Source organism: Furipterus horrens, unplaced genomic scaffold (genome assembly GCF_987537825.1).
Source record: "Furipterus horrens unplaced genomic scaffold, mFurHor1.1.pri manual_scaffold_16, whole genome shotgun sequence".
NCBI lineage: Eukaryota > Metazoa > Chordata > Mammalia > Chiroptera > Furipteridae > Furipterus > Furipterus horrens.
In genome coordinates this window covers 1834470-1905383 of record NW_028327186.1, presented here as the reverse complement: position 1 = coordinate 1905383, position 70914 = coordinate 1834470, and the positions used below count along the sequence as shown (strand labels likewise).

Below are 70914 nucleotides of genomic sequence, written 5' to 3'. Positions count from 1 at the left end.
ATAGAGGTTTAGTGAAGGCCTGTGCTTGATCCACTCACGTCATGACGAGACAGTGAAGGACATGCTGGCCTTGCAGGCTGAGTAAACACAACTTTGCGTAAAGGCATCTGCCAGAGCAAGAGGTGCACGCGGGCACCAGGCGTGTGTGAATTTTCTCAGTGACACCGCCCGGGTGCAGCAGCACCATCACAGTCACTTGTATGTAAATTGTGCAATAATTCAGGGCAATTTTCTACCTTTTTCTTCCTCCTCCCTGCCCCCCAGGCCAAAGAAAGAGTAGAATAAAGACATGGGCATCAGCTCCCCTGCACCTTTCAGAGCCTGGATGCTCCACAAGCCTCTGCATCCACCCAGGTGTGCAGTGGGGCTTCTGGTCCCCTGGTGTCCCACGGGTGGGCAGGTCCCGTGGCGTCTGCCAGACTTTCCCACCACAGCCGCGCTCGGTCCTCAGGGACCCGTGTGGGGTCTCCCAGCTGCGGTGTCTGTTTCAGTCGTGCGTCTAGAGCTTGGGGACCAGGACAGGAGGCTTCCACACGGACCTGAGCTAAAACTCTAAACTCCATTGGTCACACAGCCCTCAAAGTCCCTCTCTGGATGTTGTCACAGTGACATTTTGGGTCTCACAGAGACAGTGTCAGTTCAGGGAAAGTGTTCTGTCTTTTCAGAGTTAGCTGGTTACTCTCTTTTGGCCAGTGCTCAGTTACCCTGGTAGAAGGCTATCAGTCTGTTGGGGAAACTTTTGAAGTAAGATCATTGGTATAAAATTCAAGTAATATGTAGTGGTTCTTCAAGTGGACCTGGGTCTGCCCTTCATTCAAGAACATCTGGGAGTGCAGTGTGGCTGAGTCAATAGTTTTAAGATGCAATTACTCCTTTGTTCATTTTATCTAGAGCATTTCTGCGTATCCAGATCAAGTAAGAATGTAGGGGGCTGCTGTCCTCCCTTCCAGGAGCCCCATGACTGATTAGCCAGCGCTGAGGACCAGGACCAGTCAGACCTGTGTGACTTGCTGTCTCTTAGACAAACCAGATTTACCACGACTTTCGGGAGTGAGCAAGGACCCGAGGCCCCTGCCACTCTGGGATCCATCACATTTAGATTTTGGCTTTGAGCGGTGAGAGACCCACTGTATGCTTGGGCCTTCAGGTAAAAGGACTCACGGAGCTCCTCACGCTCTGGCTCTGCACATTGTCCCCTGTTTAATGTCTGATTTCACAAAGTACTGGTGAGGGCATTGCCAGCCGCACATGCCCAGCTGTGCAGGAGCACCTCAGTGACAAATCCGCGCCACGTCCCAGTCAGTCTCCCTGCACCTTTGAATGTCTTCACTGAATAAACCAAGGGAGAACGGGAAATTCCACGTCACACTCATCTTTCTATTCGTGTTTCAGCCGCTGACCTGAGCAAATTGTTAGAGCCCTTTCAAATGACCCAAGTGGCAGATAGAAATGCAGAATCATGACATGTGCATCCAAACCCATCAAGTCTTTCTGACCCAAACAAACGTAGCTTCCTTCTTTCTCCACCCCCCTCCATTAAGCATTCCCACACATATTTTATTTATATTTTTCTGTTTGTATACTGAGAAAGTCAAAAAGTTCTTTGGAAGAGGAGCACGCTTGCTCAGTGGTTACTGCGTGTCCCCGCCTTTAGGGTCCTGCGGGGACTTCATCTCGTCAAGGTGGTAACTGGCTCAGGGAAGGCCATTATCATTCTGACCCTTGTGTGGTTTTTTCGCGCATTTCCTGGTCCATGACGAACCTGAATTATCCTCATTTTCTCCAATATTTAGTTACAAGTCTCCAAACGAACCCTTTTACTTTTCTCTCTTCTGAGTTGGAACCACTGAGAACTAAATTTACTGTTATGAAGTGCAGTAAACTGAATCGGGACACTTTGAGGGACCCTTCAAGGAGATCAGCTCCTGTGATTACAGATCCCAGGCCCCGGGCGGCTGCAGGGTGGGTCTGGGAGGAATTTAGGAGCATCCCTGCCCTGCCCTCCGCTACCCTGGGAACGGCGCTCCAGTCCAGAGGTCAGATCCTCATGCGGTTCTCCCGCCACCATCCATGAAGCATTTCCCCGGCATTTACAGTCTCTGTGACTGTCCTACCTCCGAATCAGAAATGACTTTACAGCTGTGAATCTTTGTATTTTTTATTTTCATAGAGAGGCTTCCTCGTTCAGTGTCTGATGGCTCCACCATGGAGCACACTCTCCACGGCCAAGTTCAGCAGATGCTTCCACAGGTCCTTAGTGAAGCAAAGGACACTCAACAAAATGGTTTCGTGCTGCTCAGATGAGGGAGCAATGTCCTCACTTTTCCCATTTGTTGTGTTTCTTCTTTTTATTGAAAGATTGGGGTGGCGCTGGGTAAGAAAATGATGCAGGTTTCAGGTGCGCAGTTCCACGTCAGATCCCCGTACGCCGTACTGTGTGTTCCCCGCCCAGGCCTGTCCCCTCATCACCCTCTGTCCCCCCACAGCCTCCTCCGTCGGCCCCAGCTCCGCCCCGGCAGTCGGCCCACAGCTGCCTGTGCCCGTGAGGTGTTGTCTCTCCTTGTTGTTCACCTGCTCCGTCCTCCCCTGTCTGACCTTTGTGAGCAAGAGGAGGACTCGTTAGTTCCTTCTTAAGTTTTTTATTTATGGGATAACATAGGTTAATATCATTATATTAATCTCAGATATATAATTACATAACGTACGACACCTACATACTCTATTGTGTGCTCACCTCTCAGTCTGTTCTTCCGTCAGTGTGTGTTTCTCCTTTACCCTCCTCATCCGTCTCCCTTCCCTTCCTCTCTGGTAACCACCATTCCATCGTGTGTGCCTACGAGTGTCTTTTTCATTGTTTGTTTGCTTGTTTTACTGCTGGTGGCTTTGGGTTCTGTATCGCACATCTGAGGGAGAAGACAGACTCTGTCCCCTCTCCCCTTAGTAACTGAAACCTTCCCCTCCGCGGCCACACGGTTCTAGCAGCACGTGAGACACAAGTATCTTCAGGGTTTACTTCCCATTTGGGACACCTGTCCACCCACGTCTTCCCCAGATTTCATTGTCATGTTTCCTTCAGGTCCCTGCTTATTAATACAAACTGAGGCTCAGAGTTCATGAATCAGCATGTAATTGCATATCCGATCATTTATGTTATTAGCTAAGTGAGTGATGAGGGGAACTGCTCGAAATTATGTCCCTTAAGAGGGTTTCCCTGAACCACTGTCCTTCACGGATGTCCACAGACAGTCAGTCCTGCTGCAGCTGTCTGGTTCCTGCGGTTCCCTCCATATCAGGTGAAACCACCTAGAACCAGGCCATGAATTCTGTCCTCTGTCCACAGGCCACAGGGAGCTCCCAGGGGTACAGGCTGCGGCAGGCACACATTGTACAGCACTGGGTTCCAAAGGCACTTGGGCCACTAGTCATGTAACGTCCTTTCCTTCAGGGTCTGCCCAGGTTCAGTCCTGTAAGGACCACTTTAAATGGAAGCTGTGGCCTCCCTGTGTGTGGCCTCTATGACTCCGTGGGTGATGTCACACCTGGGTCACAAAGGACAACTCAGGCTGCCTGGTAACCTGTGCCCAGGGTTCAGCATTTCTTCTTTGAAACCAAGGAAAGCCTGTGGGGCCGACCACAGTGCACTTGAGGGGCAATGACAATACTTTCTCCTATATTTTCACTCTTTTTAGCGGGGCCTGCTTTCGGCTACAGCGGGGATGGAGCCCACCTGTGATGCCCAGATGGACCTCAGCCAGAGACCGGGTGCCCTGCCACTGAGCAGGTCCCTTGTGGCCAGGATCTTACGGAGACAGGTCCCTGCTGATACAGATTCTCTCCCAGGTCTCCACAGCCCAGTGAACCGTGAGGAACAGTTGTGCTAAGGTCTGGATGCAATCTCTGCTGTTTCTCCATGACTCATAGGGTAAGGATCAGAGAAGGAAAACTCTGACTCCAAAAAACCTCCGCTGCCTTGCGGCATACCTCTTATGGGGAAAGGCTAAGGGAATAAACCCCGACAGAAAATCCGGAGCCGGAGTCCCTAAGGCGGTTTGACGATGTAGTCAACACCGGCAACTCCTGCGGCGCACCTGAACCCAAGCTGTATCGACTCCGTCTTTCCCTTGGACCCTTCAGCTGCGAAGAGAGGGGGGGTCTGCTGCATGGGCAACAGCAGACCCTCTATATCACCCTGCCCAGGCTCTGTAGCTTCAGCTCCACTGGAGAGGACACTCCAGCGTCATCGCAAGATGTCGATTCAACACGGGAGGAGACAGATGTCGTGTCACTCCCGAGTCGGACTGCACAGCCATTCTCGGTGGTGCAGATAGACACTTAAGAAGCTACACCATCGTCTCTCGAGACGGACGGCTGCCGACGACGACGACATAGGGTAAGGACGTCTTGGAGGCCTTTCAGCCCTGGGGTCCGTCCTCCACATGGTCTCTCGTCATGACACAAGTGACAGAGGGTGGGGGCTCTTAGATCCTTGTTTTCTGGCTGGAGGGGATTATGGAGGTTTAGTGAAGGCCTGTGCTTGATCTACTCACGTCATGACGAGACAGTGAAGGACATGCTGGCCTTGCAGGCTGAGTAAAGACAACTTTGAGTAAAGGCATCGGCCAGAGCAGGAGGTGCAGGTGGCTTTCATACCCCACATCTGAGGGAGAAGACAGACTCTGTCCTCTCTCACTTGGTAATTGAAATGTTCCACTCCATGGCCACATCTTTCTAGCAGCACGTGAGACACAAGTATCTTCAGGGCTTTACTGCCCATTTGGGACACCTGTCCACCCATGTCTTCCCTGGATTTCATAGACAACCTGCTCAAATCATGTTTCCTGCAGGTCCCTGCCCGTTGATGTAAACTGTTGCTCAGAGACACGATCAGCATATCATTGCCCATCTGGTCATTTAGCATCCAAGGTAAGTGAATGTTGGGGAAACTTCCCAAAATTATGTCCCTTAGGAGGGATTCCCTGAACCACTGCCCTTCACGGATATACACAGATGGTCAGTCCTGCTGCAGCTGTCTGGTTCCTGCGGTTTCCTCCATATCAGGCAAAAGCACCTAGAACCAGGCCACGTTTATCTGTCCTCTGTCCACAGGCCACAGGGAGCTCCCGTGGGTACAGGCTGTGGCAGACACACATTGTACAGCACTGGGTTCCAAGGCATTTGGTCCAGTTATATAACTTCTTTTTCTTTCAGGGTCTGCCCAGGTTCAGTCCTGTATGGACCACTTTAAATGGATGGTGTGACCTCTCTGTGTGTGGCCTCTATGACTCAGCAGGTGACCTCACACCCGGGTCGTAAATTACAGCTCAGGTTGCATGGTAACCTGGTGGCCTGTGCTTCAGAATTACTTCTTCAAAACCAAGGTAAGCCTTTGGAGAAAATCACAATCCATTTTGAATGATAATGGTAGCCCACTCTCTAGAATATTTGTTGATCCAAGCTAAGACTGCTTTCAGCTTCAGAGAGGATGGAACCTACTTGTGATGCCCAGATGGACCTCAGCCAGACACTGGGGGCCCTGCCTCCACACAGGTCCCTAGTGGTCAGGACCCTGTGGAGAATAGACCCCCTCCTGATACAGATACTTGCACAAGCTTTCACAGCTAAGTAAACCGTGAGTATCAGATTCATCAGCATCTGGGTCCAATCTCAGCTAAATCTCTGTGACTCAGACAGTAAGGATATCCTGGAGGGTCTCCAGCCCTGTGGTCCATTCTCCACCTGCTCTCTCTTCATGACACAAGTGATGGAGGATGGGGGCTCCTAGATCCTTGTTTTCTGGGAGGAAATGAGTTTGGAGGTTGAGTAAAGGCTGCTGGCTGCTTCTCCTACATTGATGCATTTCAGGAACAAATGAGGTGTGCCATATTGACTCAGAATATAAGGCCATGCATTTTTACTGGAAAGGACAGCAGTTATCTGTGTGTGAGGGCAAGACCTTGGCTAAAAATCCTGAGCACCTACCCTGGGATTCATCTCCCAAGGCCCCAAACAGAATCTCTATCCGCCAGTGAAACGTGTAGGACCCTCCGGATGGTGGGAGCATAAGGCCCAGGTCACAGAGCAGCATGTGCCTCAGGCTGCAGCTGTCACAGAGCCCGCTGACTGTCTGGGCCCGTCTCAGACGGAGCAGCTTCTCAGGCCACTGCACACGTGGGCTGGAGTCACTGGTGCCACCGAGGGATCTGCTGCCTCCACACGCGGGGGCCCACTGGGTGCTGTGCCTCTTCCCCTTGTTCTGTAGGAGCGCAGCTTCCACAGATTTTATTTACCTGCAGTGGTCAGCAGATGATCTGACATGCAGAGTCTATCAGTGAGTCTGAAGCAGGACGATCCCCGCTCACTAGGTGCAGGCAGCGTGACATCACCCTTGTAACAGGGCAGCAGGAGGGATGTGCTGTGGATGGAAAAGGCAGCCACGTCCTCTGAAGACAGATGGAGACATGGGGCTGCGGAGGGGACATGCCCCTTGAGGTAGTAAAGTGAGTGATATGCTGGCCTTACAGGTAGGAACAGCTCTGACTGACCGTGGGCCACACTGAAGGGAAAGGCACCTGTCAGGTCAGGGGATGCGCAGGGCACTGGGGAAGGTGAGTTAGCTCAGCCTACGAAACTGCAGCAGCTGGCGTGACCCCAGGGGGTGACCTTTGCGGTGACCCAGTCACTGTCTAGCTTCATATTTACTTATTTATTTATTTATTTAATCACAGGTCAAATAAATTGTAGAATAAAGACGTGGGAATCAGCTCCCCTGCACCTTTCAGATCCTGGATGCTCCACAACCTCTGCATCCACCCAGGTGTGCAGTGGGGCTTCTGGTCCCCTGGTGTCCCAGGGGTGGGCAGTGCCCGTGGCGTCTGTCAGACTTTCTCACCGCAGCCGCGCTGGGTCCTCAGGGACCCGTGTGGGGTCTCCCAGCTGCAGCGTCTGTTACAGTCGTGCGTCTAGAACTCGGGGATGCCCACAGACGGGGCTGGGACATCAGGACCCAGTTTTTCAGGGACCTGAGCTAAAACTTCGTTGGTCACCTGACTCTCAAACATCCCTAGTGTAATGCAGGGTCACAGTGGCATTTTGGTGTCTGAAACCAATTTATCTTCAGAACCAATGTCCTGTAGTTTTTAAATGATCTGTTTCTATGCTTTCTCCCAGATATCAGTTGCCCTGGTCAAACTAGTTGGTGTCTTGGAGAAAGGCATTAAGGAAGGGTGACAGTATGAATGTTTTGTTCTCTGTTGGGGTCTTTCCTAGAGGATCCAGTCTTTCCTTCATGAAAAAATCTGGGTGTATAACTGGCTTATGTCACAGAATTTGTTAACCATCTGACTGAGTGTCTTTGTGATCCCAGCTACACCACGGTTCCCATCACCTGGGACATTCCTGCTTGTACAGGTCACGTAAGAATGCACTGAGCTTGCTGTCTTCACTCTGGGAGCACCGTGAGTCATTAGCCCACATGTGGGTCCCTGCAGGTCAGACTCAGGAGAGGCGGCTTTGATGTGCTGACTTTCATCGTGATCAGACCAGCGTGAGTTCAGTGGCAGGACAAGGCCCTAGTCCCTGCCACCCCAGGATCCAGTTTCTCCCGTGACATTTAGATTTTATTATTGAGAAGTTTCTGTTCCTTGTGTCAGGTCTGGCCTTCAGAGAAGAGTGAACGTGGAGTTTTCAAATATTTTATGTTTCCCATTTTAAATATGTCTCAGTGTCCTGGGGAAAGGTTTCCCAACTAGACCCTCCCAAAGTGGGAAACAGGACTTAAATGACAAATGCACGTTACCATCCTAGGTACCTAATCTTTTAAGTTCCTACCTCTACACGGAAGAAACAGTAGATTTTCTGTGTCACAGACTCTGGCCATCACTGAATGCATTTTTGAAACAACCATCCTATTAAACTTTCAGAGGCTTCTCTGTGGACCCAAGCTGCAGGGAGAGATGCAGAGTCTCTGCCTGCTGGGGCCAAGGTAATAAATCTCATTTAAACCGATTCTTTTTTCTTTAACATTCTTGTCTACAATTAATTAATAGCAGACATATTGCAGATTTTTCTATTGTCAAAACTTAAGTATTTCTTCCAGTGCAGCTCCTTCCTCATGGTCACGCCGTGTCCCTCACCTTTCGGGCCCTGCAGGGACCTGAGTCTGGTCTGGGTGGCAACAGCCTCAGTAGAGGTCACTGCCATTCCTACCCTTGTGTGTCTCCTGTGGCACATTTATCCATTCTGTGACCAATCATGAATCATTCTCGTTTTCTCCAGGATCGATTTCTACTCTACAATTAGCCTTCCCAAGTTTTCTCACATCCGGCTTGGGTCCACTGAGAACTAACACGACTCTTTCCTGAAGCCCTTCAGGCTGAGCCTAGTCTTGGACGTAATCAAGGAGACCGTCCGCAGCGACTGCAGGGAGCGCACCCCCGTGGGCGGCCGTGGGCCACCAGCAGGGTCCCAGCGCGTCTGTGCCGGCACCACAGACGCTGACGCTGAGACCAGGACGCCCACGGGCGGCACCGCGGCCTCGCTCCTGCCTCTGCCGCTGCGCCCGGTGCTGAGACGGTGTCGTGACGGGCTGGGCTCTGGACGCAGAACTCGGTTTTTAACTTATTGTTTGGTTTTCTTTTATTCTCAGAGACACCGTTCCTCGTGCATGTCTGACGGCTGAGAGCACACAGCACAGCTTCTACCACCGAGTCTCACCCGGTGCTCCACCTGATCCTTCGTGCACATGGGGTAAGTCAATGAAAATATGGTTCTATTACTCAAAAAGGGAATGTCTCTTTTATTGAACAGGAGTAGGGCTGAGAAAGGTTCTCCTCTAAATTCTTTTGTTATTAAATTTTTTGTTATTAAATAACGTTGTATCAATTTCCCTTGTACCGCTATACGAGTGTAACACAGCACAGTGTCCTCCATTCTGTGCTCCCTGCCCCAAACGCAGTCTCCTTCCTTCATCCTCGATCTGTCCCTGTTTCCTCTTCATGCTCCCCCCATGCTCCTTCCCACTGGTCACCACCATTCTGTTGTCTCTATGCAGATGATTTAAATTTTTTTTTTTTACTTGCGTCATTAGTTTTATATCCCACAGATGAGAGAACCTACAGACTGTGCCATCTTATCCTTTTGGTGGATAAAATCCTCTGCTTTGAGGCCAAACTGTGATGAGCATCACATGAGACACAAATATATTTGTATATTTTGCCCAGTGACTGAGAATAGTCCTCAGACTCTTTCCAAATGTCCCTGTGAAGAATTTTCCAATTATGTGTCTTCATGTGCCTGACTGGTGATGCATAATATTGACCAGAGCCACCAATCAGCATGTATTTGTGCATCTGGTCATTTGTCCTTCAAATAAACTGAATGATGAAGTGAGCTGCCCCCAATCTGTCCCTGGTGATGGTCTCCCTCACCCCGTGTCCTGCAGAATGTCCACAGCTGGCCTGTCGCGCTGCAGCTTCCCATGCCTGGCTGTTGGTTGATGTCAGGCTAGGTGACCTGTGAGCCAGGCCCCGGCCACCCTTCCGCTGCCCACAGGGCACAGGGAGCTCCCATGAGTCCCTGGGTCTCAGCTGAGAGAGGGACCCTCTGTAGAGCAGGAGGGACCGAGGGCCGTTGGGCCGCTGTTTATATAACAGACCTGTGCCTCCAGGGTCTGCCTAGTCCAGTCCTGAATGTACCACCTTCATGTGATGATGTGTCTTCTCTGTGTGACTCCGTCGGTGACCTCACACCCAGGTCATAATGCACAGCTCAGGTTGCCCAAAGCAGCTAGGAGAGAGACACAACAGCATTTTCTTGCAGAATGTTGTCCCAATGTCCCCTGTCTGTGGGAATTGTCCAGTTGGACTGCGGGGGCAATGTCGTGACTTGTGTGGGTTTGCAACATGAGCCCCTGAGGAAACAGGACACAAGAAACATTTCTAAATTAAAATGTAAGTCTTCGTATGTAGAGGTGTGCTTATCTTTTTTTAATTCAGTTTTTTTGTGGTGACATTTGTCAGTAAGATTGTCTAGCTCTCAGCCCTGTCTGGTTGGAGCATCATCCTGTAACCCGAAAGGTTGTGGGTTTGATTTCCGGTCTGGGCACATGCATGGGTTCGGTCCCCATTTGGGGCACATTTGAGAGGCAACCACAGTAGACTGCCATCCTGAGTCCCCCGCCTGGGGTCCCTTTCGCAGCAAGTCCCACTGGTGCAGCCCATGGGTACCCTTCTGCCGCCCAGTTCCACTGCCACACACCCTCCCGCAAGGTGGAGGTGCTGCGCACCCCTAGTCAACACCCACTGAGACTCGGCTTCATTCAAGTTCTTGTGTCACATGCACCCGCCACGGCACCCATGCCGACAAAGGAGTAATCCTGGGTGTGGGTCCCAGACACGATCTCGCAGAGAGGGGACCGTGTGGTGGTTCTGGTCATTGTTCCGTGCTTGAGCACAGCCCTGGGCTCCTTGCCACTGTGAAGTGGGACACCAGCCACCTGTGATATGCAGTGCTATCCAAATTAAATGACCACGCCCTGGCTGGGCAGCTCTTTTGTTTGGAGTGTCATCCCAATACACTGATACATTCCCCTGTCAGGGCACATACAGCCAATCAGCCAATGCACGAATAAGTGAAACAATAAATCAACCTCTCTCTCTCTCTCTCTCTCTCTCTCTCTCTCTCTCTCTCTCTCTCTCTCTCTCTTTCTCTCTCTCTCTCTCTCCCTCCCTCCCATTCCTCCCCTTCTTCTTTCCCTAAAATTAATAAAACTAATTAATTTTAAAAACAATGTATAATTAAGTGGAACAACAAATCTATTTTCCCTCCTTTCCTGTCTCTCTTTAAAAATCAATTAAAAATTAAATAACCACCCAGTACTGATTGTGATAAGAGTGCCAAGGGAAGCATGTGCCTTAAGTGACAAGCTTAAGTTTATTTTTTTTATTATTTTAGAGAGAGAGAAAGGGAGAGAAAGAGAGAGAGAAAGAGAGAGAGAAACATCTATCTGTTGCCCCACTAATCTATGCATTCATTGGCTGACTCTTATGTGTGCCGTGACCAGGGATCGAACCTGCAACCTTGGCATATCAGGACAGCGGTCTAACCAGCTGAGTAACCCAGCCAGGGCCAAGCTTAGGCTTCTTAATTCTCAGATGAAGCCATGGTCTGAAAACCTGAGATTGCCCATGGCAGCTGTAAAAGAAGCTCTTATTCTTGCCGCTGCAGGGTTAGTATTACTGAATATCAAACACAACATTTAACGGCACAGTTTCACTACATGTTTCAGGTGAATGTTAATAAAGAATGAGATCTTGGAAGCTGGAATAGGGGTCTGTTTGCACTGCGTTGAAACTGACCCTCTGGAAACAAAAAGTCATGCTGAGCCTCTTACCTGCAGAAGAAGCAGTGTCTGTTGCTTGCAGGTAGCCTTCTTCTGCTTGATGACTTTGTGATAACGTCACTGGGTTAGATGCCATTATGGGGGATGCCCATTCTCTTCCAGTCCCATCACTTATCCTTCTTTTTTGTTGCTAGACCCATAATCAGTGTCAAATATCAGCATGATCTCAAGGGATGAGTACACACCCTGACCCAGGAGGAAATCATTATATGCCAAGAGGATTGCAGTATATTGAGTATATTGGCAGATTCCTAGGAATGTGTTTGGAAGTGGAGTCTAAGGCTTCTCTAACAAGGAAAACAAAATATGACACCCGCTTGGGTCAAACTTGTGGTATCAGTGCAAGTACCAGGGATTCAAGATGTATTGTGTTTTCTTGTGTAGTTGGCGACGGCTAGGACAGTTTGTTCGTATGAGCCCTTAACTGCCAAAGAAGCGGTGTATGATTTACCATAAAGTTCAGTAGGGCCCCAACCGGTGTGGCTCAGTGGGTCAGGCGTCATTCCACAAAAGTTCACTGGTTCGATTCCCGGTCAAGGCACGTGCTTGGGTTGTGGGTTCAGTCCCTGATGTGAGAGGTAACCTATCTGTGTTTCTCTCTCACGCTGATGTTTCACTCCCTTTCTTTCCCCTTCCCTTCCGCTCTCTCTAAAAATAAATAAATATTTTTGGGGAAAAAAAGGCCAGTAGGGATATAGCAGGAATAAGAGCGTTTGGCGCACCAGGGTTTTTGGTGGTAGCTAATTGATCAGAGCACCCCTAGAGCTAACTGGGTGGGGAGTCTACGGGACTGTTGTTTGACCTTCAGAAGAGGAAAATCAGACACTGCATCTGACTCTCAGCTATAGCTTCGAGAGTGGCATTAAGTACAACATGCGCAGGATAGTTCTTTACAGTGTACGAGTTGAAACGAAAAGGCAGACCATTGCCTTGTTTGACCTCAGGTGGGAATGCTCTCAAAGGGCGACTCAAATTTTCACCACTTTTTGCTTGTCTGAACATGACCGCAAAAATGCTAGAACTGCCCTGGCTGGTGTGGCTCAGTGGATTGAACTCCGGCCAGTCAGGGCACGTGCCTGGGCTGAGGGCTGGGTCCCTGGTTGAGGGCCCACAAGAGACAACCACACAGTGATGTTTCTCTCCCTCTCTTTCTCCCTCCCTTCCCCTCTCTTTAAAAGTAAATAAATAAATTCTTTTTAAAAAGTGCTAGAACTATTGATTTGGGGGTTACAAAAAAAATTTTAGTGAGTAGGTAGATTTGAAAATACTGACTCCACAAGTAATTAGGATCAACTGTATCTTATTTTTATTATTGACACTATTACAGATGTCTCCATTTACCTCCTCTTTGCTCACCTCCTCCCACTCTCGTGCCCCACTTACCTCTGGCTATCCCCACACTGTTGTCTGTGTCTGTGGGTCATGCATAAATGTTCTTTGGCAGATCCTTCACCTTCTTTCATCCTGCCCCCCGCCCCCTCCCCTCTGACAGCTGTAAGTCTGCCCCATGTGTCTGTGCCTCTGGTTCTCTTTTGTTCATCAGTATTAATTACATTTACACAATGGAATACTACACAGCCATAAAAACGACGGGACTCTTACTCCTTGCAACAGCACGGATGGACCTGGAGATTATTATGCTAAGTGAAATAAGCCAATCAGAGAAAGACAGACGCCACATGATCTCCCTCATATGAGGGTCAACTGTACCTTAAAAGCACACGAGATGTGAACATCAGCTTCTGAAGATAATGAACAAGTTAATTTTCAGAAGGTGAGCAAAGGTTTCAAGAGCACAGCACTCAGGAAGGAAAGGACGTGCAAACAGAGGAAAACGGGCACATGTGAGAGAGGGCAAGGAGGGGCGGCACTTGGATGAGCCTTGGAGGGGCATGAAGGGCCGCTCCTGGAGCCGACGGTGAGCATGTGGTGCAGGAGACAGGAAACTGGGGAAGCCACATTCCCGCTGCCTGTCGCCCCCAGACCCAATGAGGCTCGAGAGAGGGATTGAGTCTTCCTAGGCGCTTTATTCAGATGGCCGGCAATCTGAAGAGACAGTGGGTTATGTACCCAAAAGGCCATTTTACCTTTCCTTCCAAGCCCGTCTTTATGAGGAGGAAAGAACGGAGGTAAGGGACTTGGAATTCAGGAAAAAGGTTAATCAGATAAAAGCTGCAGTCCAGCAAACGTGCCGAGCATTCCTTCATCCCCTGGTGATTACTACTGGGGGGCGGGGGGCGGGCTGTCTCTCCGTGGGACACAACCACTCCGATACCATCTTGATGGCTTGCAGGCCCCTCCAGAGCTCAAAGGTCAAATTGTTGGCGGTCTTGTGGAGTCTGGGTGGGCCCGTACCTTCAGTTCCTGAGGCAATAGCTTTTTACATGCATTAACTAGTAGGTTTAACAGTTGCTTAAAACTAAAACTTCCCAACTCTTGAGTTCCCCCCATCAATGAAACCAAAACAGGAAGGAAGGACTGATGTTATTTCACCACTGTTAACGTAAGAAACATCCAAACCTGGAGAGAATTTTTATGAATTAATTTGAGCCAAACTGATGACCATTGCCGTGAGGCAAAATCTCAACGGATTGAGAAAAGGCTCCAGAGAATGGCAGTTTTGTGCCTTATTTTACACATCAGAGTCAAAGGAGAGGCAGAAAGGGTTACGTGAACTCCACTGGTGAGAGCTTAGGGAGATGGGAGAAAGCAAAGCGGGGAAATATCAGGGACCGGATCAAAAGGATAATGGATAGCCACATCTTTTACATGGGTGGGCACAGGACAGTTAACAGTTAACATTTCCAGCACATGGAGATGGAATGCGGGGCACAAGATTACAATGGGGGGCTCTGTGGTCTGTGCTCTGGTGGGAGATTGTGCCTGAGGGGTCTGGGGAAAAGGAAATTACCCTGACATTCCAAAGGCATGTCATCATAGATGCAAAAATGTGCATTGTGTCCCTTGGGAAGGGGGATCCAGATGGGAGAAAGGGACCTTCTATAGAAAGCTTGGTTGCCTGCGCGCTCACACACGAAACAAACAACCACATACCAAAAGATTGTGCAAAGCCACACAATCTTTTACAATAAAGCTCTGGGGCCCTGCCCTGAGCGTGGGGATGCTTTCCTCGAAAAGGGATAAGAGTTGTTGTTCTGTGGTTGACATCAATGAACTGGGAATTCAGATAAGTGAACAGGCAGTTAAACGTGGATCAGTGACAGGGTTCAGAACACTACATGGTGCCTTGGGATATGGAGTATTTAAGCAGAAGGAATTTGATCAAAGGAAGGTTCTGGAAGGCCTCTCTAGCCTTCTTCCCTGAAGTAGGTGGTAAGAGGAAAGAGGCCTCCCATATTAGTGGAAAACAAATTAATCTCCATGCCTTTCTCTTGTTAATCTTTTCTCATATAGCCCCAGCTGAGAGCCTAGATATCTAGAAAGGAAACTATCTTCTTCCCTACAGTATAAATGCTATGATTTGGGCTGTACACCGTACTGGAGGATTTCAGAGAACATATGGGCATGTAGTCTACATTTAAGTGGTCAGAGAAGGCTCCCCGGAGGAGGCAAGTTATGACTAGAAACAGAAAGGGTAAATAGTAGAAACTCAAGAAAAATAGAACAGGAAAGACAAAAACAGGGTTTCTATTCCAGGTAAGGAACAGAGTATGAACAGATGAGAATATATTTGAGGCACCATAGGTAGAGAATATAGATGTCTGACATTTTCCTAACGTAAAGCCCTTGGTTTTTGAGACTCCGTATAGGGTTTGGTAGAGGGAAAAAAAATTACTAAAGGCCAAGGGAGAGGCCCCAAATAGTTGTGGTTTCTGGTTTGCACCATTCTCTCCGTGCATGTAGACTTTCCTGTGCAGGATACCGAATCCATCCATGAATATTCCATGCACGAGTGACTTTCAGGCCTTCATCAATCACCTCAGGAATGGAAACTTCACTTGGTTTATAGGACTGCAGCACCATCTGGCATCCAGAAATCGAGAGGCCCAAGTCAGCCTCATTACAAAGTTCCCAGCGTGTTGTCTTCAGTATCTGCTGGGGACCCTGCTGAGTTGTGATGGGAGGGATCAGTTCTCACAAGGCTGAAAGGACAGTCAAAACAGACAAAATGTTGTTTTGCTTCCAGGGGGGCGAAAACACACAACTCAGAATTATTCACAATAAAAATGCAGGAAGCCTGGGTCCACATCCACTGTTTACCCCACTGTTGTTAAGGTTGCTTTGAAGCCTGACTGATCTCGTTTACGGCATAAACCTACAGAGGTGCATTTATGGACTCACACACCGTCCATATTTTATTATAAAACATGCTCAGTTGTGTGTGTCCTATGTCAAGTTCATCCCTCCATAATTGTGCATGTGTTTCTGCGTGTGTTATTTTTCCTCCTCCACTGCCAGATTGTCCGTAAGATTCATGGGATTCCGTGGCCCATTTCCATGAGAGATTGTTCTTTAAACGTTTTCTGATCTGATTGAGAAAAAAATACAATCACTCTATTTTCACCTTGTTGTAGTTTCTCTAGTGGATTATAATCTCATCTTTGTTTTCTTTTCTTAATGTTGCATTTTGAACGGATCTAGTTACAAATTTTGAGTTACTCCCTTCTTCCAACAGCTGAAGTTTTGTTAACATTTTTGCCAGTTACATGATCACTTTTAACTCTTCTATAGCTCTTTGAAATCTGAGTCGAAATGATCAGATTTCCTATAATTCTTGAAAACGAACCCTTAGGTTTGAAAATAAGACATTTTCTTTGTATTGAAAACACATTTCACTCCTTTATTCTCTCTGAAATAAGGTTTGTCCCTTTCCCACCCAACGACAAGCCTACTATGCCCAGAGTAGTTGAGGTTTTAATTAAAATCTGTTGATTTTAAGTCAATTTACAAAGCATTTGGATATTTAGAAAGGGAAAAACCCGTCTGGAAATCTGTGATTTCCTTTCAACATGTTGGTACATAGTGAGATTTAATTGATCATGCTGCTGAGGAATTTAAATCTTATGTCGATTTTGAATTTTCTGTTAATTTAAAAATTCTTTGTTTCTGGACCGTCTGCAGGCCACCGGACAGCGGGAGACCGGAGTCCCCCCGGATCCTCCAGACGGCGGGAGGCAGGAGCCAGAGCCCCGGGTCCCCCGTGCGCCTCTGCCCGGCGCCTGCAGCCGCTGTCCCGCCGGCCGGGGAGCCCACGGGGACGGCGCGGGCCCGCAAGGAACCATCTTGTGAGTGTGCGCGCAGGGCGTGCGGGGCAGAGCCGGGGGCGACGTCCTTCTACCTCCGGGGCGCCAACGCCGTGGGTCCCGCAGGGTCGTCCCCTCTGGGGACTCGGCCCACGGTCGTCTGCGCGCGGCTAGGAGGCCGCCAGCGGGGGGGGGTCCCCTCCGCGGAGGGGGTGGGGTGGGGTGGTGGAGAGGGGGCGAGTGGGGGAGGGGAGGGTGCCTGCGTTCTGATTCTAGAATTGCAGAATATTGAAATTAGCCTTTACTCAGAGACACAGCGTCTTTTCTTTGCTTCCACAGGCTTTTTGTTTAGTGCGTAGAGTATGTAAAATGCCACATCAACAAACATTTACAACATTGTGTTTACTTCTCGTCCAGTCTCACGGAACTGAATTGCCCAGTACTGTAGAAACCACGCGGGAGCGATGGCGCTGCGTCCCAGCGGGAATGCACTTCTCAGACAGTTAACTCTTAGGTTTTTGGGTTCTTTGATATTTTTCTTAAAAAAAAAATTCTATCACACAATCCCAAGAACATTTGCTTAAGTGGGACATTTCACTCGAGTTTCAAGCGTCACGTTAAAAATAACTGTGAGTTTTGACTTTTAAAAATGTTCTTTGACGGCCTCGTCCCGCGGCCCTCACGGCCCGGCGCCGGGACCCCGCTGCGCCCCGAGGGCTTCGGCCGTCGGCAGCGCTCCCCGTGCGCGGGGCTCGGTGTGACGCGGTTTCAGGCCCCGCGGGGGCCTTCTGGGCTTTTTTTGTTTTAACGGGTAGACTTAGAAGAGCTTGCGAGGTTGGAGGGTTTATCTTGGGGACGCGAGGACGCCGCTTCCCTTGTCAGGTGTAACGATGCAAAGCTAGGAATGCAGGAGTCAATCACCAGAGAAGGGATTAAAAATAAGATTTATATGATTCTGACGCAGCCACAGCGGCAATCGCGCGGAGCCCCCGGCGGAGCCCCGAATGCTCACCGCAGGCCGCGGGGGCGAAGCCGGGCCGCCGCCTAGCGCAGCGCGGGTACCACGGGCAGGCCTTCCATCGGGTAAATAACGTGTAAGTGGTTTAAAAAGTTCTGACTTTTTTTTTTTTGCACTTTTGAAATAAATGTCTCAGCATTTTACTTTCGCCCCCGCCCCCTCCCCAGCGGGCGGTGGGATAACGTCGGCCGCATCGATGCCGCGGGGGGCCCGGCCCCGGGGCTGCTCTCCCTCGTCCCGCCTCCTGGGCTTTGACGGCCGCGGCAGAAACGCTTCCTCTGTTGGCGCCGCCGTGCAAGCAGCCGGTGCCCCAACGACTCCCAAAACTCATCCCTCCTCTCCCTGCTCGTTATTGGGAAGTTGACTGCAAAAGGGTTTGTTTCATGCAGTGACACCAAGGATGAGGACTCCAGGAGGTGAGGGGGAGCAGTTCCAACGGGAACCCCCCAGTCAGGCTGAGGGATGACCTTCAGTGGTTTCCACTTTTTAAACAGTCAGAGGTACGTGCTCGCGCACGTTGTACATCTGGCCACGTTAGATTTGTTTCTAAACGAGGGGTGTGCGCTGTCACAAACGGAAAACAAGAACCAACTCAAAAATTAGGAAATAAAAGCCCGCCTTGGCTTTCTGAGGTGCGCAGCGACACATGGCGACATCAGGGATTTTAGTTTTCTCCTATTAAAAGCTACATTTAATACCTTCATCGTGTATCTGTATTACAGTATATAGATCACATGATGGTAATTGTACTAAATTTATCCGGTGGCAGCATTTATTCAGAAGGAAGTATGTGCCAGGCTTGAAAGTTTAAATAAGGACCCATTTTTTAAAGGCGAGGTACTTTGAAAAAAAAAAAAAAGTATAACTAAAATAAGGAAAATTTCCTTTGAAGTCAGGTTTTTCCCCAAAATGATTCAAGAATCATGGTTTTTACAGGGACATGTTGCTCTTTAAAATACGTGTTTGGGGACTAATCTGTGGGAATGAGTTTAAGTAACTAGGAATGGCCTGTTTTCTCCGACCAATGCAGCCATTTTTGAAAGCTAAACTTCTTGTAGAGAGTTTCAGTCTGGTTTCCGCCTTTGTGGGTATCAGCGCGCTCGGAACAGCGGCCGGGCGGAAGTGCGTCATCACCCGGCGTCGCCGGCTCGCTCGCGGGAGACGCTGGGGGTGACGCAACTGGGGTCGACGGCGGCCCGCGGCGGCCAATCCCGCCCGCGCCTGCGTCTACAAAGGATCCTGGTTGGGCTGGCGCGCCTCTCTGCCACGTGTTTCAGTTTCTGTGGCCCCGGGAAACCAATACGTTTCCTGTTTGGGATTTTTGTGTGTGTGTACTTAAATTATTGTTAGGATTTTACATCTTTAAGATGACAATTTGCATCTGCTCTTAGAACCTCCTGTGTAATAACAGACTTTAAATGTCCCAGTTTCCCCCATTTATCTGTTACTTTCTTCCTTTTGTTCTGGCCTTACAAACGCGGCCTGAAGAGAGCTTTGATGTTACACCGAGCAACATGAAAACATTTTTTCATGAATCCTATGGCTACAGAGATCATCTGTGACCAAACTTGTGTGTGCCGTCCTTTTAAAATATCACTGTGTTGTTTCTGTCAAAGAGAGAATTTTTCCAGTAAGTTTAGTAATAAAACTCATTCTTCCATCTTTATTTTAATGAGACTCCTTTCACGAAACGGAGTTTTTTTAAAAATCAGTTTTATTTTCATTTTGATCATTTTTCTAGGGAAGGAGCCCTACTCTCGGGGCAGAGACGGCTCCGCAGCCCGGCAGCCCCGGAGCTTGATGGAAGATCGCGCGCTTTTGCACCGCCCCTCGGGGCGCAGCTCTTTGTTCGCGTGTGTGCGCGCGGGAAACCACGCTTTCTGTAGAAGGTCCCCTTTCTCCCCGCCGGGTCCCGCTTTCCAAGGGACACAGCGCACGTGTCTGCATCACTCTCAGCTTCGTCCATCTGTATTTTGAACAACCTGATCTATGACACAGCTTTTCTGTTTGTAATTCTCACCTTCAGCAGGGACGAAGCTGGGCAGAGCAGTCGGCATTCCCTCTGGAGGGTTTCTGCCCCTTTGACCAGTCACTGAACGCACTTTCTCCTTGGTGTGTAGAAGTCTGGCCCCTCTGGCCCCTCATTCTTCACCCTCCACTTGCGCTCATCATGTCTGCTTCCGCGATTCCTCTACGTGTTGCAGATGCTTAGGAAGCTTTTCTGAGCATCAGAAACATTTTTTTGTATTTCATATAAAAAGAGACTTGTTGAAAACCGTGCTAAGGACACATATCAGTTCCCTCTGTGAGATAGCATCAGACTCGGATGTGCAGTTAGTTGATAGTCCCAGGTTTAGTCACAAATCCTGCACGTCTTTTTAAAAAAATATTGCTAAAGCAATTATTTAAATTACAATTTAATCCCATACTTTAGCCCTTTCCTCATTTTTTGGATATTAGCTTTTCTCTAGTATTTCTGCTGGGCCTTTATCTTTCTCTGGCAAAGGTAATGGTCCCACCTTCACACCCATCCCCGCAACCCAGCTGCTAGAGTGTGCATCAAGGCTTGTTAGCGCAGTGCAGCTACCCACCCAGGGTTTCTAATTCACTGATCTGGGGCCCTTTATATCAACTTTCAGGGTTGATGGTGCAGACAACCCTTGGGGAAAAGTAATAGCCCACCAGTGGGACTGGGGTAGAGAAATTCACTGAAATGTCCCACATCTGAGCTTCTGGAGCCCAAGGCTGATTTAATATGTAAATGAGTGCTTTACAGACTCAAACTCTTTCAAGGGGAATGGGGGAGGGGATTAGTTGTTGACTCAACTCTGGAGAGACAGAACTCTTCCAAGATCCCACAGCAGTTAAAACTAGGACTCTATCTGGAGAGGGCTCCCTGACAAGCATGTCCCTAAGCGGTATGCTAGGTCTTTGTCACTCCTCATGAGGTCTGAGGACCAGCAGCATCGGCATCAGCATCACCTGAGGTCTTGTGAGAAATGCAAACCTGAGCTCCCACCCCAGACCTTATAGTTTGAAAAGCACTGGACTAGTCGCCTCCCAAATCTCAAGTCCCGGAAGCTCAGCTCTGTTCAGAGACCACTTGGATAGTTAATTCTTTGTGGCCATGTTCTAAGTCCAAGCTGTTGAAGATTTGTTTCTGCAGGTGTGGCACCTTTCCAGGTAGGAGGGAGTTAAAGGACATGCTCTACAGGTGTACTACCGTGTTTCCCTGAAAATAAGACACCCCCCAAAAATAAGACCTAGTGCTTAGAAATACAAGGCCTCCCCTGAAAATAAGACCTAGCACATCTTTAGGAGCAAAAATTAATATAAGACACTGTCTTATTTTCGGGGAAACAGTAGCTTCCCTTCCCACCTTCAAACAGCTTCTAAGCAATAGAAAAGAGAGACACCCCAGGATTTGCCTGGTGCGACATTCACAAGTTCTGGGGGTGGCATAGATCCAAAGGCAGTGACAATATTCCAGACGCCCAAGAACCTTCTGACTTAGTGCATGACAGGGTCTTACCCAAAGTCATGGAACTGAATGGCAGTTCAGCGTCACGACGGCTTCTGAGCCCTTTAAGAGCAACCTTAAACAGGTGCACGGAGTGTTCCCTGAGCCTACTCAGGTAATTAGCAAGGAAGCAGGTGCATGCTTTGGGATGCTTGAAAATACGGGACCTAGGGTGTAGCTCCTCCCAGAAAGCCTTGCTGCAGGGAAGATGGGAGTCATGTCTGCATGCGCTTGAGAAGCATCTGCTCCTAGTCTACAGAGAGCCCAACTAATTTTCCAGGTAAGGGAATGGGAGTAACGGGACGCAGAATCCCAGAGCTTGCGGGCTGGTCGTAATCCCGGCAACATGCAGGTCAGTTTCTCCAAGTCATCCTGTGGTTAGCGGGCTCCAGCCAGAGAGCTAGGCTGAACACCGAGGGAACTGAGCAGCCGAGGACTCGGTAAATGACCTTGATGTTCGTTTGGCTCTGGGCCTGCTTCCTACTTTGCATTTCCCAGTCCAGTGGCCAATACTGAGAAGAATTGAGGGCACAGCCACCCAGACCAATGCACTGGGGGCTCCTGGGTCCATGAGAACAGGTGCGCTTTTGAGCAGAACCTGACATTGTTGGGTGTAGAATATAGAGGATAAGAATGAAACAGGGTCATCCAGACTCTTCTGAGTACGTGCTCTTGCTTTCCATGCAGTATCCATTTTACAGATTAGCAAAGCACCTTACAGACAGGCTCAGTGCCTTAGGCAGACTCACACCCAAGTAAAGAAATGGGAGACTCCCAGATTCCAGGTGTCCCTTCCCAGCCTTGACCTGCTCTTCCAACGGAGATAAATCCTCCCCGCTTCTCCCTACCATTTGTTCCTTGTTAGTGCACATTTAAGCTATCGGAATAGAGTTTATATATTCTTGCTTACTCTTAATTGTATAGGTCTTGTCTTTTTCATATAATTTTTAATATTTATCCATCTTGCATGTAGCTCCACTTGGTCCTTTTCCTCTGCAGATAGTATTCTATATCATAGATAATACTATATCATAATATACTGTAACTGTATATCTGTATTATGGATGTGTATACTTCTGCATATTTGTAGATATATAGTGATGTTAAATATGTTTATACAGCTGTACCTCTCACACTATAGAAGGACCCCGCTATACCTGACAGTTGTTTGGGTCCCGTGTAGCCTGCGTTACCATGAACATTTTTGTTTGTGTATCCTTAGACCCTTACACCTAAAAGCAGGAGTACACCAGACCCTTACACTTAGCAATATGAACACTGGCAAATGACAATTATCAAGAGATACCTGCACGTCTAGCAGGAGGCTGGGGTACAGACTGAGAGACTGGGGTGTCTGCTTTCGCTATGCTGATTTTCTGGCTCCTGAAATGCAAATTCCATGAGCTTATTCCAAGTCTTTATTGGATTGTGAACACAATACAGACAAAATCCATATATTATTTTCTTTGTTGACTTCGAGTTGTGTATGAAGGCTCGTACTGAAGCTATTCAGGATTGAGGCATGAAAAGCTACAATTTCTGTCTTTTTTTTTTTTTTTCTTTTCACCTGTGCCTCCAAGTATATGGTGCACCTGTTAGGAACAGTTTTAAGCTGTTTCTGGCAGAAAAGGCATTTTCAGTGTTTTATGTCAGTCACAGAAAAAGCAGCTGTGTGCCTATAGATTTTGTAATTCTGTGATTCTCAAAATTGGGGTTGCTAATCCTCTTGTGCACCCCAACCCTGCACAGAGTCCACACCCCCTTCCTTGGCCACTATTTCTACCAATATCCTACTTCACTAAGTCTTCCTTTGGGCATCAATTTTCCCAAATCATTTGCTTGAATGGTTGAGAGCGGAGGGGCTGTGACCCAGGTGAAAGTGATGATGGCTCAGGACATGATGAACCACACGTGGCCAAAACTTTAACATGATTGAAGCCTTGGCCAGGTAGCTCAGCTGGTTAGAGCCAAGGTTGAGGGTTCAATTCCTGGTCAGGACACATACAAGAATTAACCAATGAGGGCACCAATAAGTGGAACAATAAATCAGTGTTTCTCTCTCTCTTCCTCTTTCTCTCTCTCCCTCTCTTTCTATAAAAATCAATACATTAAAAAAATAATAGCCCTGGCCAAGTAGCTCAGTTGGTTAGAGCATCGAACCAACATGCCAAGGTTGTGGGTTCGATCCCCAGTAGGGCACATACAAGAATTAGCTAATGAATGCATGAATAAGTAGAACAACAAATTGATGTTTCCTTCTCTCTCTCTCAAAATCAATCAATAGAAATATATTTTTTAAAAAGAATAGAATTTCTGTATGTGCTTACTTATTTAGCATCAAGTTTCTCCATAAGTACAGACGCTGATGACACGGTACCTTTGTGTGTCCGGGGGTGTCAGCTTGGTGAGGGAACAAGGACCTAAGGAGAGTGTCTGTGTGAATTATCAGACAAAGTAGTGTCGTCGTCGTCGTCGTCGGCAGCCGTCCGTCTCGAGAGACGATGGTGTAGCTTCTTAAGAGTCTATCTGCACCGCCGAGAATGGCTGTGCAGTCCAACTCGGGAGTGACACGGTATCTGTCTCCTCCCGTGTTGAATCGACATCTTGCGATGACGCTGGAGTGTCCTCTCCAGTGGAGCTGAAGCTACAGAGCCTGGGCAGGGTGATATGGAGGGTCTGCTGTTGCCCATGCAGCAGACCCCCCCTCTCTTCGCAGCTGAAGGGTCCAAGGGAAAGACGGAGTCAATACAGCTTGGCTTCAGGTGCGCCGCAGGAGTTGCCGGTGTTGACTACAACGTCAAACCGCCTTAGGGACTCCGGCTCCGGATTTTCTGTCGGGGTTTACTCCCTTAGCCTTTCCCCTGAAGAGGTATGCCGCAAGGCAGCGGAGGTTTTTTGGAATCAGAGTTTTCCTTCTCTGATGTGCCCTGACTGGAAGATCGAACCAGCGACACTTAGCTCGCAGGCCGATGCTCAATCCACTGAGCTAAACCAGCCAGGGCCCACAAAGTAGTGTACACCTGAGAGAAGGAAGAGGCTGCTCAATCATGCTAGGATGGTTGTAAATGCAGTTTTTCCCAGGAGATTATTTATGTATAGCCGTCCATCAGGGTAGAAGGCTGACTTCTCACTGTATGTCTTTTTATACATTTGGAGTTTTTACCTATGTGACCCTAGTTATTAACTATGTGAACGTAACTATTCAAATACATAAATGAAATAAACACATAACTATATAAGGAGCCACTTAAAATATCCAATAATGTAATAAACATTGGCAACTGGCTGAATTATTGAAATATCCATAGAGTAGAATATAAAGTAGCTATTTTAAAAAATGGGGTAGATCTAGCCTATGAGTACCACCAAGAGTAGAAAGGTAAATATCTATACGTCTTTCCAAACCCAGCCTTTACTCAAAAATACAAACATAAGTGAATGCATGCATATATTATATTTTTAAATTTAAAAAACTTGGGTGTATTCATGCTATTTTGTTTAACCTTTGTTTTGAAACAACCTTAAACTTACAGAAATTGCAAGAATATTACAAGAACTCTCATTTATTCTTTACTCAGATTCACTCACTTAATTTTTTTAACTTGTTGATTTTTAGAAAAAGGGGGGGGTGAAGAGCATGAAACATCAATTTGTTGCTCCACTTATTTATGCATCCATTGGATGACTCCTGTATGTGCCCTGACTAGGGATCGAACCTGCAACCTTGGTGTATCTGGACAACGCTCTGACCAAGTGACCTACCTGGCCAGATTCACCCTTTTTAAATATTTTGCCACACTTACTTTTTAATATCCCCCTCTCTCTCTACATGTAAGCTTTTTTGTTTGTTCCGATGAATTTGAGAGAAGGTCACAGAGACCATGCCACATATAAATTTCCTAAGAACAGAAACATCATTTTAGTTAACCAGGGCACAGTTATTAATTTAGGAAATTTAATCTTGATGCAATTCTTTCATCCAATCTGCAGCCCATATTCCAATTTCTTGTCCCAATAATGTTCTTCATGGTGTTTTTTTCTTCTAAAAGGTCTAGTTCAGGACTAGAGACCCTGTGAGGTTGCCATGCTTTTTGTAAGTTACTTTTAATCTGGGATGGTTCCTAGCCTTCTTTGCCTTTCACATGGTTATTATTTTGGAAGCACAGAGGTCAGTTATAGAATGTCCTCCACGTGGGTCTATCTGAACCATCTTCAAGACTGCGTTGGGCAATGTCTTTTTGGTTGCGACAGCACAGTTCTTTACTACCATGCTCCAAAGTGATGTTTTAACTACATTATCCCTTCAGTATTCTGTAGCTGGCATTCCATCATAACAAAGGATCCCCAACCCTGGCCTGTGCCCCACTTGTTCCTTATAACAGGGAAAGGTGGAAACCCATGTCTCGGTGCTGCTAATATAGTATTGCTTTTAGATACAGGTATAGCTATGTATATAACTAACTATACATGTCTGTTGTTAGGTTTGTGCCTGAAGAAGGGAGGAGTCGGGAGGACCAGTCCAAAGCCTTTATTGAGGGATGTTCAAGCAGGCAGGTGAGTCCCAGCAGACCGCAGCCCCAGGGAAGGCATGGAGGGATTTTCAAGGGCGTGGGGCAGACCCTCAGGGGCACGGGTCACCCTGCTGGTCAGCTCTAGAGTCCAGGGTGTAGGTGTTTGCGAAAGAACAATGTTCCCCGATTAGGGATGGCTATCAGGAGACTTGTCCTTGTTCCTGGGAAATGATTAAGGGAGAGGGGAAGGGGCAGGAGAAGGGGGTGTAATCAGTTCTCAGCGGGCTGTGGCGGCTGCGCCTTAGTCGCCTGTTAATGGGGAACCGCGTGATCGGGCGCCTGGCCGCTGACGCAGACCCTCTTTGTCCCGGCACAGGCGGCGGCTGAGGTCCGCGTGGCTGCAGGCCACAGCTCCCGAGAGCACAGTGGCCGCTGGCCGTGGCCTGTTTTGTAAGGCCTGACGCAGGTGGCAGGTGGGGGCAGGCAGCATGGGGTCTCTGGCCCTAACATCTATATAACTGTACATAGTTGTATAGGACTATACAGGTGTGGGCAAAAGTTTACAGTTATAATACAAATAAATATTACAATAATTAATAAATATTCCTGGCTGAGCAGCTCAGTTGGTTACAGTGTCATTCTGATGTGCCAAGGTTGCAGTTTCGATCCCTGGTCAGGACACATACACAAATCAACCAATAGTCAGTGGAACAGCAAATAGATTTTTCTTCCCCACCCCCCACCCCACGTTCCCCATCTCCCTCCCCCTGTCCCTCTAAAATCAATAATTAAAAAATTTAAAAATAATAAATATTATAAGAATAAACTGTATTGCATACTCAAAACTGTAAACCTACTTTTGCCAACTCCTATATAGATCTAGATAAGTGTGTGTGTGTGTGTGTGTGTGTGTCTGTGTGTTTTCCTGTATTTATAATAATACTTTCAATCCCAGTCCAGTCCCCAGGGTTTGTCCTCATTTCCTTATTTGTCCATTCTTTTCTTTAAACCTTTTTTACTGAATTGATGGGGGTGACATTTCTTATTTACTGTCTACTCTTAATTTGCCTCCCCTCCTTCCACAGTGAGGACCCCCCCCAAGCCAGCCTCTCCCTTCTGTCCTGCCTTCTCTCCTCCTCACCCTTCCCCTCCCCCACCTGCTTCCCAGACCCGAGGAGCACAATGCAGGCATCACAGATTTAATCCCAAACTGTGAAAAGTGTCACAAAAGCACAAGCTGGCTTTTGGACTGTGCAAGGGTCTTGATCTAAGAGGCTGAGGAATCCCACGGCTTCAAGGGACTGGCTCAGGGAGGCTGCAGGGACCCTTCACGAGGGTGGGGGCCTCCGTGCCTGAGCCCTGGGTGGGCCCAGCCAGCCCCCCGTGCCCACCCCACAGTCTCCTATGAAAGGCATGTGCACATTTTCTTAGCTGGGGCCAATATTCATTTTCCTGTTTGGTAGTGGACCCGAGGTCAGGGTCAATGTAGTGATTTTTCTGTCAACACCTGTCTCTGTCACAAGGGAAAATACATATTTTTCAAGTAAAAAGGAATTCAGGTGGGGACGGACCTGCCTAAAAATTAACCACATGTTTGTTCAGGATTGAACTTTCAACATGGTTGGAGCCCTGAGTAAATGGGCCTCTGGGTAAACGTTGACCAGCTTTGACAGTTCAGTGATGGGGTTGACTAACATACTGTTTTATTTAAGAGGGCCAAGGATAGTTTATGCATACATATTTTTCTTTCATGTTGCCTGTGTCCTTAGTTCAAATTCTCAGATTGATCACTGTCTCCAGAAAGCTGTGAATATGAGTCCTATCCCATCTATACATTATTAGAGCTGAGTCTTAAACAGTTTTTTAAAAAGCAGTTTTGTAATTGGAAGTACATGGCTCCAAGCTAATTTTTAGAACTTATTTCCATATTTATTTATTTTGTAATTGCACTGCCTTTTATTATCAGGACCTTCACCCTTAGTTGTGTGTTTTGTTTTGTTTTTTTTTCTTTTAGATCAGAGAATTTTACTTACAGAAAAGTCAAACAATTAGTACCATTTTATGAACACAGTTTTGTTGGTAACAATACAGAATCAAGAGTAGTTTAATAGACAACATAAATGAACAAATAAAACAGAAACAGACTCATAGATACAGGACAGATTGATGGTTGCCAAAGGGATGGAGGGCTTGGGGGGCTGGGTGGAAAAGGGGAGGGATTAAGAAGTACAGATGGGCAGTTACAGAATAGTCATGGGGGTGTAAATACAGCCCAGGGAATATCATCAATAATATTGTAATAACTATGTATGGGGCCAGGTGGACACTGGAAATATCAAGGGGAACACTTTATACAGTATACGGCTGTCTAACCACTGTGCTGTACACCTGAAACTAATACAAAATAATACTGAATGTAAGCTGTAATTGAGCAATAAGATTTAAAAAACATATTGGAAAGAAAAAAATTTTAATATATAACATCCCTTGGTCACTTGGTGGATAATACACATTAACATATAGTTTTCATGCTAGCTTTATCCATTTTATCCCTCTTCCGCCCTCTCTCCCCCCTCTCTCCCCCCCTCTCTCCCCCCTCTCTCCCCCCTCTCTCCCCCCTCTCTCCCCCCTCTCCCCCCTCTCTCCCCCCTCTCCCCCCTCTCTCCCCCCTCTCTCCCCCCTCTCTCCCCCCTCTCTCCCCCCCTCTCTCCCCCCTCTCTCCCCCCTCTCTCTCCCCCCTCTCTCCGCTCTCTCTCCCCCCTCTCTCCCCCCTCTCTCCCCCCTCTCTCCCCTCTCTCTCCCCTCTCTCTCCGCTCTCTCTCCGCTCTCTCCCCCCTCTCTCCCCCCTCTCTCCCCCCTCTCTCCCCCCTCTCTCCCCCCTCTCTCCCCTCTCTCTCCCCCCTCTCTCCCCCCTCTCTCCCCCCTCTCTCCCCCCTCTCTCCCCCCTCTCTCCCCTCTCTCTCCCCTCTCTCTCCCCTCTCTCTCCCCTCTCTCTCCCCTCTCTCTCCCCTCTCTCCCCCCTCTCTCCCCCCTCTCTCCCCCCTCTCTCCCCCTTCTCTCCCCCTTTTCGCTCCCCTCTCGCTCCCCTCTCGCTCCCCCTCTCTCCCCCTCTCTCCCCCTCTCTCCCCCTCTCTCCCCCTCTCTCCCCCCTCTCTCTCCCCCCTCTCTCCCCCCTCTCTCCCCCTTCTCTCTCCCCCCTCTCTCCCCTCTTTCTCCCCTCTCCCCCTCCCTTACCCTTCCCTCTCTCTAAAATCAATAAAGAAATTTGAAAAAGTAGCAGATCACTGTATGTTGGCCATCACTAATTTTGACATATGGATCGTGTGGAACATCAAATAATGTTATTTATGTGACTCTATTTCATGCAGGACTATCAGCTAGGCAGTTGATTCTTGAATGTTTTTCAAATTTTCTATCAGGTAGAGGAAAATCATCTTCTAGAAGCACCCATGATAAGAGTTTTTCCTTATACTGTTTTATAGTAAGCTTTGTTTTCAGCTTATTGAGGCTCTCAAGTCAGAAAATGTTACTGTGTGTGTTTCAGTCCCCTAGGGATTCTGGTGTCTCCGCCTCTTGTCCAGCTGCTCTGTTCCATTTCCAAATCTTCCCTTCCCTTTTCTCTGAATAGCAGTCAGACCATTTCAAGATCATGTCTCAGTTTCTGGAACTCTTTTTTTTTTTCTTTTTTCTTAGTGCTATCAGGATGGTGTATTTCAGGGGTTTGTTTCTGCCATTGACTGAGTTCAGTGGGCAAAGGTTTCACTGGCATAATTCATGACAACTGATCATCTGAACCAGTGCGTGTTGGGGGGAAGACCCCAAAGTCAAATTCAGGCTCAATTCTGAACAACTGACATGTAGCCTTGTTCAGATTCGTTAGAGCTTTAATAGTAGAAACGCATTTACACGGGCCAGGCCTCCTCTCCCCGTGGTGGTTGGCGGGAGGAATGCGCACCCTCCCAGGAGAGGGTCTTTGTACAGGGGCTTAATAGGAAAACCGTAGGCTCCCAGAAAGAACAATGCATTCCTAAGTTGACATCTGGCGGTTATCACACGCCATACATTCATTAACCCCCTTCCTGGGGGCATGACATTTGTCTTTGGGTGGCATTCTGGTTTTCTGGGTAGTTGGCCAAGCCTGGGGCCACCGAGGGTTAAGAGTTCAGCATGCCCGTATTGCATCTCATTGAGCTCCAGCCTACAGTGGGGGTCTCTGTTCCAACCAGCAGGGACTTCTTCTGACGTTCTTCTTTATTCCAGGTCCCTTCACATTCTTTAGGAAGTTCTTCTTTAGCATCCATAACACCGGCCCCATCTGTACAACTGGCTGTATCTAGAGCTCACAGACTCACTGACTGTGCTTGTGGGTTTCTTAGCCTTATTATTTTCTTACGTGTGAGGGGTTGGCCAATCACTTCAAGCAATTGTGCATCAGCCTCCTTATCACTCAGTTGTGTCCTGTGCTTTGAAAGGCCAATAGCTCCCGCATCAGTTTGGAGGAAAGAAAAGGTTATTGATTAAGAAGGTGCCAACTCCTGTCAAGAAGATGGGAGACTTTGCAATGCCTCACCTCCATTTTCCCGCTGGGTTCGGTCAAAGACTCTTAGGTTGGAGAAGGGAAGTGGGAGGTGGGTGGGTCAGGGCAAATTCCTGTGGTCTTTGGTCTCTCGGTAAGGTCTCAGGGAGTAGATTCCAGTACACTATCAGAGGGTCACGTAGATCAGGGCCGACTTTGAGTCTCCACTGGTTTCTGCAAAGTAAGCTGGTAAATGATTGTCCTGTGGCCATTCCTTCCTGTAAAGAAGCAGAAACATCTAACAGGATGTTATCTATAGCGTGCCCCAACTGTTTGACCAGCAGGTCACAAGGTATTGACCCAGGAACTGGTGACAATCTTGCGAGGCCCCCCAAGTTTAAACATTAAGCAGCCTGTGTCTACAAGGGATTGGGCAGGTTAACATAGCTTTGTTACTGGCCTGGCTTGTGGGGCATGGTTGACTCTTCAGAGGCCATGTTAAAGAATAAAGAAGCTGAGGTCAGAAAACATGGTTGGCATATTTGAAGGGAAAACCACAAGTCAGCCAGTTCCTTCAGGTCCCCACCACTCAGTCTTTCTCTCCCCTCCTAACCATTGGGCATCCAGAGCCGGCATTGTTGTGGGAGCTGGAGAAGAACGGACTGAAGGCCTGGCTGGACATGGGGCATTAAGGGTTCTGCACCCCGTTTCTGTGTGCATGGAGTCTTTGCCCCACACCGCTAAGCAAGTCTCATTTCCAGACAATTGTGTCCTATGAGTCAACTTGATTGTGACATCATCTCCCCAGGGATGGCATCAGACTCCACAGGTTCAGGGCTCAGCCCCCCTCTGCCTTTAACAGGCTGATCGCAAGTCCAGGTTGTCACCTGTGCCTGTGACCAACTGGCTGGAAGTCACAGGTTCCTGTGACCCACTCCTTGGGCTTGATTAATTTGCCAGAGCGGTTCACAGAACTCAGGAAAACCATTCACTCCCTAGATGACCGTTTACTATTAAGGGTATTAAAGGACAGAAATCAATGCCCTGATGGAGAGATACCTAAGGAAGGTCCTGAACAAAGGGACGTTTGTCCCCATGGGTTTAGGCCTGGCGCCATGGCCCAAGGAAGTGTTGTGGTCCCCTAACATGGAGGCTTCTGAACCCTTACCTTTTCAGTTTTTATGGAAGTTTAATTACACAGGCAGGACTAATTAAATCACTGGCCATTGAAGATTTTGTAAAAGTCTTCAAAGGCAGAGAGAAAGAGAGAACCATTGACTCTTTGCTTGTTCTACTTACTGATGCATTCATTGGTTGACTCTTGTCTGTACCCTGACGGGGAAGGAACCAGCAACCTTGGTTTATCAGGATGATGCTCTAACCACTGTGATACCCAACCAGGGCAGGCTATTGAAGATTGAGTCGCCCTGGGGCCCCTCTCCTCAGGGCAGTGGGGATGGGATTCCAAGTTCCAAAGTTCTAATCATGCCTCTGGTCTCCTGGCAACTAAACCAACCCCCACCCTTTCATTGTCTCCCTGATTCCCCATTAACATAACAAAAGACGCCTTAAATTACTCCCAACAAAGGAAATTTCCAGGGTTTTAAGAGTTTTGTGCCTGAGAAGGGGATGATCGCCAACTACGTTTTTTTTATTATAAATCGCAATATCACAGGCAGCAAGGTCCCAGGAGTGAGTGTCCTGCCTTCGGGCTGGAGGTCCGTATCCTGGGAGCTGCCCGCCAACCCCAGGGGCAAGTTGCCACTATTAATATTATCTATTACATGTTCTATGTTGTATATTATATATCATAGCACCTCCCAGGCATCTGGCATGCCTCTCCCACACCCCCGTCTGCAGTAGCAAGGGTGCCAGGTATACGAGAGAATGTCTAGTTTATTTCCATTGCTTCTTTCGCAATTGCAATGTGTCTCCCAGCCGCGAGCTGTTGATTCTGCAACGTGGGTTGCAAGTTCCATTTCTGCTAGCCCGTTTGTGGACTCGTTGGCCAGACTGCTATCGCGCACTCTCGGGCGAGCTGGTTTGAAAACAGAGAGGGCAAGCTCCCTGTGGAAGCTGAGGAGCTAAGTACGGTGTGTTTAGGAGCTCAGGGGAGGGGAGCACGGTAGGGATTCTTAGGGGAGGTAACGATGGGGTTGGGGCTCAGGTGCAAATCCCGGGTATGGAAGTGGAGGGGTTTGGTGGACGTTCACAGACAAGGAACCGGCACATGGTGGATCCTGCCAAAAAGACAGAAGGGCTGCCTCCTACACATATGGAGAGACATCAGACAGGCAGGGCCTGCGGTTTTGCAGGTCTGTGAGCCCCACGCATGCGGGGGACCTGGCACGCACTGAAGGGCCCTCACCAGGGCGGTCCTCTGGTGCGCTGTGCAGGGGTCTCTGATGGATACGATTAAACAGTTTTGTTGAGTGACCACGTGGGAGCGGGTGCTCAGTTTCTGTATCCGTTGTGTGGGATCTCCAGTGAAAGGTTTCGTTCATCTTAAAGGTTTCATTCTGGTCGAAGTTAGGGTTTTTTAAACAGGTGGGTTTCTTTGAAGCTTAGCTAAAAGTACCGGCCTAGGGAATGTGCTGTGTGTTAAGGCGCCTCGGCCTCCGGAAACCTCCAGAGAAGCTTCCTGAAGGGTGTGCTGTGCAAGCTGAGGCGTGGGTGGAGCGCGAAAGGCTGGGCAGGCAGCGAGGGTCTGAGATTCGCATGTGACAGGGCCCTGGAGAAATGGGGACCGTTTCTGGTCTGGCCTGCTAAGTGGGAAACATTTGGGGGCAGGGTTGGGAAAGAGAGTAGCCATGGAAGGTCCCAGGGGGATTGCCCCACACCAAACACACTGGGTCATCTGGACGGCAGACTGCTTTGCTCTAAACACGTCATTGCCTGCGTGTGTGGGCAAATGCACTCAGAGGAAGTCTTAAACAGGAGAGATTTCAGACTAATGGATTCTGAAAAGTTGCTCTGAAATGAGGCTGTAGGTATCCGAAGGCCGTTCCTGGTTTGGGGAACAGTGGGCTGTGGGTGTTCAATCTTTGGGACTAGACAGAGACATGTTATGGATCATGTTGCTTGTATGCTTTCTCGTGCTCCTTTCCATTGACAGGTCCCACCAGTGTCCTGTGAATTGTGTAATTAATAAACCTCCCGCTGAAAGACACACTTTTTTTTTTCAATCTTCACCCAAAGACATTTTTTCATTGCTTATTTTTAAGCAAGAGGAAGGAAGAGAGAGAGAAACAGAGACAGACAGAGAAACCTCAATGTAAGAAAGTTACATCGATCAATTGCCTATCTGGTACACGCCCCAAGCAGGATCAAACCCACAACCCGGGGATGTGCCCAGAATGGGGATCGAATCATCAACCTTTTGGTTTATGGGACAGCACCCCAAACAACTGGGCAAAAGACACACTTATTTAAATTCCAGGGCAAAAGACACACTTATTTAAATTCCATGATTTTGTATAAAACATGTCTTTAAGAATCAGACATTGTATTAATATACTGCATATATATGCCACATGTTGTAATTTAAATTTTAAATTTTCATCTATTGATTTGAGAGAAAACATCAGTATGAGAAACATAGATCAATTGCCTTCAGTGTGCACCCAGACCAAGGACCAAACCCACAACCCAGGTACGTGCCCTGACCAGGAATCGAACCCATGACCTTTCCATGCACAGGACGATTCTCCAACTGACTGAGCCACACCAACCAGGGTTACCTAATTTTTCTTTAAGAAACAATGTACTGTTTCCCATAGCAGATACACCATTTTACATTCCAACAGGAAGCAACAAGGGTCCCAATTTTTCTAAATCCTTGCTGGCACTTCTTTTCTGATTTTTTTGTTTTTTAAAAAATATAAGAGCATCCTACTAGGTGTAAAGTGGTATCTCATTGTATACTGGTTTTTATTGATTGGTATATCTTTTGGGGAGAAATACTTAGTAAAGTATTTTTTTCTTCTTAATCAGGTGTTTGTTGTTGAGTTGAAGTTTATGCACAGAGGTGGGCAAAAATAGGTTTACAGCTGTGAGTATGCAAAACGGAATTCATTCTTGTATTATTATTTACCAACTATTGTATCATTTCTTTTACAGTTGTAAACCTACTTTGGCCAACCATTGTACCTTGGTTATTAACTTCTTATCAGATATATAATTTGCAGATATATTCTCCCACTCTGTGAATGGCTTTTCCACTCTGTTGATTTTATGCACAGGAGTGTTTGATTTTGATATACTACAAAAATCTTTTTAATTTTGTTTCCTGTGTTTCTGTTGTCATATCCAAGATACCATTGTGAAATATAATGTTATGAAGTATGCCCCAATGTTTTCTAAGAGATTTATAATTTTACCTCCTCAGTTTAGGACTTTGATTCATTCTGAGTTAATTTTTGTGTATTATGTAAAGTAAGGGTTCAACTTCTTTTTTTTTGAAATGTGTATCCAGTTTCTCTAGCATCATATATTGCAAAGACTGTCTTTTACCCATTGAATGGCCTTCCCACCCTTTTTGAAATAATTTGACCTACATGCAAAGATTTATTTCTGGGCTCTCTATTCCATTGGTCTATGCAGTTTACGTCCCTTAAAAATATTTTTAGGCTTTACATTTCAAAACCAGCATTCCTAGTACACCTTATAGGTATAAAAACATCCAGGAAGGTTGTTAATCACATCCTGACAACTCTTGTGGTGTAGGCCAGGTGACTATGGTGGAGATCAGCAAACTTTTTCTCTAAAAGGGCAGTTTATTAGACAGAAAAATTTGTTTTAAGAAGTTGATTCACCCTGGTCAGGTATTTAAGTTGGTTAGAACATCGTCTCAATACACCAAGGTTGCGGGTTCTATCCCCGGTCAGGGCACATACAAGAATCAACCAATGAATCAATGAACACATAAATAAATGGAACAACAAGTCAATGTCTCTGTCTGTGTCCCACACATTCTATGTGTGTGTCTCCCTTCCTTTCTGGAATCAATCAATTAAAACAAAACAAAACAAAACAAAAAAAAAAAAAAAAAGAAAGAAATTGACTCATGCAGTTATGTCAGCTTGCAAGTCCAAAATCCACAGGATAGGCTGGGAGACTGGAGCTGCAGGAGAGAGTTGCATACTTGAGTCCAAGGCCAGACTGGAGATTGAATCCCATCATCCTTGGGCCACCTCTGTCTCTTTCTTAAGGGTGAGAACTGATTGGATGAGGCCCACCCATATTAAGGAGGGCCTTTACACAAGGCCCGCTGACTTAGATGTTAGTCTCATCCGAAGCACACTTTCACAGCACTGTCCAGGTCGGTGTTTGACTGAAATATGGGCATTGTAGCCCGGTCAACTTTCCCCCCAAAACTGCCATCTCAAATCCACCCCTTGTCAACTCGGCAGCCACGTGCATCTCCTTAAGCCATACTTATTTCTTCCCAAAGCTCCTGCACTTGGGACCCCCCCCAGACCTCACCCCTCTTCCTGGCCACTCGCCTGTATTCTTTACCACATCCTTTCTTTGCCCTGAGTTCTGTGAGCCGCTCTAGCAAATGAAACCCAAAGGGGTAGGAGGTGATGGGAACCTTGGCTTTGCAGGCAGGTCGGGCAGGAGTGGCAGGTAACCTGGGGGCCTGCTATGTGGGACTGGCATGTCACGGGAAGGCGGCCTCGTGGGACTGAGCCCTCAGCCTGTGGGATCTGACGCTGCATCCCGGTGGGTCACGTCAGGGCTGAGCTCAAATGTAGGACCCTCGCTGGTGTCGTGGCGAACACTTGGTGTGAGAAAACACGACGCACATTTGGTGAGAGAAGTGTCAGAAATGAATTATTCTGGGTGAGTGTGGGAGTAGCATGATAGAAAGGACAGACACGCAGGAGCTGGAGACCTGGGTTTTCCCTGCTCAGGAGAAAAAGGCTGGGTGGTTTTTTTAAAATGATGTATTGATTCTTAGAGATATTGATTTGTTGTTCTGCTTATTTATGCATTCATAGGTTGATGCTTTATTACCGGGGATTGACCCCACAACCTTGGTATACCCGGGATGACACTCTAACCAACTGAGATACTCAACCAGGGTAGGGCTGGGTTTTGTATTCAGCTGTGTTCTAATTACATTCCACTAATGCACACCAAAATTTGAACTCGTTAGGGCCAGAGACCCCATGCTGCCTCTGCCGCCACCTGCCACCTGCGTCAGGCCTTACAAAACAGGCCACGGCCAGCGGCCACTGTGCTCTCGGGAGCTGTGGCCTGCAGCCACGCGGACCTCAGCCGCCGCCTGTGCCGGGACAAAGAGGGTCTGCGTCAGCGGCCAGGCGCCCGATCACGCGGTTCCCCATTAACAGAGGCGACTAAGGCGCAGCCGCCACAGCCCGCTGAGAACTGATTACACCCCCTTCTCCTGCCCCTTCCCCTCTCCCTTAATCATTTCCCAGGAACAAGGACAAGTCTCCTGATAGCCATCCCTAATCGGGGGACATTGTTCTTTCGCAAACACCTACACCCTGGACTCTAGAGCTGACCAGCAGGGTGACCCGTGCCCCTGAGGGTCTGCCCCACGCCCTTGAAAATCCCTCCATCCCTTCCCTCAGGGCTGCGGTCCATTCGTATTCAGCCGCCTGCTCAAATGTCCCTCAATAAAGGCTTCGGACTGGTCCTCCCGACTCCTCCCTTCTTCAGGCACAAACCTAACAGAACTTAGAATATAATTTTCACATGTCACAAAATAGTCTTGATTTTGGGTCCTTCACAACATGTTGAATCACAGCCATGACCGTCTAGGGTGTTCTTGCCCAAAGCCTGGACACGGTCAACGGGTAGAAGAATGTCTTTATTTTATTTTATTTTTTAGATTCTTGTGTCCCATTCCAACATTCTCGAGAGGAGCAGGGGCTTGGTCCCCTAAGCTTGGCCTCTTCCGGAGCTGATTCTGGGTTTTCTGAGAAGGCTGCGATTAGCGGAATCTCCCTCCTGCTGTTCCCAGATGGGGGGAGGGAGCCTGCAGCAGAGATTTCGGGCTCCCCGTCCCGGTCCCCTTTATTGTGAACGGACTATGCGTGCAGTGAAAGGCTGCCACCCAGTGCTTTGAGAAAGGCTTTTGTGCTGAAAGTGTGCGTCCTGTTTTATCTTCCCACCCAGCTTTCTCCCTGGGCATGAGGTTAAATACACGTGGATTTGTACAAACTGTTCGTGGAATCAGAATTATAATGAAGAGAGTCGTTGCCCACAGTAGGCAGTCATTACAGCACAGGGTGGTGTTTCGGGGTGAGTCTATGGGAGCCACACTGCGGGCTTGGACCTGAGTCAACCATTTGTGAGCTGTGTGGCTTCAAGGGCGGTTATTCACTTCTCTGGGCCTCAGTTTGCTAATCCATAAAAGGGATGGAGATAGGAAATAACTCCTATTGTTGTTATGTGGATTAATGTTTAGATGCCTGGAAAATTACCCCAGGCATAGTAAGCAGAATGTGTTTGTAAAAAAGTGAAAAATAAAACTAGCAGCCCTGGTCAGGTAGATCAGTTTGTTAGAGAATCGTCCTGGTAACACCAAGGTTGTGGGTTCGACCCAGCCCCACGCCTTGGGGCACATATGTTTCCCTCTCTCTCCCTTACTTTCTCTCTAAAAAATTAATAAATAAAAAAAGTAAAAGAAAACAAAATTAACAGCTCGCATAACCTGCAGACTTCAAATCATGTAGTCTTTATAGTTTTATAGCCTTGAATTTCTGCTTCTGGAATTTTAATTTTATCATAGAGGACTTTAGTACCTCCGCATATCATTTCCAATATCGTTGACTGCATTCCACAACTTTTTAAGATTTTACCTGAAACTCAAATTGTTTGCATCTTATTTTGTAATTTTTACCTCTTTTCTATTTGTTTTAGTTTTGATACATTGGAATGAAATTTTCAAAAGTAGCTTTAAAAAATATTAATTTTCATATTACGTGAAATGCTTTTTATTGAAGACAAATACGTTACTTTTTTGTTTTTTACTTTTTTCTAGTTTTTTTTGAAGACAAATATATTTTAAAGCCTTTCAGAAATGTATTCCTGATGGCACAGGAGATAGACTGAGCATTTTCCAGTGGTCACAAAAACAAAACTTCATAATAACTTGTTTTTTATTTAAAAATTAACCTGGTTTTATAGTCCGTGTTGTACGAGAGTTGTATTTGTTTTGTTGTCAAGGGTTTTCCACCCCTTCAAAAAGTCTTTTGTCCAAGAGCAGCACATAGTTTTTCATGGCTGGGCACTACTTTTTATACTTGCTTCAAATTCCCCAAATACAACAAATTTGTGAGTCCGAACGTCGCAGTCAACCCCTCACTTTTTTCAACAAGAGTTCATTAACGTTGCCTCCATGTCAGAGAAGCCTCAGGACAGAAATGGGCCCTTCAAACAAAGAAACCTTCTCCCCGCTCCTCCCGCCGTCCAGCTTTTCCCTACGTCTGACCCACTGAGCTCGGGAGATCATCGAGGGCGAAAAGCACTCGACTGGCGTTGGGGTCTGTGCAGATCTTGCCCCAGCGGCACCATTTCTGGGGACCAGGATCTGCGCCTACACCCCGAAGACCTCGTGGCGAGGCCGGGACACGTTCCGCCCGGCGCGTCCGCGGAGCTCGGGCCTGGCCCCCCACTTCCGGTTGGGGGATGGGCCCCTCTGCCTGGCGGGCGTTCTTTGTTCTGCTCCAGCGCGGGGCCCGCGGGGAAGGCGGGAAGCCCACCGCGGCAGGGAGCTGGGGCAGGTCCGGAACAGAGATCACAACGAGCAAATCCGACCTGGCGAGTATCCTGGCACTCTCCTCTTTGAAATAATAAAGAAATACTTATTGATTTCCCTAAGTTCTTGATGCAACAGGTAATAGATACCCATTCATGATCTAAGAATATTGCAAACGGGTTCTCTTGCGTTTTCTTTTAACCTTATATATGATGTCATTTGGACAGGTTTCCTCGAATAACTGTTTTGCTACCAGTTGCTTGTTTGCTTTTATTTTTTTTTAATTTTTAATTTTTAAAAAAATTTTCAATTACAGTTTATATTCCATATTATTCTGTAGTAGCTTCCGATGTACAACAGTGTTTTGCTGCTTCAAGTGCCCACCTAGTCCATACATGTTTATCACAATATTACTGACTGTTCCCTGTGCTATAATGTACATCTGTGTTACTGTTCTGTAACTACCCATTTGGTTTTTTAAATTTATTTTATTTTATTGTTGTTCAACTATCATTGTCCCAATTTTCTCCCCGTTGCTCTCCCCCACCTCGCCACCCCCCACAGCCAATGTCCATGGGTCCCTTTATTTGGTACAATTTATAAGTATGACAGAAGGTGTTTTTAAAAAATAGGTTCGCAAAGATTCTTCAGTGGCATGTCTCTGTTACCCTTGTCTGCCATCCACTTTCTCCTTTGTTGGTGACCATGTTAGACATTTTTTGTACGTCCTTTTCTGATAATTTTTCCCTTAATTAACTTTTTATTTCAGAACAGTTTTATATTTACAGAATTATTCCAGAGAGTTCCCCTATACTATACACACACACACCAGCACATATTATCAACATCTTATATTATTGTTACAGTTTTTAAACCAATATATTGCTACATTATTATGAACTGAAGTTCATAATTTATTCAGATGTCCTCAGTTTATCTATAACTGTTCTTCTGTTCCAGGATCTCATCCGGCGTAACATTAGATATAGTTTCCTGTCTGAAAGCCCTTCTTGGTTGTGACAAGACACAGTAAGTTTCTCAGATTTTCTTCGCTTTTTAAAAATTTTGATTTTTCAATTACAGCTTACATTCACTATTGTTAGATTTTGATTTTGATGTTCTTTGACAGTTTTGGTGATTACTGGGTAGGTATTTTGTAGAATGCCACTCAACTGGGATTTCAAAAAATATTGTTTTATAATACATATATGACAAAGTCTGCTTTCTTAAAATTGCACAATTCAGTGTTTTTTAGGATACTCACCATGTTTTACAATCATCCCTAAATTTTTAAATTTTATTTTTGAACAATCCTACATTTCTATTGTTCTATAAAGAACCCCAGAACCATTGACAGTCACTCCCCATTCATTTCTCCCCTGTAGCTTTCTCCATGGACATAATATATAAATTGATTCAACCAAAGTGTGTGATCTATTGTGTTTGATTCTTTCCCTTAGCATAACATTTTCAGGGTTCATTCATTCTGTAGCATGACTCTATACTTCAGTATTTTTATGGCCAAATGATATTCCATTTTATAGACATGCCATACCACATAATTTGTTTATTCCTCAGTTGATAGACATTTGGGTGGTTTTTACTTTTTGAATATTATAATAAGGATGTTTTAAAAATTCATGTGCAAGTCTTTGTATAGATATATTTTCATTTCGGGGGCATTACATACAAAAAAGTAGAAGTGTGGCTTATATGGTAACTTTATGGTTAAATTTGCATGTTCTCCCAAAGTCTTTTTCCAGAGAGGCTGCACTACTTTTACATTCCTATCAGCAATGTAAGAGGGTTCCAATTTTCCTGCATGCTCCATAACACTTGTTATTGCCTTTTTGAATATAGGTCCCCTACTGAGTGGAAAATGGCATCTCATTGAACCATCATCTGCATTTCCATTATGACTAATGATGCTGAGCACCTTTTCATGTGCTTATTGGACAGCTGTGTGTCCATTGATTGTCTAGAATCCTTTGCCCATTTGTAAAATCTTGGATTTTTATTTTTGAGTTGCAGATTCCTTTACCAGCTATATGATTTGCCAATATTTTCTACCACATTGTTGGTTGCCTTGTTATTTTCTGTTTTTTTTTTTTTTTAATTTTTAAAAATTGATTTGGGAAAGAGAAACATCACTTTGTTGTTCCACGTAGTTATGCATCCATTGGTTGCTTCTTGTATGTGCCCTGACCAGGAATTCAAACCCACAGCCTTGGCATATGTGGATGATGCCTAACCAGTTGGCCTACCCTGCCAGAGCTCATTTTCTTAATACTGCCCTTTGAAGCAAAATCTATTATGTAATTGTGGTGAAGTCTGATCTACCTCTTTGTTTGTTTTGGCTGCTCATGCTTTAGGTGTTATTTCTAAGAAACTGTTGCTGAAATCAAGGTCACACTGATTTACAGGTTTACACCTATGTTTTCTTCTAAGAGATTTATATTTTAATCTCTTGCATTTAGGTCTCTGATCCATTCTGAGTTAATTTTTGTATATGATGTGTTGTAGAAGTTCGAATCAGTTTTTGGAGGTTCTCCAGCTTTCAGTTTTACTCCAGATCTGATGTCCTTTAAACTCACACTCTTGAATGTTTGACTTGGGGATCAGTCTAGACTTTGGCAAAAATTGAATGGCTGGGAGGCACAGTAGGGTCTGTGAACACAGTCCTGATGCCGAGTTTACTGGCAAAGTCTCCTTTTCTGTACATTCCCTTCCTAGTTGTAGGAGGTGCTCTGGCTTATAAACTATCCTATTTCAGTAGATGAATGAGCTATAATGGCAGCCCTTGGATTGTCTGAAGCCCAGGGAGCCCCTCATGCCTTCTCTGGAGTCCAAGCCAGCTTCTTAATTCAGTCAAGGAACCAGGAAATTATGAGCAGAGTGGTCAGAGTCATCAGAAAGAGCAGGGTAGAAAGGGTGGGAGATGAGTCAAGAAATTAGACAGTCAAGAACATTAGAGTAAAAATTAAGTGTAGTTTTGTTTGACCTTAATAATACTTATTTCTTCCCATTCTAAAATTATTTAGTGATCACTGAAAAAAACCATAAACACAGTAAAAAATAAAGCCCCAAGATATCCAAATTGTCTCGCCAGGAGTAGCCTAAAGAAACATGACTACTAAACAGAGTATCGTGTTATTTTGCAACAGGAAAAGGAATAAAACTGAGGAAATCTGAATAAGGTATGGACTTTAGCTAACAACAAAGAATATATACAGAATTTCCTCTCCCTGGGAAGTACCTTTTCCAGGTGGAGGTACCACTGTGATATTTGGTGCAATTCTAAGAGCCAACACTTCTGTAGAGATTTTAATCTAAATATGTATATTAACTCATTTAATTGTCAAATAATTGAATAAGTAAAATTCTGGCACGTTTTATAAATTAAGAAAATAAGGCACAGAAGGTTGACTTGCCCAAGGTGACGCTACTGGTAAGTGTCAAAGCTAGAATTTGTGTCAAAGCTAGAATTTTGTATCAACCAAGTCTGAGTCCAAAGGCGTATTTTTCATCACTAGACTATAGTGCTGTGTGTTCTTAGACATTTTTTCAGTCTGCAGGCTAATAATATATTTACATAACATATCCACATATAACTTTACATTATTTTATATGTGTAGGGAGTTAACAAAATGGTCAGTATGCCAGAGTGGCGTGTTTTGGGGAAGGCACGTTCTAAACTCCTTCCTGTGTTACTTCCCATGGATATGTAAGTATGAACTATTAGAAATTGCAATTTTTGTAGTCAAAAACTGCTAAGCATTGATAATGCACACGGCTCAGCCTAATTTTTCATTCTTTACATCAGCCACCTTGTATTTTATTGTTTTTATATACATTAGTTTTTAATTTTTCCCATCATTTTTTGTCCCCGCATACCCTCTTCCACTCCAGCCGCCCACCCTATCCATGACTTTATTTAGCCTATCCAGCATGCACTAGGCACATTACATAGTTTCCAGCATTTTACTGTAACAGAAGTCGGCATTGGTGTGTCCTCACTTGCTTGAAGATAAGATCATTGGGAACGCAGCACTAGCTTAGGGGCTGGGGAAGGGAGTTGAGCTAATTAGTCACAGTTAATCCACCTCCACCTCAGTTCTTTGATATGGACAATTGATAAGAGGGCAACAAAGAGAAAAAAAGGGCAAAGATATGCAAAACTCTATGCAGATGCAGCTGCAAGATTCGGTCGTTAGCTTTCCCTTCTTAGCCCCCCCATGCTATATGTATGCAGAAACTGTGGAGTTCCTGCAGTTACCAAGTGTCAGTTGCTTCTGTAGAGGGTAGTTTTCGGGGGGAAAAAAATTTGCTTACTGGTTCTTCAGTGTTGTATGAGAGCGCTATTTCCCCCAGTTCAGATATCATTGATTATTGGTAAAAATAAATAAGTAAATGTATCCAAGTATAAAAACTGTTGTTTTCTGTAGGGATCCAAGTTCATTTTTTTGTTTTACGAGAAATGAATAGCCAATTTGGCCTATTTAATGATCTATTCATTCTGTATTAGAGAGTTTAATTACATTGGTATTCTTGGCAGTTTTCAATTCACACACACACGAAAAATGGAGAAGTAGGAAAAGGGGAAAAGTCGGCAACGAGTTTGAACAACGTGGTAGCTCTTTAGATTTTCTAGTAGACGGGGCATCACGTACTAGTGTGCGCATTGACCGTTGACCATGGTTGTTACCAGTGTGACTTTTCCAAACCAGCAGCTCTGCTGGACCTATGGGAAGCCGTCACTGATGGCGAATCTGGGGTGTTTGGCCGTGGGTGCCTGCACGCGTTTGCTGGGACCCGAGAATCATTTTCTGAGTGTTTCGCACGCCTTGTAGAACAGGGAGGCACTGCCGTTAACCGACGGTGGCGGCGGCGGCGGCCGTCTCTCAGGGCCCCGTCTCCAGCCACCAGCGCCCTGCGGGACTGGCGAACACCGCCCCCCGTTATTCCAGGCGGGAAGGGCGCTGGCGACCCGCACTGCGGCACGAACGCGGCACTGCGGCAAGTTGCCGCGCATGTGCGGCGGGCAGTGGCGCGGGCTGCGGCGCATGCGCGGGCCGAAGTGGGGCGACTAGTTGGCGCTGCGGCGGCGGGGCGGCGGCAGAGAGGAGCGGCCGCCGGAGATGCCTGACGTGGTGTGAGGAGCGGCCAGCAGCGCGATGGAGCGGGCCAGGTCAGCGGCGCGGGCACCCTCCGCACCGCGCCCGGGAGACGGTCGTCCTTGTGTTCGATATTCTGAGGTTCCAGAGCCTGGAGTGTGTGATACATTCGGGGGGTCCGGGACCTCAGGGCCTCGGTTCTGGGGGCCTACACGCGGTGCCTCGGGAGGCGTGGGGCTCCGCTGTGCACGCAGACAATGCCCGCCCTGGCCGTGTGGCGTTTCGGCCAGTCTGCCCCCTTCTGCAGCCTCCTATCAGGTCGTTCCGGGGGTGGCCCTTTGTCCTTGAGCCCTGAGGCGATGGTCGCGGGTGGGGGAGTGCAGAGATGGCCGACGGGCGTGCTGCGTCAGGCGGGCTGGTGCGGGGCGTGGGGGCGGGGGCGGCTGCCGCGGCGGGGAGGGGGCTGCAGGGTGGGGCGTCTGTGGTGGCGTGAGGGGGCGGAGCGTGGGGTGATCGTAATTGTCTGAATCGTGAGGGGCTGGCTGCAGTCTTGGTCTGGGCGTCCGAGGGTGAGCACCGCGGCGGCCTGCGGACCATGGCGGTTTGCGGAAGGCACGCGGTGGGCTGCGGTGGCCGCGGTGAGAGTGGGCGGCGGGGAGACAGCCCTGGCGGGGATTTGGGGAGGGGCGGCGTGGTGAGTGTGAGCGCGGTGGGGGAGACGTGGTGGCCGAGGCGGCAGTGACGGGGGAGTGCGGCCTGCGGACAGCGGGGTTTCTGTGCAGGGGTCGCCCAGTCGGCAGCAGAGGGGCCCGAGGGCAGGGGCGGTGCTGGGGTCTACGTGGCGCATTCCGCGGTCCACCGATGCCACTTCAGAGAAAGGAACGTTCGATTGCCTGCGATGGTGGTAGTTTAAAAATGTAGCGTGTTGTGGTGGTAATGTGCCCCACCCACAGCCGAGGGAGGGCTGCAACAATGCTCATGCCCTTAGATTGTGCTTCTTGGTAGTCCCTTGCTTTGAACCTGTAGCGGAGATTAGGGGAAGGGTGTGTAGAGCTTGCGGTCTGTGTTTGCGAGTACGTGCCGCGTTCGGTTCGGAATGAGGTGTGGCGGGCAGACTGGGCGCGCGCGGGTGCGCGCGCGGGCTAGGGCTACTTCCGGCCTTTGTGTGGCTCTCCAAAGATGGCGGCTGCCGCAGCGGAGCACACTGCGCAGGCGCCGTGGGCGGGTGGGGGTGCCGCCGTGCTCGGCGCTGCAGTGGGGGAGGGGCAGCGCGACTCTCCAGCGCGGCAAGAATTCGTGCCGCGGCCGCCCCCTGGTGCAGTGCAGCGCCCCCTAGTGCAATGCGGCGCAGAGGCTCCCTGTCTGCTGGTGTGGCCGCCCCCTTCCCCCGATTACCGTGGTGGAGGATGCTTGTTCGGGGTGCGCAGGCGCAGAAACGCTGCAGGGAGGGGGTAGGCCCCGCCTCTACCTGGCGTGGCTGGCCACGCCCCTCACCTGCCTGTTACAAATGCTGCCTCTGCTGTGCGGCGCGGCAGTTGTGGGAGGAAGGCGGAGGGGCGTGTTAGTCCTGAGGAACGCCGTGCAGCCCCTCTCGTCGCCCTGGTCCTCGGAGGATTGCAGGAGGCGGCGAGCCGGGGCTTTGCACCGGGCGCCTCAAGCGTGCGGGCCTGGAGGCCACGCAAGGAGCAGCCCGCCTGTGAGTGAAGCAGCCTCCGTCGCCGGTACAGTAGATTTTAAATCTTTTCTGACTGCTCGGTAAGGCAGAGCTTTTTATTTCTCTCGATTCTTCTTGGGTTGTATTATGAATATTAAAAGTGGATTTTGTAACTTTAGGTAACTGCTCTTCCTATAACTTTATATTAATATTTCCACAGATTTGTGATTCCACAAAGGAGTCACCCTTAAGAGCGTCGAATTTCTTAATATTTGGGTATTCTGTTCATGACGTCACCTTTATAGGCCGTTTTATTAAATCAGGATCGGGGCCCGAGAAGAATAGCAGAGAAGGCTATGGGTCTGTCGGTGTGCATGGGATTAAGGAATTGATATTTGTCCTTAATCAGTTTCAAATTAATATTCATTTTTGAAGTTGGAGGTACTATTAAAACTTGTTGGGAAAGGATAACAGTATTTCTGTTGGGTATTCCACTGCTTTGAATCTGGAGGCGCGTGCATTTTTAAGGATTTTTCTTTGCAGGATTTGGATGTGTTCGCCTTGTCCCCCTCTTTTCTCACCCATCATTCATATCTGGTTGCGCTCAGTTGGGACGTAATTAAGAAAACCCAGGTCGTGGAAAGCTTTGTTATCGAGTTATTTGCCAGCAGATTGAAAAGCAGCGGGCGTTTGTGTCTGGTTGGACGAGGCAACGCCATTTCGCGCCGGGAAGGCTGCCTCCGGGCGGGGCGGGGCGCGCGCTGCCCGCTCCTCGTGGTCGCCTCCTTTGTCTCGGTCGCGCGGCCGGGTGGGATGCGTTCACCGCCGAAGCATGTCCCCATATATGGTCATGCCCCCCCACCCCGCGGGCGCCCCTCCCTCTCCCCGGCGCGCGCGCACTCCGGACGCGCACAGGGTGCCGCGGCGCCTCTGAGTTCATCTTTGACGCTGAACGCTGCTGCTTTCTCCTTTAATTAGACTTATTGGTTACATCGATTATAGCATACTTAGTTATATTTAGGAGGAATCCTTGAAGTAAGAGGGCTTGGAGTGCAGCCTCAACATGGCGGGGACAGCGAGGCTTTTGAGCTCCTGTGGTGAACGTGCAGTGCACGGCTGGGCCATTGTGGCCCCGCGCCTGTGAGTGGACAGGCCGAGCCGCCTTGAGTAATCAATCAAGGCCACGACGAAGCTCTTTGTGTCTCCTGGGCGCCGATTGCTGCTGGCCCAGAGTCCTGGGCGAGTCCATGGGTTTTGTTTGGGGAAAAACTGATTTTTTCATGTTTGTGGGAAAATCTGCAGACTGGGATTAGCTCATATTGCCTTTTGTTTTTTTTAATTGAGATTTTAGTAGTTGAATTATATTGTTTTTTTTGGGGGGGTGGACTGGGTATTCAATGTTTAGTATTCCTATTTAGGAAAACCATTGGGATCTTACCACTTTGCTTTTAAGTGTGTTGCCAGGTTTTTTTTTAATGAAATGATTTTGAAACAATTAACATCGTATACACGAAAACATTTTTGCTTTAAATTCTTAATTTTTTGGAATTTAGTTTCTCAGTGGTAAATACTTAAGATCATAAATGCATGTTGTAGGTATTTAGGACATATTTCAGTATTTCTAAAATGAAGTTACTTGTAGAGGATTTTGCATGTCGCTTTTGAAAAGTAGATTTAGAAAATTGAATATTTTTGTACTTGGGTTCTTTTCTCAGTTGAACTCGGACCTTTGCATACCGAGCAACTGAAATGAACGTGTAACGGAACTGAAGACTTTGAAATGGGGTGTCGCGATTCTACTTTGAATCATAATCAGTGGTCGGAGATAGCCCGTTTATAGCCCCTGTTTATTGTATCATAACGATAAAATGTGTTAGTAAGTACAGGGGGTGAGCAGAAGTGGGTTTCGGTTCTGAGTACTGAAGCAACTGAACCGCTCAGTTCACATTTGAGGCCGTGCCAGCGGCCACATCACCGACTTCCCCCACTCCCCCCCCGCGGGGTGCGGCGCGCGCTGCGCCCCGAGTGTTTGTTGATGGGCGTTTCTCGCTCGCCCATCGGGGCGCCCTTTGTGCGCGTGGGACTGGCGCGTCTTTGTGAAGCGGGCTGCGCGCGTCCTCTCCTCTTGCTAAACGGAGTTTGGGTGTTGCGTGCGAGTGAATGTTCGGGGTACTGGATTTTCACCCTCTGTTTGCAGATAGTGTCTTCATTCTGAAGTTTCTTTGTTCATTTAATAATGTTCTTTGAAGAGCTTTTCGTGTTTTGTTGGTGAAATCCAGTTTACGAATTCAACAGGTATCCCATGTAACCAGAAACCGTTTTCTAAAAAAATACAGACTTTCATCATTTAAACAGTGATTTTTAAATTATCTTTGTTGTTGCTTGATTAGAACACTTTTTAATGCAGTAATTGGGGGTTACTGGCAATCTATCTTTGCAATCTAACAAGAATTTTAAAATAGGGTTCGGAAAATTTGAATTCTGCATTTGAAGTGTGACTTTTCTTGAATTTGATGACACTGCCTTCCCTTCTGTTCTTCCTGAAGAAGCACTTTGATAGTTGGGTTTCGTGAGGGGCTCCTGTGGCTGCTCAGGGAATGGCGGGCGGTGGGGGGGTGGGCGTGGCCCAGGCCTGCAGCCGCCATTTTGTGAGCGGCTTGCGCCTCCTGAGATGGCGGCCCTAACATGGCGGATCCTGACATGGCGGCCCTAACATGGCGGATCCTGACATGGCTGCTCCTAACATGGCGGCCCTAACAGGGTTGCCCCTAAAATGGCGGCCCTAACATGGCTGCCACTAACATGGCGGGTCCTGACATGAATGCCCCTAACATGGCGGCCCTAACATGGCGGATCCTGACATGGCGGCCCTAACATGGCTGCCCCTAACATGGCGGGTCCTGACATGGCTGCCCCTAACATGGCGGCCCTAACATGGCGGATCCTGACATGGCGGCCCTAACATGGCTGCCACTAACATGGCGGCCCTAACATGGCTGCCACTAACATGGCGGCCCTAACATGGCGGATCCTGACATGGCTGCCCCTAACATGGCGGCCCTAACATGGCTGCCACTAACATGGCGGCCCTAACATGGCTGCCACTAACATGGCAGATCCTGAAATGGCGGCCCCCTAACATGGTGGATCCTGACATGGCGGCCCCTGACATGGCTGTCAACATGGTGCCTGTGTATGTCTTGCTTACGTATCCTTTAAAAATTTTTTTTTGCAGATCCTAAGAATGCAGTGACTGCACAGGAGTTCGCTTAAGTAGATGTTTTGTAATTTAAACTTTCCGCTTTATTGAAATGTATGAAATTTATTCTAATAAAATTACTTAAAATCTTTTTTAATCAACTTAGCTATTTTTTCCACAGGTACTTACCTATGAGTAGTATGTCTATATATTTACATATACAGTATGTAGATTTATATCTATATATGAATTAAAGGAGAAGTGTTACTTTTCATTTTCTGGTAATTTTACCCTAGGTTTTTTAATGTTAAGGGGCTTCAAATGCAGGAAAAAAGTGATTCTAGGATAGAACCTGGCTATTGGAGGACAAACAACTGCTAGTGTTGTAGTTTACCTTGTTTACAGTTTGAGATATAATTGACATGTCACTGTACCTTGGTTTAATTAGATCATGATCATTAAAAAACTCCATTGTATTAAATATAGCTATAAATATAACCAAGTAAATAGTTATTTCATGAAGTGATAAATTATATCAAACAAACCTGTCTTTCTGCTTCAGGGACCGCTTACACTTGAGAAGGACCCCCGAGCAGCACGTCCCTGAGGTGGAAGTGCAGGTCAAACGCAGGAGGACGGCCTCCCTGAGCAACCGAGAGTGAGTGCTGCCCACGCGGGCCGTGGTTTCCCTCCACGTCCTCCCTCAGATTGCAACAGAGGGTTGTGAACGAGTGTTCTGTGGTTTGTCCTTTATGACAGCATATTTGCCTGTTTTCTTTCATAGGGTGATGTCTTTCTCCTCTAGCCTTTTGTAACTGGTTTTAAAAAGAGCCAGCGCCCCCTATCTAGAAATACCTTGAAGAGTAGTTACTGGGGGGGGTCTCTTGGGGGAGATTTTTGGTTAGTGGGTGGAGATCCTGTCCTATGTGTTAGTTATTAGCTCCTTTGTACTCTGCAGCATCAGTGAAGGCATTAACTCAGGTGTGATGGGCCACCATGAACACCAAAGGCATTCCCATCTGGGTAAATTCATGGATTTATTTTTAAAATCATTTTATTTTTTGAAGATTTTTTTAAAAGGGAGAAAGGAAGAAACATCAGTTTGTTGTTTCACTTACTGATATCGCTGCTTTCATTATTTGCTGCTTCTGTATGCCCTGACCAGGGATCAGATGCGCAACCTGGTGTTTTGGGGTGGTGCTCGAACCCACTGAACCTACGTGGCCAGGGCTGAAAAGTTGATGGGTTTCAAGGTTATCGCCCAGGAACCATGGACAAAGTCCAGTGTAATTCTTTATTATCTAACACATTAAAAAGTTTGGAAACCACAAGAAGGAGTGGAAAATACTTCATCACAACCAAAATGCTATTGTATGTTTGTGTGTGTGCACCAATCAAGACTTGCAAGAAGTTATTTTCTTGCTTGTATTGTTAGCAGTGTCTTTCTCATCTTCAAGATGAGGTTCAGTGCCAGATTATTGATCCGGGTACCTTGAGGGCTTTTCTTTGGAATTTCCTGCCAATAGATGGTCGGTTTACTTAGCGTGAGGGCCTGGACCCTGGAAGTCCTTTGTGTTAGTGTTAGCACATGCCCATGGCTCTCGCCAGAGGTTGAAGAACTGCTCCAGACGAGATCAGAAAGTCAGGTACGGGGCTACTGATGGTATTTCCACAAGTAGCGCTCCTGTTTTATTTCCTACTTCCTTGGTTGTGTCTCCAAGGTGGGTAAGTATTTCTCAGTTCCTGTGTGCAGAGACTCCCATTTTCTGTTGTTAGTTTCTTTATAAGGTGATATCATGCTCTGACCCAAAATGAGGATCCCCTCCCACAAAGGCCTCTGCTTGCTGTCATTGTTACCTCCTTGGGTGGTGAGTGTCTTTCATGGGTGTGTGGTGTGCCTTTGTCACAGGTGCCAGCTGTACCCGAGGCGGTCCCAGCAGCAGCAGCAAGTACCTGTGGTGGACTTCCAGGCGGAACTGAGGCAGGCTTTCCTGGCTGAGACACCCAGAGGTGGTTAAAGCAGTCTTGGGACATCCCAGGTAGCTGATTCCAAGCGAAAAACCAGGTTAGAGCTGATGCAGCCATGATCAGGGAGTACAGAAATTCTCATTTAAACAATAGGGGTTTTGGAGGTCACTTAATTATTTAGGCTATGTGTAGAGAAGCTTTTTTCTTGAGAAGCTTCATACCATAAGTACCTCACAGGAAGTTTAAAAAAGTAAAAGCAGGACCTTAGTGTTCTTGCACTGACATTTTTGTCATGTTTCTGTATTCCATTTCATTGTGGTGCATGCTTTTTAGGTAGTTTTTTTCATATTTAATTTATATTGATTTCAACTTTGTATGAAAAATCACTTAAAAATGGCTGCTAAATACCCTGCTAATGAATGGTTAGAATTTTTGTAAGAGAATATTTTTTCTGCTGGCAGCACAAAATTGCATTGCATAAAACAATCCTTTGTCAGATGTGCAAATAAATCCAGAAATATGAACGTAAGATACATTTTCTAAATTACAAAGCATTTATATTAGCTCATCTTCATTGCATTGAAAGATGGACTGCCAGTTACAATGCACTTTGTCCTGCATTGGTTACTTTAATTTGTGTCTTCTGAATTAAGTACACATCACATTCATTAGCAAATAAAAAGCTAAATATTTCCCATGCTTATTTACTAATTATTCCTTTACGGTGTGTCTTTTTCTTACTTTTTTTGTTTCCATTCGTGTATCTCAATCAGCTCACAGTGTAATAAAGACTTTATGATTTTTCAATGTGCTGTAGATTTATTTGCAGTTTGTCTTCGTGTTGCTTACATTTTTAGGAGAACGGTACTCCTATTTTGATTCCAATTTAATGGTTGGTTTTTCCTTTGTGCCTTCTTAAATTTTAAGATGACAGTGACCTCAATCCAAAGGGTTTTAATATGCCTTTCAACACTGAGACAGGCAGAGAGGAAGGGGGATTATAGCTGAGTTTCCTCTCAGACTTTTATGTTTTTAAGTATTTCTCAACTCAAGTTAATCAGTCCTGTTTATGGCTACCATTTTGAGAGTTAAAACAAAGGAGAAATTTCTTAAAAGCCCTTGCCTACTAAATTCTTCTTCCAGCATTCTTCAGCGATTGCCTAGACTGGCGTAGAAACCAGCAGAATTGGATTCGATGGGATCTGATCATTGTCCCTATCTATTTCCAGAGGAGTATTCTTAAATGCCTAAGAGTGCACAAGTGTTTTTTTTTCTTAAAACGAATTTTTTTGCTCCTCAATACAAGTCACGTACTTTTGTAAGTTCCTAAGTGTAATATTATTTAAATCATACCTTATCATAAACAAGTGGGACCATGTAATGTTCTTAATCTCCAGCGGTCATTCTAAGTCCACAGTACTAGTTGCTAGCATTATGGTAGAGCAGGGGTGGTAAGGATCTGACCACTCCCTGCCTGTTCTGGTGCAGAAAAGGTGGTTGGCACACAGCCATGCCCACTGACCTGCATGGTCGGTGGCTGTGTTGGCACTAGGGTGGTCGGCTGAAGGGCAGACAAAACCTGAAGTGCTGTCTTTTGGAAGGAAACGTTGGCTGGTCTGTGTCTTTAGGAAACCACATCAAAAGCTGAGAAAACCCAGGGGAAGCCATTGGGGGTGTGGCCATACTGGGGGTGGGTGGGCAGGAAAGGGGTTACAGAGGGTTGTGTGAGCCCCGGGGACCTTCCTGGGGGAGGGGTCCGGCCCAGTCCTCATCAGGTTGAGCATACACGTAGAGGTAGGTGGTTCTAAACAGCATTTTCACAACCAAATGATTTTTTTGTTAAAATATAAAGCATGGTAGTGATAGCCAAGAAAAATGGAAAAATATACAGAAACTTTCTGTACCCATGTTTCAACCTCAGCATGAGGTTGAAATTTATTTTTCCCATTTTGTTTTGAGAAAATGTAGGTACTTGGAATGTTTGCATTTAAGCTAATTTATTTTCTATTTATTCCACTTAAATTATGTTATTCTCATTACAGTCATAATTATCATTTATAATGAATAAATGATAGTCCATTCATGATATTTCTGTTGTGTTCATTTTTCTTCCTAGTTTGCTATGCTGTTAAGAATGTTAAGTCTCATATTTTAAGATGCATTTGCTTCCTTAAATTAGAGTAAGGATGCATACACTTGTGTGCTGCAGGGCATAAACGTTCGTATGACTTAAATGGTATGTTCACATGCTTCCTGTGGCATCATAAAGCACTGTTGGTTGCCATCAAGAATTACCAGAGCTGGATTCTCAGTACTGTGTGGGTATCTTGATTACTATTGTTTTTGATAAATGATCCAAAATGAAAATTTTTTTATAGCTTTAACCGGCATTGCTTTGTGGATGAATATTTTCCATGTATATCTGTTTTCCTACAGTTACTTAAAACTCTTGCACATTTTTTGGTGGAGGGTCTGTTATTCACTAGATTTGAGTGAGCACTAATGTATTACCATTATTCCATGATATCTCATGTGTCTTGGCCAATTCTGACCATGTTCTTTGACTTAAAAGAGCTTTACTTTTTTATGCAGTTCAATCATTTGAAAGTCCACACTGTTCAAAAGTTTGAGAACTTTTATGAAGAACCCCAGCCTGTCTGAGTCAGGAACTTGGGGTCACAGACTTGCTTTGTGCCCAGTGGTGCACCAATATTGACTGGGCCTTCTAATACATCAGTGCAGCCTGCTGTCATTGCCTCCCTCGTCCTTTTCCTCACCAAGCACTTGGTTCTCCTTTGCTCTTGGGGTCAGGGTGATTGTCCTGCACAGTGACGTCTTTTTACAACACATGGATTTCACGATTATGGTGAGCTAAGCCTGGGGACTAGAGAGAATTCTCTTTTAAGTCTGTCTTACTAAGGAAAGCTGCTTTTATTTTTTTTAACTTCCAGTCCGTCAACCCATGTTCCTGATTTCTAGACCCAAATGTTAATAGATACAATGTTATAAGAATGGAAATGGCTAAGCATTCACACAGAGACCCTGTTAATAGAGATTCCTGTCAGAATTTTGAACATCTAAATTATAGCCCTTAAGTTTACTCAGGAGTTTGGGTCAGTAACTACAGTTATTATTGGGGTTCAGTCTACTGATTTGATTGGTCTTTACATAATTTTAGGTTAAACCACTTACTGGATACCAGACATGGGATATCCACGATATCCGTCTTGCATCTCTGAGGACATGACGAGTGGAAGGGAGAAGAGGGAGTGGTGTATAGCTACTGAAATTACTCAAGAGTGCTAAAAGCAGTGCGGGTGTATTGAGGGTGTATGGACAGTGATTTCCAGGACATTCTGCATAAAGGATGCACAACAGTGCATGTGGGCAACCAAGGTTGGGGTTTTATTTTTTAGACTATCTGATACCCACAAAGTTGTCATAAAAACGCATTAACGAAATCAAATTGTGGTAGTTATATCCCTTCTATATATATAAATATTTCATACCATTATGTTCTCTTTTGAACAGTGTGATGATATTCCACGTGGGAAAACCATTGTCTTAAACATTTTTTACTTATTTTGATGTTGCAGTAGTTCATAACCACCATTTGAAGGATTTCATTTTCTGAAGTTGATGATTCAGTATTTTCAGTATTTAACCAGTTTGCTATTTCCAAATTTTCTCTTAAATATCTTAATGAAAATATTGGTTAAAGCAAAATTATATCTTACTATGATACTAAACTGCTTTTATGAATAAAGCCAAATGCTCATTCAAAAGTAATATAACTTAGCTTTTTTTTGTAATTATAATTACTTGGAGACTGTACCAATTTTGGCTAGATTGGGTAGGCATACTTAATAGTAACATTTTTTAGTATCTTGGGGAAATGATAACATTGTTATACTGCATGTTATGTTGGTTTCTAAGAAAGTTGCCCATATATCCATATAAGCATTCAGCAGTTGCAGGCCGCCTTTTAACAAAGGGAATGTTAAGAAGTTACATGGTAAAACATTTGGTTCTTGGGGAGGAAAGATTTACTTATCATCATTTGAAGGGAATTGGCGGAATTGGCCTGGGTTAGGGAAGTTTGAGGTTGGAAACATTTATTTAGGTGGTTCAGTTAGGAAGCAAAAAAGTTTGCTCAAAGTCAGGGACTAATTGAGGGAGAAATTTAAGGCTATCAGACTGTTGAAGTTGGGATACTTGCTGTGAATTTAGGACCAGTGAATGAAGCACTGTGCTGAATAAGGATTAAAAAGAAAGTAGTATGTATTTGGAGTGGAAAATAATTATTTTTGAAACATTTAACAATGTAAAAATTCAAGAGTTGGTGGGGGAAATGGGTGAAAAAGTGAATGAACATAGTCAATAGTGTGATAAGTATGCACAGTGAGAAATGATCACGAATTAGTGTGATCACATAGAGTATAAAGAAGTTGAAATATAGCTAATACAATGTTGTATATGAGTTACACTTCAATAAAGGAAAAAGTAAACTTCATTAATCCTAGGTGCCTAAAACGTGGGAGTCAAGGAAAGAAGAGTGAGATTGAGGCTTCCTTGGAGAGTATGGGAGATGGGGGTGCTTTTCAATGTGTCTGTTACTCCTTTTCATGCCAAGTAGATTGCAGTGCAGCCGGACCATGCTTTCCTCTGCAGGCTCCGCCTACTGTTGGAAGCTTCTGCCCCAGCTTGCATTGTCTGTAGCAGAACCTGCGTCATACCTTTATCTGTAGCCTTCCCTTAGGTCTTAAGGATCCTGAAATTTTACTGTGGACACTGGATTTGGTGGAACAGCAATCATGGTAAGATCCTTATTGGGGGACATGGGTGAAAATAATGTAAGGGCGCACAGAGCTTTGCCAGACATGGGGTGATTTGGTGTTAGAAGTGAGTAAATAGATAGGGAAGGTGTTGAATTGACAGAGAATATCTCACTGCATGGCCCAACAGCGGGAGAAGGGCAGTGTCTTCTGCTGGTAAAATGGTTTGGAAAACATCTTCAGAGGGATGTTATAATGTGAACTTTTGGCCCTGATGACTGTAGTGCAATGAACCATCTGCAGATGGGAGACTGGTTAGGTTACAACAGACAAAGCCTCCTTTGAAAATGCAGGGGTTTGGTGAGTACAAAGGATTAGATTTGGGAAATTGGCATTTAAAATCATGGGATATTTAAAAGGAACTGAAACTCTTGGGGAGAAGTGCAGTCAGAATGATGGTCAGGAGCATAGAGCAGATGCAGAGAAATGCAAGGCTCCATGGGAGAGTGCAGTGGCCCTGGGTCCATATGTGGCCCCGAAATTTGAGAGGGCAGGGAGGAATGTTGGGAGTCAAGGCTAGGCCGGGGCAGGAAATGGCAGTCTGGGTGGTTAGGAGGTTGTCTTGGCAAGGAGCTGCACACAGGCTGGTGACTCCTTACTCCTTGCAGACTGTGGGCAAGAGCAGCAAGATGCTGCAGCACATCGACTACAGGATGAGGTGCATCCTGCAGGACGGCCGCATCTTCATCGGCACCTTTAAGGCTTTTGACAAGCATATGAACTTGATCCTCTGTGATTGTGATGAGTTCAGGAAGATCAAGTAAGACCACCTTGGGGTTGGGTAATGGGAGACGAGACCATCAGCTTTCATCTTTCCTTAATCAGATCGGAACAGTCTGACCTAGACCTTGTCCATCCCCCTTATTTACTCTTCATCTCCTTCCTGCACAAGTTGGATCATTTAAGAATTGTAGGATGGTGCATGCTTCAATGTCGTTTTTTGTTTAAGCAAGCCACCTTTTTACTAACAAGAATTAAAAACTTACCATGGATAAATACTGAGGGCACTTGACCAAAGCTTAGGGTAGTCTTAATTTCTCTATTTTTACTATGCTACATGGTTAATTTCACCTATGTAGTGCTTTAGCCTGTATGTGATTTCAGATTATATGTTAGAAACATAATGTCATGCTGACAAGCAGGGCGGGCCAAACAGGTTTACAGCTGTAAAGATGCAAAGGTTTATTTTCGTATTATTTATTAACTGTTGTATTCTCCATATGAAGAACTAAAAACTACCTTGGCTCCACCCTGTAATTTTTCTACTGACTGGTGAAGAAACTACAATCATTGCTTTTGTATGGTTATATAAATAATGGGGTTAGTTTGGGAATACATAGCTGTCTGTTATTCAAAACTTTACTATTTGGTATTCTTCATTGCTTATTAATGTTTCCATCTCTTATTTCAGTTTCCTGTCATCGAGATTTATTTATGTAGTTAAAACATGTTTTAAAAAGTTTTATTTCCCAAATTAACATGAAAACAGGTTTCAGTTTACTTGTCTTAGGAGTCTTAGCTAAATCAGTTGCCATCTGTTTCCACAATGAAGAAATTGGTTTTGACATAGTATAACATTGAGGGAACATTTCTCACAACTTCAGTTTTGGTGAGAAAAGAGCTTTACCATTCACCCTTGTATTTGTATATCAGCTGAGTCTGCTGGTGCATGTGTGTTTTTGTTTGGTTCTGCCACAAGCGTTTGAATGAGTGTCTTTCCATAAATTACTGTCTTAATTGTTATTTAGTGATCTATAAATACTTCAGTGAGTAGGTGGTCCCTAAATTATCTTACTAAAAATTTACTTTTGGTTTACAGGCCAAAGAATGCAAAGCAGCCAGAGCGTGAAGAGAAGCGGGTCTTGGGACTGGTGCTGCTCCGTGGGGAGAACTTGGTTTCCATGACGGTGGAGGGACCTCCCCCCAAAGATGTAAGGAGGATACAGGGCAGGGCCAATGTGAACACGGGAGAGCAGGAGATGCGTGAAATATTTGCCAACTTGAGCACAGCAGAGGCACCTACGCAGTCTGTCAGTGCATTGTGCCCAGCCCCTGGTGTCAGGTCTACCTGGGGACACGCAGGAGTCAGGGTTCTGGTTCCTTATTCTGTGTGTTGGTGCCCCGTAGGCACAGGTTTGAGCCACTGAATTTTCTAAGCAGGGTCATAAGATTCACGTGTCATGAGGGGATCTGTGTGCATTGAATCCACAGGCCTCCATGGGGCACTTGTTCACATGCTCCTTTTGAGTACAGAGCTAATCTAGGATCGTGGCTTGGGAAAGGGTAGGAAGGGTTTATCTTGCAGGGATAATGGAATATGGCTGATAACTTGGCTAAATAAGGCATCTGATTTCAAGCTCTCCTTGTTTGTGATTTCAGACTGGCATTGCTCGCGTACCGCTGGCAGGAGCTGCAGGAGGCCCTGGTGTTGGCAGGGCCGCAGGCAGAGGAGTCCCCGCTGGTGTTCCAATTCCACAGGCTCCTGCAGGACTAGCAGGCCCGGTCCGAGGGGTAGGGGGCCCCTCCCAGCAGGTGAGGAGGTGGGGCAGTCTGAGGGCCCGTCTTGTGCTGTGCAGGGAGCTGAGGAGAAAGGCATTAGGGAGGGGTAGATTAAAGCGCCCTGGGTGGGGCCACTCTGGGCTGGTGGGCGTGGAGAAACATGGGTAACCCAGACTTCATGAAGAAGGCGCTTATTAGATTAAATTGGGCACATTCAGTTTAAAGGAGAATGTTAGTGTGCTACGACTTTTCAAATGAGCAAAATGGGAACTGTACAAAATATCACTGGTTATGTCATATGTAATAGGCTGTGATCCAAATTGATTTTCTGTTTGAGTGATGTGAGGATGTGCCTCACCTGTCTCTCTGGCCATCCTTCTCAGGTAATGACTCCACAGGGACGAGGCACTGTCGCAGCTGCCGCTGTGGCAGCCACTGCCAGCATTGCTGGAGCCCCTACTCAGTACCCACCAGGTCGGGGGACCCCCCCCACACCTGTGGGCCGGGCAACCCCCCCTCCAGGTAAGGAACTGCTGAACAAGAAGCAGAAGAGTTGGGTTCTTAGAGTTCTGGGTCTGTGAAGAGATTGTAGCATTTTGAAGTGATGACTAAATATTTTCACTAAGAAGGCCCAGCCTCTATCTAACTAGGAGCTTAGACTCCGTTCCCCCTTGTGGATGCTGGTCTTAGTTGAAAGGCCTCGGACTTCTGGCGTGGTGAATGATCAAGACCGGAGCTGGTCAGCTGTCTGCTTAGTGTCCGGGTCCATTTCTTTCAGTACTGTCTGGGGAGTCAGTCCGTCATTTTCCTGTGAGGCCTTCATTTCTGCCATTTGTCTTGCGTAGGCATCATGGCTCCTCCCCCTGGTATGAGACCACCCATGGGACCACCAATTGGGCTTCCCCCTGCTCGGGGGACCCCGATAGGCATGCCTCCTCCAGGGATGAGACCCCCTCCACCAGGAATCAGAGGTGAGTGGGTTCCCATGTGCTCTGCGGTGCTGGCCAGGTCCCTTGATAAGTCACATGCACTTTGGTCTCATGGAATTTTGCTCTTTATTTTCCAGGTCCACCTCCCCCAGGAATGCGTCCACCAAGACCCTAGGATACTGTTGGTCCTTAGTCACTCTTTGCCTGCACTGTGTCTTGTGAAACTGTAGAGTGTTTGTGAGCCTCTGTCCCCTCTGCAGCATTAATATTCGCTAATAAATGCATAGAGCAATTAAACTGTGAGGTGCTGTTGTACGTTTCTCGTCCATTGGTTTGGTTGAGCTCAAAGCTATTCTATTGTGGATGAAGTTCAAGCCTGCCAAGCATCTCCCTTCAATTAAGTTTCTCTTTAATTGTCATGATAGCGTGGTTGTGATGATTGTTCCAGCTTCCTAACATTCACTCTGCATTGCCGGGTGTTGATTAATAACCTTGACGTGTGAGGAAATGTGACCCAGGGGGCTCAGTGTCGGAGCTGAGGTGCACACGTGGGCTCCTCCACTTTGCTGTGCAGTGCACACTGAAGGGAGGCTGTGAAGGCATGTGAGGCCATGTGCAGAGGGAAACTGGCCCAGAATCAAAGCGTGTGGAATAGGAGGTACAGCTTCTTGGGGGTTTACCTCCATTATCAGCTCACACAGCACTCTGTACACGACATGATGCTGAGCTGATCTTCATCTCCTACCCATGAGTAAGTATTTACTTGTATGCTTTTACATTAATGGCAGAGTCTGTTGGCAGAAGGGGAATTCATAATTGAGAGAAGTTAAATTAGAGTCGGCACTCCTATTAAAGTCCAAATTAGGGTTATATCCACTGGGTCACTTAGTGATAACAACGTTGGAAGTGTTCAGAGGAGTAGACAGTTGTCCAGTTACACTGTTAAGGAGAACAGTTAAATAAAAAGGAATGCCCAAGCATGTAACTCCAGCTGACATTCATTATGCAAAAGGGAAATTACTAGGAAAAGGGGCGGGGAGGACACCGCTTCTACAGTGAACTTGGCAGGGGGAATGATGATTGAATCCATATTCATTATAGGAGGTAGCTTCTAACACGTTACAGTTAGAGATCAGTACTAACTCCTTAATAACTTGGGACCAATTGTGACATCTTTGATTTTATTTCCAGCAGAGGTTTGTGTACATAAGTCACATTTTCCATTTTTACAACTCATGGACTTTAAAGGAAATTTCTCCCAAGGACAAGTGGGCCTTCAAAATGACACTTGCTGTTGGTGGTCACTGTCAGGTAAGGAGCAGAGTGGCCCAGCCTTCCTTTGTTTAGTGACAACACAGAAGATGACTGTGTGTGACATGTACACTGGGTAGTGCGTAGAGAGCGCTGTTTGCTCTGGTGTCTGTTCTCGGACTACCTTGGAATAACTTGTGCTCGTTCTCTATTTTTGGAAGGAAAGCGTTCCTCCTCGCATAGATCTGAAGGTGTGAACGGCCTTAGGTTTTGGCCTGACGGATCATGCATCATATTTGGAGAAAATGTTTTCTTTAATGCAGGCATAGCTGTGAGATACTGCGTGGTCGATCACTGCCAGACCACCACAGCAAAGCGAGTCAGAACCTTTGCTGATGGAGGGTCCTCAATTTATAAAATAACATCTTTGAAGCACAGTAAAGGGAGGTACGCATGTATTTCCTTAACTAAAAACTGATTCTTGCAAGTTAGAGGAAGTGATAAGAACTCTGGGTTCTGGAAGGTGCTTCTAACAGCTGCCTTGGCTTGGGGAAGTTCTGCCTAGATCGCCCTTTAACTTCTTGAAAATGTTGTTTATGGAACATAATAAAAAATAACTTTACGTAGCTGTTCATACAGTGGCACGTGGGGTGTAAGGTAAGTGTGTGGCTCTGTTGCCCCTGGTTGCTAGATCTGAGCTTCGATAGCACTAAGCTGGGGACATACCAACATAACAGCAAATTCTTGGTGTCTCCAAAATTGTCCTATACTCAACAGTACATAATTTTGTTTACTTTTAATCCTCACTTGAACATATGTTTTGATTTTTAGGGAGAGGAAGGTCAGGGAGCGGGAGATGGAGGGAGAAAGATTGATGTGAGAGAAACATTGTTTAGTTGGCTCCGCGCACACCCCAATCAGGGCTTGAACTCCCAACCTAGATATGCACCCTGACTGGGCATTGCACCCAGAACCTTTTGGTGCGTGGGATAATGCTCCAACCAACTGAGCCACCTGGCCAGGTTCATGTTTTAAGTATAGTTGGGTAACGGCTTCCTGGTTTCCTGGTCAAAGTAACTAACTTCATGTTGTATGTGCACTGCATATAAGGTTCCACCATGATTAACAGAAAAATTTAAATATTCTGGGATTAAATAGAATTCTGGGATTTCATAGATATGCTGCCTTAAACCTTGGTTTTTGAGTTATTGCTGGTATTCTGTGTTTAATAAACAGGCTTTGTTATAAAAGCATATCAAAAGTGATGTAGTTCCTACCTGTAAAAACTCATTGGTCCTTAGTCATAATAATATCAAATTTTAGAAGTCCTGTATTTTTTCCATCCAGCTTTATAGATAATACAATTGATAGATAGTAATTTTTAAATGTATATCTGATAGATGTATTATGAAAAGCTTACCAAAATAAGAGGAGTTAACGTACCCATTCTTTTTTGATGGTGGGAAATTTGCGGTACACATTGTAGCAAACTTCTGGTAGAGCTGACCCTCAGACAGCATGGGGTGGAACTGCAGGTCCCCTGACGTAGGTGAGTTTTCAGTGAACACAGTCAACTCTCTCTGTCTTTGGGTTTCTCATCTGCAGATACAACCAACTTCAGATCAAAAGCAGTACTTTCTCTTTGCAGTTGGGAATCCACAAATACGGAGGCCAAATGGATGCAATGTTCATGCCATTTTATAAGGGGGGGGGGGACTTGAGCATCCTTGGGATTTTAGTGTCCATGGGGGAAATGGAACCAATTTTCTGTGCATACCCAGGGGTAATTGTAGTTAAGTATTTGAGGAATCAAAGTTATATTTGGCTTTTCAACTCTACAGGGGGGGGTCAAGGCTCCTAAGCCCTATATTGTTCATGGGTGAGCTGTATACAACACAGCACTAAGTAGTTAGGAGGTGCAGAATCTATCTTAATTCGGAATGAGGGTACTCTTTGAACATTTCCCCATTACCCCCACCCCCTGGTAACCACCATTCTGTTCTGTTTATGAGTTCAGCTTTTTTAGACGTCACATGGAAATGAGGTCAGAAGTCTTGATTGCTTGTAAATAACAGTGATATTTTATTTCTTTAAAGGTCTGCATGTAGTAGAATAATACAGGTCATTTAGGTAATTATGCATTAAGAGTAACACCTGCCTAGAATTTTAATGATCTTGTTTCAAATGTCAGAAAAAAACTATGATTTTAAAAGAAAACTTACTGATTTCAAGAAATAGCTTCCTATAGTTGCTCTATATCATGAAATATTCAAGTATATGTTAGGCTCTTGATAATTCATTGGCAGACTATTTTAATTGACATTCTACTTCTTGGGACTGGCCAAATGTAATGTTCAGCCCTTACCAGTGTGGCTCAGTTAGTTGGAGTATTCTCTCATAAACCAGAAAGGTTGTGGATTTGATTCCTGTTCAGGGTACATACCTGGGCGGTGGGATTGGTCCGTAGTTGGGGCATCTGTGAGAGGTAACCAATCAGTGCCTCTCACATCGATGTTTCTCTCCCTCCGCTTTCCCTCTAAAAATCAGTGAGCATGTCATGGGGTTAAGGGTAAAAAAGTTAAAAAATGCTCGTATGTGAATTATATTAAGAAAATAAAGCTAGGGTCATTTGTATTACAACTTCATTGATCTTAAGCAGTATCTTTTTGCCCACGTAGTTGATGACTGAAGAGGAATTTGACCACTGAATTTTCTGACATGTGGGTGTGGATCGTACCCAGTACTATTGCGCTGAGGCTGAAAATCGTGTTACCTGCATTTAGGACAGAACTGCAGACCTCTCCAGGTAAAGTAACCTTGTAAAGAAAAAAGTGTATGTTACAGAGGCCTTGGCTAGATTCATGATGACACAGGACCTTGTCTGAACAAAATGATTTCAAAATTTGAGCTTGAGAATGTCACTGAAATCCAGTCAACGTGCCTCACTAGACTTTTGAGAGAACATTATGCTCAACAGAAAATGTTGGTGTCACATGTTAAAACAGCCTACTCAAAATGACAAGCGTAGATGTTGGTACACATGCCAGTTCCTCAGACATCCTTTTAAAGTTTTCATAGACATTTTGAGCCAATTCTTTTTTCTTCTGTATATATTGTATGCTGTTGAAAGCAACAAAAGATGCTCATCCTTGGGTCCCTGAAGGCAGGACACGTGGAAAGGCAGCCACCTACCACCTCTTGGAGCAAACATCGAGTGTCGTCTGAGTGACGTCCAGGTAGGAGGCGAGCTCAGCGCGGAAAGGCAAGGCCTGTGGAGAATGTCTTCGGCGGACCCGGACACTGGGTTTGGGGACAATTGATTTGTGTTCTTGTTTCTCTTCAGTTGTCTGTACCCTAGAACAGCGATTTTCAACTGATGTGCCACTAGAATTTTTAAAACTATCTAGTCAGAGGCACTGACCTCTTTTCTCAGATCTTAGCTTGTCTGATTAAAACAATGACAACAGACAACAGTATAGCTGTCTCATGACTGAATCAAGATTATACCTTTTATTGTCAGATTGGCCAAAAATAAATTTTTTTGGTGTGCTGCATAATTTTAGTAACTAGTTTATGTGCACCATGAGATAAAAAAACAGACAGTTGAAGATCGCTGCCTTAGATCAGTGGGTATAGGGCCATGGCACAGGAAATGTTTAAGAAATGTCAGTGTTACTAATTTTGTTTCTTAGCAATTTCTACAGAACTTAGAAATACTACTAATTTTTAAGTGTTAAGTACAAGTCTTTTAAATATACTGTATGTCACTTCCTTATCAATACCTGTGATGATAATCTAGGTCTGGTTTTCACCTCTATATTCCTAACACACAAAGGAGTCAGCCGTAGATATTCCTCAACAGTGCATTTACTGGGGACACGTTTCAGCCGTTGCAGCTCAAAAGTGGAAATCAGGAAAGACGGAGTTCACAGGGGTGAGGGGACTGTTCCCACCGACTGAGACAGGGAAAACCTGGTAGAAGCAGTGTTTGAACTACAGTCCCAAGGATGTTTGTTGTGGGAGTGAGTGTGGAGGAGAGGCTTCCGCAAGAGCATCTGTACCAGCAGCGTGTGGGTAGCCTGCGAGGGGACATCTGGGGATTCCTTTTAACTGCTCAAACAGTAGATGAAGACACCTAAGGGACTTCTGTACTCAGATGTGCCTCGTGGCCCCAGTGTCGTGTGGCAGCAGCGCAGCCCTGGAGAACTGGTCACTGGCTCCTTAGACATGAAGCAGCAGCTTCTTTGTGTGGTTCTGGAATCCACGTAGCTAATGCCACACTTCTGTGCTTGAGATTTACAAAGGGTTAACAGGAAGGCTTGGGTGGGTTAATTCTTTCCTTTGGTGGGAACAATTCATCTTAGAAAGTAGGTGAGGTGACCAAGATGCAGGAAAGTCTTCCATAGCTCAGCTGGATGTTTGAGGTTGCAGATCACACAACATTACATTCCTAGAGGGTTTAGGGTTCACTAGGTTATCTTTTCCCACGTTACCTAAAACATTCTTGTACGGCGCTTCAGAGGTACTTGTCCGTCATTTGTCCTGTGATGGTCAAAAGGTATGGTTCCCAGTATGAGCAGTTGTCTTGCTATCAGGAAAGTTACAGTTTGTGCTCTGTTCTTTCAATGACAGAATTGGGTTATATTACCCTAGTGCTTTGGTTTCTTGTATCAGAGGTGTTAGACCTTAGCTTAGACCTTCTCACAGTCATCCAGAAGTCGGTGTTCATAGACCTGTCATTTTACTTGGCTTCATCTAGGCCCTCTCCCTTAATCTTATCTGACTATTCTCATTGATTCTTCCATATAGGTTTCTTTTTACATGTTGGAATATTTTGGTTGATGTTTTTAATGTAGTCTAGGTTCTCAAATGGGATTAGAATAAGTTACTGGAAAAGGGAAAGTTACTGATAGTGTGTTTTTTCTTGGTATTTCCTGTCTGTTGCCATTTGCATATTGCAGTTTTCAATTTGTTAGTTTGCTTGGAGAAGTGGCTTCTAAGGTATTACACTTGCTGAAAGACTCCACAAAGATCTCAGTGTTACTGTCAGATTGCTCGGTATTGCATTGTGGTTTATTTCCATCAGATTTTCACCTTAATTCTGTGTCAGTTGAAGGATAAGCAGCCAGAGATGACCAGCCGCTCCTCCTCCTGACCTGGGGGCCTTTGCATCAGTAGCAGCGCGCAGTCTGCAGGGAGTCGTGTTAGACCGAGGTGTGCTCGTGTGGGAAGACCTTGGCTTGACTTATGATGAGCTTTGTTTCCTGAGCCCAACAAAGTGAAGCTCAATCCGAACTCTGAAGTCCTGCCCAAGTGTCCGTCCAGGGCCGTGGGACACACCAATCTGAACACACGACTGTAGACTGTAATTTCAAAGGTCTCCCCCATCAGTGCTGTGCAGGTCATGGAGAATGGAGCTGCAGGTTTTCCCAGGGAGGTAGAAGAGGTGGGTTCTGACCCACTGCTCTGGTTTCTTTCTGTATAATAGTTCCTTCTGCGTTTGTAACATCGGTATCTCCCGCCTTTGTCTTCCATCGCACGTCCCCAGTGATAACCTCAAGAGAGTCAGGACTTGGGAGATGCTGTGGTCTTTTCTTCGCTAACTTAGCCACTTAGTTCCAGCCGTGTGCCAGAATTGACGGAGGCCGTGTCCCCAACCTATGAGGCAGCTCCAGTTACCACATAGAGTAAGAAATTGCCAGTTTGTTGTCAAGACATTGCTTTGTTTGCTAAGATGAGACTGAAAATAGAAGTTACTCCAATTCTTTTCGTAGTAAGTTTCCACCTCTCTCTTGGCAGGACACAGAGGGAGATTCACAATGTTCGGCTCTGATTCAAGGGGGTGTGATTGGCATCTTGCAGGTGGTGGATCTGATCCCTAGAAGGAGGAAGGGTTTCCCCTTTTTTGAATGGGGGGGTCTCTACTTTCACATCAGTCTTCCGTATCTGTGTTTACTTGTTGGAGTAACAGATCTTTTATTGTTTGAGATTGACATTCTCTGATTAGATGCTTATGCTTTGCTTATAGTAGCCATTGTGAAGGGGGTTGGATAGTAATTAAACAGGTATTTAGAAAAAAAAGCCTGTATAAAAAAGGTACCATGGACAGTTGAATGTACTAAGACCTTATCCTTAAATAGTCACCTTACTTTGTTAATGTGTGTGTGTGTGTGTGTGTGTGTGTGTGTGTGTAAGTGTAAATATGTGCGTGTTGATGCTGTGATGAGTGAACAGCTTCTGATGAAAAGCTGTTGGGGTTCCCATAATAACGTTCTTTCTAAAGTAACTTAGGCAAGTGTTTTCACAGCTCTTTACCTTATTTAGTCCCTATTTCCCTGCCAGAAATTTTTGTATACTTACTACCTCAGAGATTTGTTTGGTTTCTCTTAGTGTTGCTGATCTGGCCAGCAGGAATATGCTGAATGAATTGTGAGAAGGAAGCCACCCTTTCCATTAGAAGCATCCGTTTGAGTGAGAGGAAAGGGTTGAGTGAGCTAGCGGTCTGTTGAGGTGCAAGTCATTTGGCCTTGGCCATATGGTGCAGTGTTAGAGAGGTCACTAACTGCTGGGAGAAAGGACACTGGGAGCTGCTGGGTGGGCCCCATGCAGATAAACCCCTTCTTGGCCAGAAGGCAACCTAAAGGAAGTCCCCTCAAATGTGAATCCCTGGAAGAGGATCAGGTTTCTGTTTCTTGGAGGAAGGAGTATAGACTTGATTGGATGCATTGTTCTTGAACCTGAGGACAGCTCTCCTTCCTGCCAAGTGAGCCTGAGGTCCCGCCCAGCTAGTAGTAACAGCGGAGGAAGGAGGAGTGGGTTGGCAGTGGATGGTGAGAGCTGTGGTGGGTGAAGGAAATAAGGAAGAAGACAGGTTTAGAGGGGTGTTATCATGTCCTGTGGTGTCCAGGTGTGAAGGGAGACGTGTCCATTGGAAGCTGTATCAGAATGACTTCCTTGGGGGGGAGGGTTCATTAGGGCTCTGAAACACCATCCACCTGCCCCGGCGTTTCACTTCGGCGCGACCGTCTCCGCCAGCCTGGTCCTGGTAGGTGCTGTGTTCTTCCTTGAGATCACTGCATAGGCAGCACGGTGTCATCTGGGAATGGAAGGTCTGTTCCTGCTGTGGGTGTTAGAATGGGTCAGGTGGTTTCCACGTATTGGCACCTGAGATGAAATCAAACTTTTCTCCAACTTCAATGCACGTGAGAGTCACCCGGTGGGTTGTACAGTTTTCAGAGTTTCGAGTCAGAAATCCTGGGTCTGCGGAGCTGACAGAAGCTGTTAGTTCAGGCACCACACATAGAGAACATCTGGGTGCTCCTCATTTTCTGAAAGTGCTGCTTCGTGACTGCTCATTTGCATGGCTGTGGGTAACGGCGAGACACGTTACCGGACAGTTAACAACGAACATGCATGGGGAGTCGGAAAGGAAATCTGTTGTCTTAAAAAGTGAATGCAAAATGCTGTATTTTTTTTTCTTATAATAGAACGATAGAGAAAATGACAATAGCCATTGGAATCAAATACATGGGTGGATACACACTTTAAAACCTTCTTGGACAATTATGTGAATCCATTTAATCAGAATAAATTTACAACATTCATTTAAATTATGTACCTGATTTGGCAAAGTTAGTTTATTTTTGATAATTTTTCTAATTACCCAAATTATCACTTGTTTCAATTTGGCTAAAAATAACCAATAAAAAGACATTTCCAGAAAACTAGGTGTTTTTAAAGCACTTTAAAGAGCAGATGTGGTCTCACCTAGTGTGCTGATTTCCTAGACATGGCAGCTTCTGCCTAATTCTTAGCCCTTGGTATTGTGTCCAGGTGGTGTTCTATGTTGGTCCCTGAACCGTGCATAACTCTCATTACTTTGCATTTAGGCATATGTTTGTCTTAAGCATCCGCTGCTGGATCATTTGAAATGGGCCATAAACTGGCAACACCAATGAACTCTCTGGGTGATGCTCTTTGTTGGGAGAAATTTTAAAATATATGTTATAGCTTGGCTGTAAATACCCTGCTGGCTGTATTTGATACTGAAATCCAGTACTGTTTTGTAAATATGCTTCTCTACGGGAATGGTTACAGTGGACTGTTTACTTTTCTTACTCACGTTGAAAGTTAGCCTCTTGAGTTGGGGTTTCTCCACGGGACAGGGAGTGAAGAAGGAGCCCAGACTTGAAAGAAAGAGACTTTTCTGTGGCTTGAACTGAATAAAAATGACAAATCGTGGAGTTTAAAAAAAGTGTGACATGAATGAACTCTTAATATGGGACAAGGAGACTTCTTTTTTGTGGCTTGGACTCAATAAAATGAGAAATCATGGAGGATTTTTAAACATTGTGACTTATGAAGGAACTCTTGAAACAAGGAGACTTCTTTTCTATGGGTTAGACTGAAGAAAATGAGAAATCATGGAGGATTTTTAAAAACTGACTTATGAAGGAACCTAAGCCTAAAACAAGGAGACTTCTGTGGCCGGCACTGAATACAACGAGATACCACACGGGATTTTTAAATAACTGATGTATGATTTCTATGAGAATTCAGTTACTGCAGGGACGCTGGTGTTCATATTTTTGTAGGATGGCAGAAAATGTAGTTATCTTTTGCATCATGTGTAACTCTAGTGAGCTTGACTGGATGCCATGGCTTTCAACTTGAGATAGATTGGGTGTTTTCCCTGCTGAGTGAATTAGGACCTAAGTGATGTTAGTGGTAATAGAAATATCCCATTCCTCAAAGTACTAAAGTCACAGTGAAGAAACCCATAAAAATCTTCACATACTGAATAATACTTTTGTTTGTCTAAGATTGGAAAAATGATTATAAGAAGGCTAGATTGACTTCTGATTCTTTTATGGGGAGAAAAGAAACATTAATGATTCATAATTATTATTGTTCTCACTCCAAAGCCCAGCATAATAGTTGGCCTCTAGTATAGGTTTGAGGGATAGTGAATAACTTTGCTATATTGGTATATTGTTATCAGTTATTGGTAGAATCCATTTATAAATGAACAAAAGGTATAAGAAATGAGATTTACAGTCCAGGCAAAATTTAACTCAGTTCCTCAGTTTAAACCCTGATTTTACTTACTCTTTATTATGAAGGTTTGAATCAAGAAAGAGGGCATTCCAGTGTACCACAGTGCTGGGCGTAGAGAAGTGGGTGATACTATCTTAAATTCAGATTGGCTATTCCATCAGAGTGATCCTTCCAGTACAGTGCCAAATTTCAAATTTTAATTTGGGGCTCTGATGGAAAGAGGTGTTTCTTAAGATTGTCTGCTTGAATATATGCATCCATCTGTTCAGTCTAGCTCACTGGAGAATTAACATTTACATGTTTAAAAAGAAGCATTTGTTCATTTGAAGCAGTCTCATGGGCAAATCTCTTAGAGATCAAGAGTTCATTGTTAAACATGTACGTTTACTTGTTAATGGGTAAAAGAGTAGTACTTGGCCACATAAAAATAAGAAAATGCGTCATTATTTAGGTTGGTAAAATACTGTTAACTTTCTGGTTTTTATAATGTACATAAACAATCTCTACAACTTGCTATAAAGGAAAAGACTTTGAGCAATTGTTTTTAAAATGACAGAATCATGTCCAGATGATACAACGAAGATACTGAAAAGGGTGCATGTGACATACCTCAATGTGTTACCTGTGAAACATCATTTCAGAATCATTGTATGATATCGTTGAATGACTTCTATAGAACTGCAAAGAGGTGATGCCAACTAGAAGGTAAGGAGGTGGCTGTCATTGATGGACACAGATGGAGCGGAAGAAAGATGGACAAGGGTTTCTTCCCAAAACCTAGAGCATTGATTGCATGGTGGATACTGTTCAGACTCCATTAGATTGAGCTACCTTCCTCCTTGAGAGTTTGGACATCTTTAAGCTGTGTTGCAATTTCCAACCAGTCGCCTTACTTCTGTCTTCAGATTCTCTATTTCATCTCAGCCAGAGAAGTCTTCGGGACAGATGATGAACCACTTCGTGTTTCAACAGTGTAGAAATAAGCAATAATCAGAGAAGAGACAAAGGTTATATAAAATGGTAATATTTTAGAGCATCTTTTGCCACCATCAAAACTGGAAAAGTTCGACTTGGCAGTCTCCTGAACATTAGGATTCTTAAGATCTGTGATATTCCTTCACTCTTAACTTCTGGTCCGTAAGAACCTCCAGAAATGTGTACAATAAGAAACCAGTGTGACCGCAGCCCAGGACGATGTACAGTATCTCCAAAAAACTCCTCCATGGACATAGACGGGCAGCCCCGGGGACTGTTCTGCATGGACAACGGTTGCGTAGTTGTGTTCGGGAGAGCCCCGGACCGCCTGTCCGTGGACAGCTGTGGGAGTTTGGACCTCAGGCTGGGATAGGGGTCTTCGGCCAGATCAAGAGCGATTCTTTGCGTCGATTCTGGGTCTGTGCCTGGCCCATCAGCATCAGGACAGTCTCCCTCTTTGTAAGTTATCCCCAGAAACGCAAGTGTGTGAAGGGCAGTGAGTGAACTGGAGTTTACTTCAAGTGGATAAAAC

The 70914-nt window shown here is 45.8% G+C and overlaps 2 protein-coding genes and 2 non-coding genes across 11 annotated transcripts; all 4 read left to right on the top strand.

The window, feature by feature from the left end:
• The first annotated feature begins 43971 nt into the window (after positions 1–43971).
• SNURF (SNRPN upstream open reading frame) lies at positions 43972–55653 on the top strand. Of its 8 annotated transcripts, none has more exons than XM_090263816.1 (4): positions 43972–44089; positions 49431–49526; positions 50778–50907; positions 55596–55653. In XM_090263816.1, exons 1-3 carry the CDS (start codon positions 44076–44078, stop codon positions 50884–50886), a joined length of 219 nt encoding a protein of 72 aa, XP_090119942.1. In that variant the 5' UTR covers positions 43972–44075; the 3' UTR covers positions 50887–50907; positions 55596–55653. The 8 variants fall into 8 exon arrangements, with proteins under 8 accessions (XP_090119942.1, XP_090119940.1, XP_090119935.1 ...); XM_090263814.1 differs by having other exon boundaries at positions 55585–55649; XM_090263809.1 differs by lacking the exon at positions 55596–55653 and adding an exon at positions 55508–55571.
• On the top strand, positions 55587–59396 carry SNRPN (small nuclear ribonucleoprotein polypeptide N). The gene is made up of 7 exons (XM_090263807.1): positions 55587–55653; positions 56280–56431; positions 57491–57602; positions 58051–58203; positions 58554–58692; positions 59016–59141; positions 59237–59396. Exons 1-7 carry the CDS (start codon positions 55651–55653, stop codon positions 59272–59274), a joined length of 723 nt encoding a protein of 240 aa, XP_090119933.1. The 5' UTR covers positions 55587–55650; the 3' UTR covers positions 59275–59396.
• A 3810-nt stretch (positions 59397–63206) lies between these two features.
• On the top strand, positions 63207–63279 carry LOC149991983 (small nucleolar RNA SNORD107). Its single transcript, XR_016508554.1, has one exon. It is a non-coding gene; the product is annotated as a small nucleolar RNA SNORD107 (small nucleolar RNA).
• Positions 63280–65591: 2312 nt separating this feature from the next.
• Positions 65592–65656, top strand: LOC149991982 (small nucleolar RNA SNORD64). The gene has a single exon (XR_016508556.1). It is a non-coding gene; the product is annotated as a small nucleolar RNA SNORD64 (small nucleolar RNA).
• The last annotated feature ends 5258 nt before the right edge of the window (positions 65657–70914 follow it).

What these genes read in the sequence shown, in the direction of transcription:
- SNURF (XM_090263816.1), top strand. An exon ending in GCCTCCCTGAGCAACCGAGA is followed by an intron (nt 49,527 to 50,777) that starts GTGAGTGCTGCC and finishes CCTTTGTCACAG; the next exon opens with GTGCCAGCTGTACCCGAGGC.
- SNRPN (XM_090263807.1), top strand. An exon ending in AGGGACCTCCCCCCAAAGAT is followed by an intron (nt 57,603 to 58,050) that starts GTAAGGAGGATA and finishes TTGTGATTTCAG; the next exon opens with ACTGGCATTGCTCGCGTACC. An exon ending in TAGGGGGCCCCTCCCAGCAG is followed by an intron (nt 58,204 to 58,553) that starts GTGAGGAGGTGG and finishes CATCCTTCTCAG; the next exon opens with GTAATGACTCCACAGGGACG.